This window comes from Ixodes scapularis, unplaced genomic scaffold (genome assembly GCF_016920785.2).
Source record: "Ixodes scapularis isolate PalLabHiFi unplaced genomic scaffold, ASM1692078v2 PGA_scaffold1__304_contigs__length_218370807, whole genome shotgun sequence".
Classification (NCBI taxonomy): Eukaryota; Metazoa; Arthropoda; class Arachnida; order Ixodida; family Ixodidae; genus Ixodes; species Ixodes scapularis.
The window spans coordinates 20563944-20636032 of record NW_024609846.1 but is presented as its reverse complement, the minus strand read 5'-3'; the positions used below and the strand labels follow the sequence as shown (position 1 = coordinate 20636032).

At 45.7% G+C, this 72089-nt stretch overlaps 1 protein-coding gene and 1 pseudogene across 1 annotated transcript; both read left to right on the top strand.

Moving 5' to 3' along the window:
• The first annotated feature begins 15161 nt into the window (after positions 1-15161).
• Positions 15162-46334, top strand: LOC115328048. The gene is made up of 8 exons (XM_040205688.1): positions 15162-15212; positions 20073-20281; positions 33048-33122; positions 33201-33269; positions 37148-37411; positions 40146-40393; positions 43666-43825; positions 45847-46334. Exons 1-8 carry the CDS (start codon positions 15199-15201, stop codon positions 46332-46334), a joined length of 1527 nt encoding a protein of 508 aa, XP_040061622.1. The 5' UTR covers positions 15162-15198.
• Positions 46335-46934: 600 nt separating this feature from the next.
• On the top strand, positions 46935-71551 carry LOC115328049 (annotated as a pseudogene).
• The last annotated feature ends 538 nt before the right edge of the window (positions 71552-72089 follow it).

Here is a 72089-nt window from a genome sequence, read left to right as displayed (position 1 = left end):
CCATCTGCGCCCCATCATCCGCATTGAAAATCGCCGTGCATAACCATACGTGCGAGCGCGAGCATGTTGCTCCGCAGTTGAACAACGCTTCATCGACAGATCGTTTTATCGATACGCGATGATTTATCGCCAGATTGCCTGATTAACAGATCGTTTCATCGACAGCCCAGATTAGCTTTATTTTTCTTTTTTTTTTTCTGTAATGAGCCGCCTCAGACTGTTGCCACAAAGCGGCGAGTACATGTGGCATACTCGCGTGACTAAATGTCCCTACAACGTTAGTTTCGCGAAACGAGTGTCGATGGAACATTAATGTCAGCGAACGCGTATCCATGAAACGTCAGTCCACGAAACGCCTTTTTCGGCGAAACGATAGGGACCCGTTGCTCTGAACGACGCTGGTTTTGTACACGCCTGCAAGGTAGCGATCCTTCTACGCAAGAACCTCTCGAAGCTGCGATTTCCTGCCCATTCGCATTCTCAGAGAACCGGGCACCGCCACCGCGCACAGATGACATAAATCGAAAAGCAGGGAAACTCTGACATAAACTCGAGAAAAAGGAATGCACGTCCTCAACTGGCAGGCCCATGCCTCGTAAAACGCAGCATCGAACGAAGGCATGTAAACGGTCGACTTACCTTTATCGGGCGGGTGCGCTTGGTTTGTGACTGCAGCTACGTGCCAAGCATCGCCGTCATCGCTTCATTTAACGTGCGAACCCGATCCGGCTTAAAATGGTGCGAATGAACAAAGACGTCGTCACACGCTAGCCGAAGCTGTCCAAGATCGCCAAAATGGAGTGTAGGAGGTGAGGAGGTCAAGTCTCCTAGCAACACGAAGGCCAGATAACGCGCGAAACGCGATCGCTATCGCAATAGGTTGTCAGTCGGATGACGTTTTACCAGCGGCAGCTAATCGGGAAGCTCTATTTCCGCGCGCATTTTGTTTTCTTGGGCTCCCCTGGTCGCTCTTCCCTCTCCCTTTGTCGACGTCTTTTCGTTGACGGTGAGGGCTCGTCAAATGGCGAATATGTGCTGCCACCTAGACACGCGCAAGGCCTCTCCCACCCGTTCCACACCCAAAACGTCAGCTACATCCTGTTCACCCATTGAGGCGCTGTGACCTAGATATGGCTTCCCCAAACTCGCCTTCGTCCCCATCGTGCGTAATCCTCCGCCCCGAAGTCGACACAACGAAACCAAATACTTTAAGGGACACTCCCCGCGAATACAATGGCTTCGGAGACGACAGGTTTTGCGCGCTTAGAATGGGTGGATATGTCATGGCGTTGCGGTTTCCCCCTTTAGGATAGGATGGCGACTAGCGCCGTGTCTCGGTGCGGGATATTTTACTACCGGCCGAACTTCTTTCACTGCGTGCACGCTCTTCGGTGGCGGCGGCGTAAGTCGACTGCTGAATTTAAAAAAACCAGCGGAGAAGTCATTGGTGACTCATTTAAAGGGCGCGTATACGTAGGATGAGCGCTATGTCTACGTTGTGTTATATAAACCGCAGGCATGTAGATTCATCAGCGAGTACCGAAATTTGTACGGGCGGTATTGAAATATGTTCTAATAAGTGTGGTTAGTCGTAATCGCACTTCAAAGCGGTACGGAGCAACAAATATTAAGGAACTATGTAGACACGAGACGCACGTTTAGCAGGCACAGCATGTATTGTCATATACTTCACAGCAAAGTATTTGCTACAATGATTATTGCTAAGGCGCCCGAGGAGGCACTTTGAGTAAACGACCCTATTTTTGCGACCTCGCTATGTCGGGAATTTTCCAAAGTGCTGGTTTCGGTAATGTCTGGCTAGAGCAAAATTTGATATCAAAAGCGGGGTTCTGTGTATTAGATATGAGATGATTTAATGGAGCGATTCATTTCTCACTATTTTCAAAATGCGAATGAATGGTACTTTGCAGCAGCCCAAGGCAAAAAAAAAAATCAGAAAGTTGAGAATATTTTGTTTGTATTAGTTCGTGGATAGACAACATTATTCCTAATAGACCATGCTGGCCTTGAACAAAGTTGGTTTGGATTATTTTAGTATTTTTACAATGATAATTGAAGGTGCGAACTCAGATTCCACTCATAAATGTCATTCGACAATTTTTTTTTTGTTAAAGCAATATTTATTGCACATTGAACAAATATGTACAGCTTCAACAAACACAGATTTCTGTTTACACAGACAATAACGCTCTGAACAAATATATACAGCCAGCATTCAACAGACACGGATCATATATATGTTTTACACATTTTGAGTAAGGTCAGCATGAGAAACGCGACGCCGAAGTTGTTTACTTACGTGATTTGATCTGGAGGGAACCGAAAGAATGAGAGGTTTTTGTCCTGCAAGGTCTGGTTCTTGCAGTGGAGAACGGAGCACAGTGTCCCTCCCGCCATTTTCACGGATTGTTCACAGCGGCGAACGCGTCATACTTGGTGCACTATAAAAGGACACTGTAGAGTGTCATTCGTAGAGGAGGACGTTGGAATCAACATGCGGTGACGTGTCGCGCAACGGTGGTCGCTGATAGGCTGATACTCGTCGCGCCCGGCCTAGCCAACACGCCTAGCCCGGCGCCCGCGTGTTCGCCCGCCCGCGTTTGGCATCGTCGGTGACGCATATCGGTCACGTGTTCTGGCGGGAGAAGAAAATGGGAAAGGAGGGGAGAGAAAATAGGGAGAGGGACACACTCAAATTATCCCGCGCCACCAGGGGAGGAATCGGCTCGGCCATCGCTCCGTCTAATGCAAATGAGCGGAGTGCCCTGTATTCCCCCTAGTAAAGCATTTGACGAAACCATCTTCCCTCTCTGCTCGGCCAGAAGGAAGAGAGAGAGAGAGAGGGTACTGGAACCGACGTTTCTACATTGGCAAGAAAACCGATGTAAAAGTAACGGCCACTCTTTACAGTGTATGCTGGAAAAGGATATGGCCCGCAGCTCACTAGCGAGGCGCAAATCATGGGAATAAATTTGCCGCGCCGTTGTTTGTGCTCTCGAGAATCTGGAAGAGAGCTGCCGGTCTCCGAAAACGAACGTTTGGTGCCACAATAGACACGGTGAAGTCCGCAGTTTCCAGTTGTAGAGCACTTGCGCCTTCTCGACCGCTTAAAGCGCTGGAGATGCGCGATTGTATCTCGTCTCTTTTGTCAACTACGAGAAGACTAGACTAGACGTTGATGTGACATTTGGCCGAGGGGTTGAACCAGCAGCGCGTTAGTCCTAAATTCTGTTCTAACTCGATCCGTGTTGACGGATCCTCCCATCGTCACGTCTAAATGCAAGACATGCGCTCATTCGAGAAATAAAGTGTTACGTACCATGTGTCCCGGGGGTAATCCATACGATATTTAATTCAGTTCTACATCAAAAAAAAAAAAGAAGATCGAATCGACGAGAGCGTTGGTTACCCAGAACGTTGGTCACCGCAGCCACCGCCCAGAGATTGACGAGGGGCAAAAGAGACTACTAACCTGACATTCGAGGTCATTATTAAGGCTATTCACACGAGAAAGGTCCATAGAAAAGAAGGTCGTGTGGGCATCCCCTTCCGCCCTTCCATTCAGCAGGGCGATAGGGCGTACGGTCTGCAGGCATGGAGCGCCTAGGCCTTTCCCGTGAACGAGCTCGGCTCCTTGTCCGCTCCATCGGTACGGCCGTAGTGGTTCCTGTGACTGCTTACGGGAATCCTCGCCGCGTAGTTGGAATTCTTTCTTTCCTTTCACTACTTGGAGTCGGAACGCGCCCGAAGTCGAAGAGTTTTTAGAGAAATCTCCGTCGCTTGTCGCGGCGAAATTCGAGCGACCGAGCGACGCGGACGGACATGCCGACTGCAAAAAAGTGCGGAAGACTGCTCGAAAGCTGTTTCCGAATTCCTTCGTAACTTACGCAAAACTCGCAATCATTTCGCCTCGTGAATACTGATTTCTTACCATAATGCAACTAAATGCAAAGGTGCAAGCGAGCTGGACAAGAATGACGAAAGTAAACCTGTGTTTGGAGATTTATGTTTGTCCTTTGTCCCTCTTGTTCCCCTTCTCCAGGGATTACTTTCGTGATTTCTTACGTTTTTTTCGTACGCATGTTTTTCGTCGTAAGATAGCTTTATGAATCTGGTCTTTGTTTCGATTACATAATATTGTGGTGCAATAAATATACAACAAAAAATATGTTGGCAACTTTCTTCTAATTCTGTGGGAAGTAAAAGGAGCCTTCAAAAAATCCATCTGGATTCAATCTATACGGCTCGGGCTTGCTAGCCGGTTGTTGTGCGTGGGGTTGAAACGGTGCAACGCGAATCCTCCTTTCCGATTGGGAGAGTAGGATTCGCGTGATGGGAGTAGGAATACGCTGCCTGAGGCTCGTCGGGGTGTCTCCGGTCGAAGGGGGGTGTAAGGGCGCGCGATACACCCACGTACGCCCTTTTTTTTTAAAGTGTAGCAACCGGTACTGGCATCCCTTCGTCACTACCGCGCGTCGCAGCGTCGCTTGGATATGACCAATGCAGATAAAGCGGCGCGTTGCGGCTATCGCGCCACAGTGGCTGAGACGCGCAACGCACGTGCGCCACTCCCTCACCTCCACTCTACGAGGGAGGGGAGGGGGTGGCTTCCCGTCGCAGCCACCTGGGACCAAAAGTCAGAAGTCAAATTTGGGGGTTTCAAGTGCCAAACCAATGACGGGCATCAGGCACGGCCCAGCGGAGGACTGAGGAATAATTTGGACCACCTGGGGTCTTTCGACGTGCAACCGAAAGCTCGGTTACACGGCGTCTTCTCCGCAATAAGCCTCCGTCAGATTGCGGGCACCTCGGCCGGGATTCGAACTCGCCACATGGGGATCCGTAGGCCGACGCTCTCGCCTACATACAGCATACAGGCATACAGCCAGACCCTGATTGCACATCTGCTGTATCTCTGTATGCTACACTGATGACCATGTGAGGTTTGCAGCTTCCTTGGATTTGCGAACATGTCTCGCAAACATAGTGAGAACATCGCAGTGATTGCAAGACCGCTTACTGAACTTCTGAAGAAAACCATGAGCAAAAAACAACAACAAAGAAACGCCTACTCAAGCACTTCAGCTTCTCCTCGACAAAACTCAGCAGGAATTCTTTGAGTCACTGAAGTTGAAGATCACTTCGCCGCCAGTTCTGCCCTTCTTCAAGTAAGAATGTTAGACGTAAGTTGAGACGGATGCGTCGCGTGAAGATCTTTGAGCCTGCCTCTCTTAAGACCAGAATGGCAAAAGATGTGTCATCGAATATGCCTGCAGATTCCTCAGACACAGAAAAGAGGTACCCCATAAAGGAGCTTGAATGTACTGCTGTACATTGGGCTGTGACCGAAAGGTTCTGTCCGTACCTGCGTGGTTACAAGCTTGCGCTCATCACTGAAAATGTCACAATGGCGTATGCAGTGAACAAAGCCAAGCTTTTGCATGCTACACAATGACCTAGCAGGCTGGCAGCATTCGACATAACTGCCCTTCACAGGCCAGGCAAGGAAGACGTCATCGCTGACCATTTGTCCCGCTACCCTCTCCCTGCCAAGCATATGTCTCGCCGCGCTAACATCACAAGATTCAGAGCTTGTTCGCACTCAGCAGACCGACGATACTGCCGCCAAGTCTTTGACAAGCTACAGAAACAGCCCGACAGGCATCATCTAAAGCAAGTTCATAACTCCTTCAGGTTATCAAACTCGGTGCTAACTCACGTGACAACAATTGGAGGCCACAGGGGACAACAACTCGTCCTTTCCTTTGCTTTGTGCTCCACAGTACTCCATCTTTGTAATGAGAGTGGCCATCTGAACAGTGAGAAAACGCTCGAACGAGTACCCTCGAGGTACTGGTGGCCAACACTACGCAAAGACGTCGGAGCCTACGTTTGGGGCTGTGAGGTATGTCAATGAACAAACCGTCGAAACACACTCGCAAATGGAAAATTAGGAGCCCTTCCGATTCCCGCAACGCCATGGGAATGCATCTCAGGCGATCATATGTTAATTGTCTCACTGCCCCAAACAGAGGCTGGGAACACTCACTTCTTCATACAGATTAATCACGCCACTCGTTACCATCCAGCAAGAGCCATATGTTCGCTGTTGGCAGCATATATCATCGAAACCATCGAACAAGATGTCATTCAACGTTTTGGACCGCCATGCGTGTACATTTCCGACAATGGACCCGCATATGCCAGCCACACAACAGAGCAGTTCTTCAAGAAGTATGGCATCGAGCGCCATCTCACACCTCCATACACCCCACAAGCAAACGGACTTGTCGAAAGGGCCATTGCGATCTTGGTGAACATGCTGAAGAAGCTCGCTTTCAGGAACCCGCAGAGATGGGATCAGCACTTGCCCAATGCATTGTTGGCAGTCAACACCGAAGAGCAAAGCTCCACAGGAAACTCGATTTTTTCTTTTGCATGGGTATCAGCCTCACCTCCCAAGGGAACTTCACATCGGAACTATAACATCCGACGGATCAACTCGACATTTTGCACGTAGCACCTGTGTCGCAGTGACCACAAGTTCCATCCCGGAGGCGTGGTACTCTCCAACTGGCCGCAAGCCAGTGATCACAAACTAAGACCACCCTTTACAGGTCAATTCGAAGTCATCCACCCCGTTGGTACAGTGTGCTACCGCATCCGAAAAGTCGCCCAAACAGAAGATAAGATCGTCCACGTCCAGACCTTGAAGCACTTCGAAGATCGACCACAGCTGAACCTGGACCCGGACATATTCACGGAGCAGGAGGAACACCGCCCCTCCCATTCGAAGTGAGGCACCCAAGACGTGCTACGAGACGTCCACGTCACCTTGGGTACTATGACACTGACTTTTTAACAAAAGAAAAAGAATTGCTTGCAACGTCTGATGGGCCATATATGCCAGTGTTTTTCTGCTAATTAGCCTTTTCTTTTTTTTGTAAGGGCCATATGTGAGCAAATGTCGCCATCTATTGTTGTATAGAACAAATATTTATACTACTGCCACCTGTTGTACATTTTGATAAAGATTGTTATACCCAACACTGCAAATATATGAAGTTCTATATCCTTGGCATATCGGCCTCCGTCTTGCGACTCTGAATGATGGGACTGCACCAGCCAAATCGCGGCAACATCCCCGGGATGCTGCCACGTTCTAGCAATATTTAGACACAGATTCTTGCCCATAAAACCTTAATTGATTGATGTTTCTTTCATTTTTGTTTAGTGCAGTCTCTCTTAGCATATATATTTCATGCTCTCTCAGCGATGGGATGGGAATAAAATAATCAAAGCGATGCAGGCGAGGTTGCACTGTCGCAATCTTGTTTAGGAATGACACCGGTTCTCGTTTCAGTGTATTGCAGCTAGAAAGCGGCATCCTAAATCCCAATCTTTCCTGTGTTGTGGGACAAACATTATTCTCCGAAAAGAATGCGTTTCGCTTAGCCACGCGCTCAAACGGAATGACGAAACATGAGGTGCAGTGAATGATAGAGGGGTATCGCAAATCCCATCGGAGCTTTCGTACAACCAAATTTAATGCGAGCTTTCTCCACTGGGAGGCGATGGTCTGAATGTGAGCGTAACTCTTTTGGAAAAGGCAATTGCTTGTCGATCGAAGTAAACACACAATTGTTTTTCAAGATGGCCACCGTGGGCCCGAAATGTTGTCATGACGGGTGACCAAGGACGTTTAAGTATAGGCAGAACCTGGCATCCGCCTTCTCTATGCAAAATGTAACGAAAATCACGTGGCCAGAAAATGTGCAAAATTATTCGATCAATAGGAAGTCTTTGTCAATGCGGGCACTGTCATTTTTTATTGGGCAAACAAAAGGGTTGCCGTGGCATTTCTATGTTAACGCAATGGTTCGTCTGCTAAAAAATGGCGACACGTCCAGTGTCTCTTCAAAGCATAGAACGTATCTTTTATTTTTGCCACTTACCACTTTTGTGTACCAGCCTGTTTTCAAAGCCGAGACAGGGCCTTAGTTTAGCGGTCATACAGCTTCTACTTTTGACGATTTCGACGCGTTTTGAAACACAAGGACGCGCCAGGTGCACTCTTGTGTGTTGTCACTACGTCTTTAGCCTGTCGAGCTTCCAGCTGTCGCCTCGGCACGTCGTTTGGAAATGGAGGGTTCCTAAATTGGCTGAAGTGAGCTTTGTCCGCTCTCGACCAAAAACTAGCACTGAGACGGCCGACCGATGCAGCATGACTGCAGACCATGTGGAGGAAAACGTGGACGCCCAGTGCTTACCGGGCTTATGCATCGTGATGCGATCCCTGTTCGTGTGTGTTTTAACATCCTTGCTGGTGATGGAGATGACAACAGCTAGGTGGAACGGGTACATCCACTGGTGTCATTAGGCTGCGGGCCGGTTTGGTTTCATTGAGGTGCCGGCATTGCTTCAACTTTTGTCCCGTCTATTGCACCGTTTTATATTCATGTCGTGCCGGCGTGCCTTAATTAACTGTCATGGCATTGCGAGACAACAGGTGTTTAAACCCTTCTTCAGAGATGCCTTTTAGATTGTGCCCAACCTTGTCAGCCTCTAATTAGATATTATTGTTGGAAAGTTTGCAAAGTGCGAACAATTTTTATCTGTGCTCGATAGACGAGGCACCCCTCGGTGAGTTGTCATCTTTGAACTGACAGGCCGAAGTCTAAGAAATTTCTCCTTGAAGCAGTCCCAGAGGTGAAGGCATCTTCACTGTTATTGTACCACATCATTCGGTGCCCTTCATATAAAAGTTGACAGTGGCCAGCTGAAGGGCGTTAGCCCACCATGGTAACAAGCCCCACGTTACGCGATCGCTTGTTGAATCAATAAACATTTCTGTCCATCTATCCACAATCGTAAGTGCTTACACAGTCATAGTTGCGAAGCCATTGGATAACATTCTGATTTGTGGTGCCACAGAACAAAGGTGCGTTTCGTTGGCAGCAAGTGATAATTGGTAGTGGCATTCTTGCAGAACACTGCGAGAACACTTGCAGCTGATGGCCCGATCGGAGTCCATGTCGATTTTGGAGGCCTGTAGCAGGGATCATCGGCCATCCACCAAATATGCAACATAAAAAGGGCACGTAGGACTGTTCATATATTTTGTATTCGCCACTTTCACCTCTTTTACATAGTCTTCCTCCTTTTCTGTCCATGCATTTATCGCTGCATAAACTAAATGTAACAATATCGTAGAGGGGTTATTTCTTTAATCCTACTTAGATCTTATGAAATAAAATAAAAAAAGATTTATCTGTGGGATAACGAAACTTAGCAAATATAACTGTCATCACAATTTTTTTTAATTTTTTTTCAAGGATTTTTTACGTTGGGGCGACGCAAGGTCCTTTTTTGGCTCGTGTGCCTGTGTTTTTAGTGTAAGTAGCTGCGCCGTTACCTAAACGATATAAATAGCTTACTCGCTTAAGCCTCCATCTTAAAAAAATAGTTTTTTTATTATTACTTACCACTAATAAAATTACATCTGCACATTTGTCACCCCCAGCAAGATTTCTTGTTTGTTAGTACATGTATGTTTTGGGATTGCTTCTAGCATTAATGGAAGAAATCTTTATAATAGCCAGCAGTCGACTGCGCACATATAAGTTTAGAAATATTCAGGCAAGCTGCATGTGCGCAATTGATCAGTATTACTGATTATACTCGTTTTCAGCTCAAGAGCCATAATGAGAAAATGTTCGGCTCCTCGTGGAGCATTCCTAATTTCCCCCTTTATAAAAGTACTTTGGATACTTGTATATGCTTTTAAGATTTTTGGCTGTTATTTTGTCTGGACATGTTCTTTAAATGCAAAAAGCCTCCCGTTTTGCTATGACAACCTAACCTTGTACGAACTTCTTTCTGGTGTACATGAATTACGTGCAAAACAAGTTTTTTTTTCTTAAACTAACAAGCATCCACGCCTCCAGCCTAGAAAACGGCACCAAGCATTCTAATTTCGAAGGTGCCGAGTGAGGCTCTTGGGGCTGATTAATCCTTCCGCATCAAAAATCTTGATCATGTGGCGGATAAGGTCTGAAACTCTCGAGTGAGGGCCTGAAAGCAAGTGCTTGAGCACGCGCCTTTGACTGGTGGAAGAAACCATGGATCAGTTCAGTTCGCACCCAATATGGTGACCAATGTGAAGCAATAGGTTGAAGGGGACGCTTCCCTTTATCTAATTCAGCAAGCGTAATCAACACCCTCACAGTGGTAACACAGACTTCAGACTTACTTTCATATTGCTTTGCTGTGAGCCGACAAGGGCTAACATGAAAGGATTATTTTATTATCTCTTCTGCCTTTTGTGATGTTGCAACCTTGTCAGTCAATCTTTGACTTCATGCAAGCATCTGATTTATTGCTACAGCAACAAGGCAATAAAATCAGAATAGCAAGACTCGTGTAACATATTGAAATGAAATCGAGAGAATATGAAATGAAATTGATAGATTATGCCATGCACAGAAATAGTGCAATGTGGTAAGCAACTAACAAATCATTTTAAAAAAGCACCCCCTCCCCTCCCCTCCTCTTCCCCTTCCTTCCTTCCTTTCCTTCCCCCCCCCCCCCCCCCCCCCCGCCAATTGAAGTGGCCTATATTCCTTCCTGGCTGCTAACCCAATCTGGAAGAATAACATAGGGTCAGATACGATTTCAAAAAATGAAGAACCACAACGAGCATAAACAAACTGAGAAGAATGTGCAAATCACAACAATACTAGTCTTTTACTAAATCCCCCAGAGCTTGCTTGGTATGAAGGTAAACGGGCAAGCGCCGACTGCTCGGTAAAGCCAGCGTCATGCAGCAGTGGCCACGGCTGCTTACTCTCATAATCTAGCGCCTCGCGAACTAAGCGTGGCGATGCATGTGACTACAAGAGAAACCACTGTGTGCCACTGCTGTACAACGCTGTCAGTATCAGGTGGCCGACGCTTGCCCGTTCACCTTTATATGGATCACGACTGCATCTTGTGGTGAAGTCCATGCTGCAAGACGACTGAAGGAAGGAAGGAGATGTCCTAACAGCATAGTAAACACTCATGGCCACCCAACTGTCAATGTATCTTTCCAATTTCGTATATGTCGAGAACGCACGCTGCACGATGATCAGAGTTTGGCACACCAGCACTATTCGTGCTGCAATGTCCAGGCTCCAGGTTAAAACACAATGTCTAGACACCAGGTTAAAACACAGTGAAGGAATCTTCACTGTGTGTTAGGCACTCAAATGCTAGCACTCACATGCCGGTGCTCGGAACAAAGGAGGTTATGCACAAATAACTCTCCCGTGGGCAGATTTGAATACTGACTGAAGTACTCACAATATAACGAATGTCTATTGTGATTATACTGTGTACTAAAGGTGCTCGGAGTCCATCAAAAGAGCCCAGGTGGTTGATAATAATCCTAAAAATTTGCTTGAGCGTGTCAGTTATGCCTTGCATTGGTTTGGCATGTTCAGAATACAATTGAAGTGAGGTAAAAATAACAAAACAGACTCTTTACAAGCTCAAAACTAAAAAAAAACAGGGATCACTCATAAACTCAATTACTTCCCCAAAAGGCTCAACAGCCTCTTCAAAGGTACAAATGTTGGTATTGGAAACAAAACAATCACACACACACACAAAAAGGAAGAAAGCATGGGTTCAAAAACATTCAATAAAAAGAAAAAAAAAACTTCACAGTATGGTTCAAATGTTGGTATTAAAGGGATACTTCAACGAAATTTGAAACATTCCCGTCGTGTTCCAAAAAAGGTTAATTATGATCCACAATATCCGTAAATGACAATCGCACGTATCTATTTTGAGCCTGGTGGCTCTATGTTTCGTTATAAACGGCCGCTCTGGTAAGCGCTCGAAGAACAGCCAGCGGACAGCATGTCACATCCAACGCAATCGTGACGTAGGTCGTCTCAGGACGAGCAAAGCTACGGCGAGGCTGACGTCGAGAGGATGGCCTAGTCGTTCCAGCCACCGAAGTGGCTGCTTTTGTACGAATTTTCAGTGACAGGATAATCTTCTGTAATCCTGTAGGGGGACAATAGCGACTTCTGCGACACACAAAAGGCATTCTCGGGAAGAGGGGAGTTCCTCCTGCCCCACTTCTCTCGTCGTGGCCGGAGGCGAGACAACATCCGTCACTAGCTGTCAAGGTTCCTAGACGGGCATTACAAGCAAGGCGTTAGCGACATCCACCAGATGCTCTTTGCTAATCGTTTAATTCGTTTTAAAATTCCTTTTTGTGACTTTTTTAACAAGATATTGGTGTGTTCGATGTGATACTGCTCCTTTTAACACATACAGACCATAAAATAAGCACCGAAATTTCGTTGTAGTATCCCTTTAAGAATAACACAGTCATGCACGATGAGCAAAAGAGAAGCTGCCGATGGTAACTCACAAACTCATTAAAAACAAAGCTCAACAGTATATGTACAAAGGTTCAAATACTAGTGCTGGATATAACATACACATGGAGAACAGAACAGCTGGAGCACTCAAAGCGAGACACAACCTGAATCCATCTGTGGGCATTACTGGAGATGCAGAAGTGGGATGATGACATGCCCAGTTTTGTAAGCGACCTTTAGGCACTGAACATACTTTTTTGCATGTAGCAGCGGCCACTTCTTGTTACTTGTCGTGAACCCATCAACTCTCCAAATGCCAAGTAAAGAAGACATGACGGGCACGGAGAAAAAATCCTTCTTATTCAACATGATGGCTCCTTCGAAGTGACTCGGGAACACCTCATGGACGACAACTGCAGCGTTTTCAAGCATGAAACAGTCGCCTTTTCTCACTTTACGCTGAACCTTTCCAACCTCCACATGGCCGATGCTCCTTGCCTCTGACATTGTTCTGCTAATCTGGGCCAGAGGTTTGCTTGTGGAACGAAGCTTTTTTTTTTAGCCTGCCTAAGCAGCTCTCAAAACTGAAAGCGCTGAAGTCATCAAGAAGGCCATGTTTGAGACACTGTTCGGCGAGATGACTAAGAGTATGTACATTATAGACAATTTGGTTCTGTCCATAGATTATTCCAAACTGCTTAACGAAATACTTCAGCAGATCCTTTGCATAGTCATTGAACTCAATGTGCCGTTTTGGGGAAGCCAGTATACGTATCGCAGTGTGCAGCACAAGAAAATGCTCATACAATATGTCAGGAAGTAATTCGCGAAGCACAACTGGGCCGACATACAGGAGGAAGGTACGAAACTGTGTAGCCTTCCACCTGTCGAGCTCGTCTGTTCCCCTAGGTCGCCTTTGGAATTGGAGAGGAAGGTTCATGGCACAGGCTCGTAGGCTGTCATCAAGGCGGCTGCGCTGCTGACGTCCAAGTCTCGTTGTATGTCCTGTGCTGACCCAGTTTCGCAGCAGACGGCGCATTACCCCGAGGCACACAAGGTGCATGTAATCCGTAGGGAAGAGTGCCACAAGATCCACGTCCAGGCAGGTGAAGGGAGAGGTCCCCTTGTGGTGATGCTCGTCCTCCTGTGCGCGGAATGATGAGTCCGTACGAAGTGGTGAAGTCAGGTGTGGATATGTCACCTTCCCATCCATGTAGACACCTCTCACCGTGCAGAGCTCACAGGCATGGTAACCCGTGTGGCCAATAGTCCGCTTAACGAAACTTCTGGCTGGGGCATCGCAGATCATAGCCGAAAGGGTGACCGGAACATTGGTAACTTTAAAGATAAGGCCATCTTTTGTGAGCGCTTGTACCTCCTCCAGAAAGAGGCGCAGATAAGATTCCAGGCACGGGGGCTTTCCTTTTCCGCAGAACAAGCTCACGACGAAGGGAGTCGAGTCGCCACAATTCCTCACCTTGCATAAGATGGGCCAGAAGCACACTTGCGAGCTCTTGAAAAGGGGCAGCCCATCAATATTGCCTTTGCAAGATGACTTCACGTGGAGCGGGAAGTTTCCTCAGCGCATCGCGAATTCCTTCTTCTAGACCGAAATGGACAAAGCCAACATCGTTGATTCGGGTAGTTCGCTGCGTACCCATGAGGGTTCGCGGATCCCTTGGGACGTCTATGCCTTCATCCCTGCAGAATGCGGCTAGGTCTTTCACGCTGGCGTTTGTCAAATTGTGTTTCTGGGCTATACAAGACAACTTCTCGCTAGGCGAAAGAATTTCCGAAGACCCGGTGACGGCATCAGCGCTGTGACGACTGTCTGGCGTCGAGTCGGGTGCTGAATTTCTCTCGAGGTTGTCTTCCTGCTGCTGAACCGTGTCGTCGACGTCGGCTGAGCAGGACGACGTCACACTCTGGCTCGTCTCACCTTCCAACGATGTGTGCTCACCGCAACTGCTGAGAGATCCTCTTGTAAGCTCCGAGCGTCGATATCTACAATTTCTTGCACCGCTCGGTCGTACTCTTTGCGGACTTTCCTCCATTTTTTCCATTTACTCATTCTGTGCTTGTCCCGTGTTCGAAACCTTTGACTTCACTGACACAAAATAAATAAATATGTGAAAGCGCTAGCGTAACAAAAAAGTTAGAACAGCGCGCAAACTACACAACTACGCACACTAGCGTGCAAAAGTGGGCAGCCATTAGTGGTGTCGACTGCGATGCAATTTCCTCTTCGCTTTTTTTTTCTTTCCTTTTGCAACGTTTAAGATTTCATTGAAATCACAAAATTCGGCTATCAAACAGATCGCCCAGATCGTCCTGTAGCAGAACTCGGTGGATTTAATTTGACAAATGGCAGGATTGTGTGGCTAGGTAGCCATGTGACGCGAGCCACCATCCAGATCTAGAATTAACAGTCTTACGAGCATATACGGCTCTGCATGGCATGTTACGCGTATATAGGCTCCTTGCACTGACGTCACATCCCATACTTTTGAACACCAAGTAAAAGGAGGAAAGGAAAGCTGCCTTTGTAAGAATTTTGAGTGACAGGTTAATCTTCTATAATCTTCTGGGAGGAGAATAGCGACGCCTGTGCAAATCTGGGAGGCACAAAGGAGGATCCTGATAAGAGGGGAGTTCCTTCTTCCCCTTTTCTCTGGAGGTTATCGGAAATGACGTCATGTGCAAGCCACGTATAGGGGCTTTATGGTTATCTCAGTTATCTGGTGCGTCACGCCGGACCTGACCCGGACGGACTCGAAGCCAGCGGCCAGCACGTTGCGCGATGCCTCCAGTCACGTAAGTTAATTAAAACGTTATCTGTTTAAAAATTGTGCCATTTTCGCAGAAAACTTGCTCGTGTTCGCGCACGCCGTCCGGAGTTCTGACGGGATTGGCAGACAGACAGTTTTAGTAGAGCGTACGCTAGGATTGCGGGGCTTACTGGCGCTTGCTCAATCCACGCTGAAAGTTACGGCACAAGCTCCCGCTAGTAACGCTAAGCCCTTACGTATGTACAATCCGGGATTGCACCTCCGCTAACGCTGCTATGCTTGGGCCACGACCGTGGCTTGCGCACGGGTCGCTGCGACTAACATGACTGCAGTCTTCGCCGCGAACCATGCCGCAAACTACTCCATGGCGGTTTACGAAAGCCCTCTATTGTAATTCGGGCTTTTGTGTAAAGCGAGAGAGAGAGGTGAGCAAAAGCGGAATCATAGCCATTAATCGCAAAGCGAGACAGATGTGGTCCAGCGGGGTGCATCGCGATCGGCCGCAACGCACAGATATACCGGGTTTTGACTAGGGGTGTCGCGAAAGTTTGTCGAACCGGATTTTAGGTCAAACTTCGGGGTTCGACTCGTTCGAACCGGTTCGACGAACCTTCGAACTTTTAACGAGATTCGACCGGTTCGACTCTGGACAATATGGCCAGAATATCGAAAAACAGAGTGTTAAGAGGAGGCAAGCGACAAGACAATGCGATCTCAAGGCAGAGCAGCCAGGCGAGGGACAGTCTCTCCCACAATTCCTGGCGTGCGGGCCGGGGCGCTTGGGAAAATTGCGAATCGTCTATACATCTCTTAAAGGAATACTGCAACGAAATTCGAAATATTCCCGTCGGGTTCAAAAATAGGTTGAATATGATCCACAATATCCGTAAATGGCAATCGCACGTTTATATTTTGAGCCTGGTGGTTGTATTTTTCGTTATAAACGGCCCACTCTGGCAAGCGCTCGGAGAAGGCCCAGCGGAGACCACGTGACATCCAACGCAATCGTGACGTAGGTCGTCTCAGGACGAGCAAAACTACGGCGAGGCTGACGTCGAGAGGATGGCCTAGTCGTTCCAACCATCGAAGCGGCTGCTTTTGTACGAATTTTGAGTGACGGGTTAATCTTCTGTAATCTTGTAGGGGGACAATAGCGACTTCTGCGACACACAAAAGGCATTCTCGGGAAGAGGGGAGTTCCCCCTGCCCCTCTTCTCTCGTCGTGGCCGGAGGCGAGACAACCTCCGTCACTAGCTGTTAAGGTTCCAAGACGGGCATCACAAACGAGGCGTTAGTGACATCCACCAGGTGCTCTTTGCTAATCGTTTAATTTGTTTTAAAATTCATTTTCGTGACTTTTTTAACAAGATATTGGTATGTTCGATGTGATGCTGCTCCTTTGAACACATGTAGACCAAAAAATGAGCGCCGAAATTTCGTGGTAGTATCCCTTTAACCATCATCATCCTATCCGAAGCTAACTGGCCAGCCTGTCGCGCATGCGCATAGCACTCGAGCCTGAGTCGAACCTTTGTCGAACTTTTCATGAGAAGTTAAAAAAAATCGAACCTGGGTCGAACTCGAACCTTGACCGGTTCGCGACACCCCTAGTTTTGACATGATTTAGAGCAGTTTCCACGGGTCTGCATTTTGCTGATCTCGCTCGCAATTTACTGCTCTTGCAACTCCTGTCCCTACAGATGGGAAAATATTCAGTTTTGAGCTGAACAGGTATCTAGCGAAGTGTGTTCCAAAATAAAGTTTCGACTCTAAAATTGGCTGCAAAAATCAGTGACTCGGCATATCAAGTAGAAAGTTACCTCGAATATGTCTTACTTGTCAAATTTACGCATTAAAATTTTAAGTCCCAATTCCGAGTACAAGAGAATAAATAGAAAAACAAAAATGACCCATGCTTTCAAAAGGGCCAGTTTTAAGTTTTTTTTTTCTGTGTTTGATGTAAAGATTTGAAATTTATATGTGTAAATATGGCGAGTAAAATAGGTATTTGAGGTAAGTTCTGTAGCCTTGCAGCTCCGTAAAACCTACACCCGAGGGGCTAGGCTTGGTGAGCGCCAAAAAATAGGGCAGATTACGCGATAGGAGCTGAAGCTACCTCTAAGTCACGAGGTCGCTGCTGCCGCACCCATCGCCCGTCACTCAGAATGAGGATTTTCTCGGCTTATCCTTTCAGAAGAAGCCGGCGCAAAAGGAGACCTTTCCCCTCGCCTCGCCGTGCTACAATACAAGAAAAAAAGAGGGCGAGGAGGACTTTCCGCCAGGCGGAAGAATATTTCTGCAGGTCCCTCTTTAATCACTTCTTGGGTATGCCTCCTTGCGCACAATACGAGGAAAATGTAAAAAAACGTCTGGCGGCGTAATAATGTCGTTTTCATAAAGTTGCCCTCCATCAGCTCTTCGGGAACACATACGCTATGAAGACAATGTGCAAGTCTGCAGCACGGATTCATTTGCTCTACAGTCAAAAGATCTCGGCCAGGAGAGCAAGCTGTGGCCGCGAGTGAAAATTATATCCAAAACAACCTGATTCTAAAGGCAAGTTATGTCACGTGCAAGCGATTAAATGCTTACAAACCTTTAAATGGCCTTAACCATCTACTAATGTTACCTGGAACTACTTTAAGAAGTCCAGGAGCCGTCAATCAAAGGAGCGAGCACTGAGAGAGTTACCATTGTCTCACTCGTAGGTAAGACTTTTGATGTTTGCATGGAGGCTGAATCGCAGGTAGGAATTTCAACGGGTAAAAGACTGAGCGACGGCAATCGCTCATGGTCGCCTGGAACAGACGCATAAGTGCAAAAAGACGCAGTTGCTTTTTGATAGGCTAGAACGTGAATAGCGCACACAGATCAACAGGAAAGACCTGCATGCTGATCTCTAGAAGTACAGAGTGTGCTAACTACTTCTCTTTTCGGCCAATGAGTGAAGTTTCTACAAATCTAGAACCCAGCGATGAGAGCGACGACACCGGCCGATCGTCGTAGCTTGGCCTCTCCCTCGTCAAACCGCGTACTTGCAGTTCGGGCTTTATGACTTGCTTGCCTATAGGATCAGGTAGTCCTGTACAGCTGCAACGGAAAAAGAGTAGCACAAGTGGCTAACGACGGGAGCGGCGAAATCACGACGCGAGGCGCTATTGTTCCCGAGCTTGCCGATAGCGAGATTGCCAGTCACGTTCCATGTCGGCCAACGCGGGGGTGGCCGACAGAAAGCAGCCTATCCTAAAGCCCGTATTTCGAATATCTTATCCCTCAATTTTCTGCTGGCCACCCCCGCGTTGAGATATTGAACGCGCCTGGTACTCTCGTTATCGGAGCGCTCCGGAACAATAGCGCCGCGTTTCGCCATTTGTCCGCTCCGGTTATCGATCACTTGTGCTACTCTTTTTCCGTTGCAGCTGTACATTGGTCATTTTCACTTGCAGCCACAGCTTGCTGTCACCTAGCAAAAACAACACGCTACGTTGCCGGACACGTTTCCTCATTCTCCTCGTATCGTGTGCGTACCCGGAAATCTAATGAAGATGACATTGGTACACTGCCAAACATGTAGAAGAATTGTCAGGTAGTCAGGGCAGTGTGGCCATAGGAGCATGACTGTTTGGTAACATAGACACAAAGTTGGTGCTGTTTCCAGAATGTACTGCCGCGAGCCGCGAGCGGATACAACCTATATTCCTCCAAAAAGCCTAAACAAATGGAACTTGCAGCTTCATCGTAACACTGGATTGCTCTCAGCACTTTGCCGTCGCATGAACTCGTAAAATTTGTTGGCAGTGAAAGAGCTTATTGATATGAAAGAACATCATATCAAGAAGCGCAACCGGGAAAGTGAGGCCAGGCGACAGTCCTACAAGCCCACAACTAAAGCACATAACCCTGCATAAAGCACCAAAGCCGTAGTATGTTATGACTAGGGTTCCGTGTTTTCGGTATTCTCAAAATTCGTGGGTAATTTATCGGTGTTTCTTTTCCCTTCGAATCGGTGTTTTTAGCTATTTCAATGCTGGAGGCAAATCGGTGTTGATTGGGCTTGCATTGTAAAGTGACCATATAATTCCCAAAGAAAATCTTGTAATTTTTAGTTCATAAATTATAATATTTTCTCCAATAATGCTGGTATAGATAAGAGAAAAGAGCACGGAGCAAAGAATGTGGTTTCGACAAAAAAGAAACAACCCTAAGGACAGTTAAGTGTGGCTATTTTTCGGGTCAAGAAGAAAGAAAAAAGAGTAGGGTGGAAGACTTTTTCGCGTGAGACAGATGTTTTTGTTGTTTTTTTCCTTTAAGGACAGATAAAATTGGGTCTTTTTCGGTTTTCTCCAATTCAGAGAAAACCGCCGTGGCGGTTCATTTTCGGTGTTTATCGGCATATACTGAAGACACGGAACCCTAGTTTTGATCCACAACACTCACATGACTCAACAAATACATAAAAAATGCATACACCCACCAATTTCGCCACCGTCCAATCCACCCGTCAACACATGGGCGCAATTTTTCGCTCTCCATCTCAGTGCTGCACAGCAAGAATCTAGTTTTTTGTATCAGAGTGGTACGACGTCATTTAACCGCCCTTTCGATGATGCCAGTGGCGGTTGCTACGGTAATGTTGCCCGTCAGCACGATTTTGCTAGCATTTTGCTCACATGTGTCCCCACTTTTATTTAGCTCTACTACAGGTTTGAAGCTAAACATTTGTCTTTCATAACTGGGAAACGTGAAATTTAAATGTCATAGCTTGGCTTGTGTTTCTATAACTCGCAATGTGCCCCCTCTCCCCCTCCCCTCCCAAAAAAGTGCTTTTTATACTTGTGTACTTTCATGTGGTCAAACTAGTAATTTGATGCTTATTTCGCTGCAGGGTTCTTAAAAAGAACTACTACGTAGTCAGGTTCTACACTGAAAAAGACGTTGTAAGTGTGGTCCCGCTGAAATGGATGCGAGGCACCGACTATTGCCTGTGGCCGCCAAATTACCTGGCTGGTTCCAAACTCCTGGACGCTGCGGAGAAGGACATGGAGCCCAGCAACAACTGGAAAATTTTTCCAGTCATAATAATGGGTGGATCTAGTAAGTACATATTGTAAAAATTGATTCCAGTGTAGTCAAAAATGTAGCAGAGATATCTCTGTATTGTTCAAACGGTTCTGTCACTGATCTCTGATGATTTTTGGGTTGTGCTTCCCTGTTCCATGAATTCGAACACCAGGAGTCCATGATCGACTATCAAACCTTGTTCTAACATGAATTGTCTGAAGTGTTTGCAGAGCCGGGGGATATACACCTTTTCGAGAAACACTTGACCTCAGGGTCTACAGACCGTTTTCGAGCCCAGTCACTGGGTTTGAGGCTAGACACTCACCAGCATCTCTGCTAACCCCAACCTAGTGGACTCGGATTTCCATAGGCGCAGCCTGTGTAGGCACAGTTTCAAACACTGCTGGCTGATAAATTTTTGTCTTTTCTCGGTGTACTTTGTCTTTCATTGTGTATGGATTTTCCCGATGACATAGAGAAAGCATTGTACCACATTTGAAAAAAACAAAAAAAGCAAAAAAAGAACTGTAAACTATTTTTGTTGGGTACGCACGTGACAGAATGAATGCAACTAAAGTGTTAGCTGTCCCTTTGTTTTTACTTTAAGTTTTGACGGCGCCGCCCGATTAGCCGTGTTTCAAATGACAGAGTGCTTAGTTGTCCAAAATAATTTACAATGGAACATAGCTGAAAGACGTGCATTTTCACGCTCACAACGGGTTTAGCGATGACGGTATTCAAAAAATATATTCTACACTCTTAGAAAAAGGGTATGGATAGTCCTCCCTTAGGGGAGGAACGGTCTTGTAACCTATGCTCCTTTAGAAAGGGAGAAACGTTCGTCCCTGAAGCAAGGGAGCAAAGTTCCTCCGTCGCTTGCATCTCAATATGGCGGCCCCGAATCGGGCAAATCGAGCCCAATAAGGCTTGACGAGGACGCTACGTCTCTTGTACGGGACGAGAGCAGCAGCAAATAAAAGCGTAACACGAGCTTTCCGCAAACTGTGTTTATTTCCGAAGCCACATTCCCCCCACAGGCACAGAAACTTGCGTTTCGAAAGCAGTTACTCAGTCTTCCCGTCGAAAGCACTGCGATGTTAAACGGAGACAGCCGATGCCCAGTTACTTCGCGCACTTTGCGTCTTACCTTTGGTGTTCCTCGAGTCACAATTCCTTCGTCAACCGCATATCACAGAGAAGGGCAAACTCAATCTGTGAAACCAAAAGCCGCTCTCGAAAAAACAAACCCGAAGCCGCTGGTTATCGCGTGGCGTGAAAAGTTAAATCGCTAGCCACCAGATGGCGGGGTCTAGCAGAGTAATTGCAAGTAGCTAGGCTAGGTGGCGCTACGTACCGCCTAATCCATGCTCTACAAAAAAATAATTTGCTCTTCCTAGGCCACCACTGCGCTTGGGGATCCTCTAATATACACAGTATACACACATTACGCTTATTAGGCTTATTACAAGCATCAGGTGAACATACATGGAGCACATACACGGCACACACTAATGTCAACACAACGGAACACAACACTAACCCGAACACAAGACCCGTGCTCTGCGTTTCCGTCTTTTATACTGGTCGTTTTGAACGTACGGAACTTTTCGGTGACTCCCTAAGCAATAAAAAATATTCCCAGCATGTTGATTTTTTCCCAGCAATCTCATACCTCTGAGAGTATTTTGAATGGCTCAGGGGATTAATCTCTTATTAAAAAGTAAATGCTCGATCATGCCGTAATTATTTGAAAGCCAATAAATCAAGCCGCTCCAATGCGGTTCGAAGCCATGAGTTTGTTTCCCCACACGGCACGCCGTAGAATGTATTTCTATTGGTTTTTCTATTTGTGATTTTCGCGCAAAGCTGCAATTGCCGTCTTGAAATAATCTCTGTAGAGCGGATATTTACTCAGCTGGAAGTGATACTTCACGGGCTAAGAAATCGCTTTTCGATCAACTTGAATGCAGTCAAAGCCGCGACTTGCGGCAGGTGTTAAGTGTACGGAGCTACGCCGTGGCGAGCCTGAAAACTTCTAGCGCTCATCCCAGCGCGCCACTTGGAGGGCAGTTTCTCCAGGAACCGTAATATATTTGAACAGCAAAATAAAGGGTAGCTTTTTTTTTCGATTTTACCTACTTTTGTTTTTTAATGCCGAAATTCCATACTATAAATATACGTACTTTCCGTCACGATTTCGTGCTGTTCAGCCCTTGCCCCAGAGCGCAATCGCTCTAGGGGTCGAGACAATTCCCACTCACATTGGCCACTGTACGATAGCAATAGGAGCTTCTACAGTTCAGACCAGCGTTCCAACATGACCATCCGCATGTTGATCGATTGCTTGCACGTAATCCCTCAAGTGGTATTAAACTTTTTAATGTAAAGCGGAATGTCAACCTGCGACACCCCGCCCCCTCTGATCACGGCCCGACCAACGGCATCATGCAATGCCCGACAGTTTACGATCTCATCTTGTTACACCACTGATACGCGAACACACGGTCACATCGGCGATAATTCCAGTCTTCTTTTCACAACCCACAACACTGCCATCACAATGTTGCAGCTATGTTGCTGACACGCACAAATACAGAACCACGTTGAACGCCGGTTGCACTCGGCATCGGAAAACAGAACCGAACACAGGACGGAAGGCACCCAGGCAGCCGGCAACAAAACCTGCCTGTCTTGGACACAGTTCCTGCGGTTTCCATAACGTCGAAAACGTCGACACAGTTCCGCGTGGTTTTGCTACTGTAGTTCCGCCGGTTCCGCGCTGCGCGAGTCCCGCAATCCGGAGACGGCCATCCCCCAGTGTACGTGGCGCTGCTGGCACTGCACCGGAACTTCGCTGTTTCTAGCGGCTTTGTTTGCTCGTTTGATAAAATTAGTGGTAAAAACGTCAATGCCACCAAAATGTTCTGCACGTTTGGACTAGAAGACGGAATTACAGGCGGCCTTCGCTGCCACTGAATTTTAATCAACTCAACATTAATTTATTAAACAACGTGCGCGACGTGCTCGAAAAACGAAACCGAAAGAAGATGAGTTGGGAGGGCGAAAGCTTTCTCCCGTCTGCCTGGAGAAGGAGGAAAACGTCTCGTTCCTCCCTCCTTCTCGTGTCCGCTTGGGGGCGCGTCAGTAGAAGGGAGGAAGACGCGCCGTTGCTACTTTTTTCCTCCATTTTTTCTTAGAGTGTATGCACCACACGATGCAGCGTTATCTGAAAAGACTTAATTTGAGAAAGATCTCAAATAGCACAATCAGAGTCGACGGTCGCATCTTGACGATCGGATGGAATACAAGATGACTTCATTTTGGGGCACGTTTTGGGGACAGCTTCTTTTTTTCACACCAGCACCGAGGAAAAGGAACGGGCATGACTGGCTCCAACTGGAAGAACTATTTTTGACTATGACTGAGATGGACTCTATGCGGATTATCTCTGGGAGAGGGGAGAACAGTTGTCATTGTTTGCAAAATCACGTCGAAGGCCGTTTGACGTTCTTCCCCTCCTTCGTTTCCCGTGAATGTCGAGCAGAAACGCTTGAATGGCAGGCGTTTACTCCTATTTATCACAGCAAAAGATACCACAGAAACGGTACGCAGCTTGCATTAGGAAAGTTAAGTGGAAACTTTCATGAGGGGCCAGAAAATGTTGAATGCAGAACTGCAAAACATAGGTAGAGAATCGCGTTGAGGGGGTTTCCACAGTCCGAGAGAGTGGCAGAAAATTTCTAGCTGATAGGGGGGCGCAAGAGTCGCACCAGCCGCATCAGCAACATGGCGGCGGCTTAGGAGCGTTTTTGGAAAGGTGTAGAGTATATGCAATAAAGCACATTTCGTGCTTGATCGCTATTTTCTATCAAAGAAGTTTCTTGGAACTTTTCTGGAAGAATAATTGGGCTTGCTGAGGTGCCTTGCATTTTATTTGTGCACAATACTTAGGTCGCCATAACACAAGGGTTACAACGCCTGACTCCTGAGCTCGCTATAGGAGTTTACTATAGTCACATAACAACAGACTGTGTGTGTGCGGTGTTTCGGTCGAGGTTCTCAATGTCATGCTCATGTTCTGAAGCAAACTTCCTGTCGTCGTTTTGTTAGGTTATTTCACCGAATTAGTTTACTTCCGACTCGGTTGTGGCACACGTTTCTCGAGGACAACAACTACTGGGTGTTAGATTAAAAAGGGAGGGGGGGAAGCTGGTATCAGTAGCGGAGTGGGCTAAGTGGACACCAGCTCGGAGCATAAGTGTGAAAGCCTGCGGTGCACAACTATTAGGTAATGGGTCGTATCCCCACCCCTGCTTGTTTAAATTTGGACAACCATCATACCAGCGTGTAGCCCAGGCACGTAACCAGGATTTTGTTTAGGGGGGGGGCACGCATGACAAAATGCTGTATGAGGGGGAGGGGGAAGAGGAGGTCCCAGCAAAATGGAAGATTTCGGGGGGGCCCAGGCTCCATGGGCACCTACCCTGGCTACGTGCCTGATGTAGCCGCCCAAGCAGCACGTTGTGAATGGGCCATCGCTGGCAAGTATACTATGGCCAACCAGATTTTCGATGGCCCAAGCTTGGCCAAAGTGCTCGGAAATAGCAGTGTTTTCGTCCTCGTCTGGTGACATGCCATTCACTTTATGCCAGTCGCTGGCCATTCACTTTAGGCCAGTGACTGGCCAATCACTTTAGGCCAGTGACTGGCCATTCACCTTTGTCCAGTGGCTGGCCATTCACTTTAGGCCAGAGACTGGCCATTCACCTTTGGCCATGACTGGCTATTCATATTTGGCCAGTGACTGGCCATTCACTTTAGGCCAGTGACTTGCCATTCACCTAAGGCCAGTCATTTTCGGCCAGCCACTGGCCATTCACGTTTGGCCAGCCACTAGCCATTGACTTCCGGCCAGTCACTGGCCGAAAGTGGCTGTAGTTATACACTTAATACATGATTTATCACAGACCGCCAGAAAAATTGGGTGTTGCTCAGAAGACTGTCAAGAGTTTCGGGAGGTCAAGTTTGAGAACTCAACCCCAGAAACTTTTACATAGTAATGACACGCGAAGCTGATGCAAGGCTGCTCAATATTTATTGGACTTTTTGAGTACTAAGTCTTACGACGCTGGTTGCGACCACCATTCCAGTCGTCGTGGGTTCAGGGATGGTATGTTGTCCCACCATTAAGATCCCCCGGTAGTGCAGCAGTAAAAAAAATAAATAAAAAGAAGTAACTTTAGGTGAAGGGACAGTGCAACAAAAGAGAGTTTTAGTAGATCGTTCCGATACCTCCGATAACGGTACTATGAATGCGCAAGGGAGGCGGTAGCGGAGTACCGGGTATCGTTATCGGAGTCATGGGAGCGATCTACTAAAACTCTTTACTGTTCGGTTGCAATACTTTTCACTTTACACAAGCTTACTGGCACTAATGGGAAAGAGAAGCCTTGAGTACACAGTAAAAGTTCTTACACACTTAAGGGTGTAAATCAGTTTGTCCCTGGGCTAACACCCTTATGGCGTTCAGGCAAGCACCCTTCATGAAGGGTGCTTTTTTTAACACCCTTGGTAAAGGGTGCTTGGCATGAGATGAGCACCTGCTGGGGTGGCCCAGTGGATGCTGGGCCACCCCAGCCAATCTGGCGCCGGGAGGGTGTCATGCGACGTTTTGGTTATGTGGAGTACAAGGTCACATGACGCTCTCTCGACGCTGGATTGGCTGGTAGCGTCCGCCGCGCTCGGACGAAGGGTGAAATGAAGTATAGACCCCAGTGAACATTTCATTGGAATGTGTCCAATACACATATCAGAACTTGTAAATTGTACAAAAATCATATATGGTATTGCATATTCTCATATTATTATTACGTGATTTACAGCTTATCATGTTTACTGAAGACATTTACACTTTTTTCACTTAGAGGGATTGCCACATCACCACATACGAGGCATGTGATAAAGAAATATTGAGTCACACTAAACACAACTCACTTCATGAAGTAATACAAAAGAGCTCCTTGCAAGCCACATCATAACCCCGTGGGCAATTGGGAAGTGCTACGGCACCCCCCTTTCTCGAACTCTAAGTGAGCAAGCAATGGCCCCAAGCATCGCACTGCATGGCTGAACCATTGTGAACATCATGGTCTGCCACAAACGAAGCATGTAAAGCTTTCCTGTTTGGAGATCAAGTGACATGTTTTGTTTGTCTCAGAGGATTGCAGGCAACCCACGCTTCGCTTATCACTTGTCTCCTACGCGCATCTGGCTCAACACCCAAATCGCGCATTGTACCAAACGGTCCAAGAAGACGGAAAGGAAGGACCCCCCTCATTCTCGGACCCTCGTTCGTGCAACCGGAAACAGTCATTCTCCCCCTAGAAGATTAGCCCGTCGCTCAAAACTTGAACAAAATTTGCTTTCCCCACCCCGTTCAGCCCTAAGCTGACAGTGTTGTGGAAGCTACGTGCTCCTTGGGCCAGCCCACGTGGGCCAGCCACACGCTCGTCACGCCACGGTTTACTTCGAACGGCTCGGTTGTAACGCTTACGCTATTGTGCCAGCGCCACCAAGGGCAAAGCTGATAACCACGCCTGCCTTGCTACTCTACGCACGCGGGGAATCTTTCTGGTTTTGTTTGCGCCGGATATCCCATGACGCACCGCGCTCTCCGTTCGCTTCTCTTCGAGCGCTTGCTCGAGTGCACCGTTTGGAACGAAAAATATAACCAATCGTTCAAAATACAACCGTGCGATTATCATTTACGGTTATTATCCCTCATACTTGATTCACTTCCGAACGAAATTTGAATATTTCAATTTTTGTTTCCGTACCCCTTTAAAGAACACAACTGTGATGATGATTTAATGAATGATGATGATGAAATAATTTTGACTAAAGAGAGTGACCACAAGGGTATACTGAAAGAATCATTAGCAATGATGAAACCTAGAAATCTATTAGTGCCTTCCCTGTGTTTTGCTATTGAGTGGAAGAAGTTTCTTGGCCTATATTTTTGTTAGAAACAGGTGTGATGCGTCCGTCTTTTTAAATCTTGATGTTGTGCATAATTTTTATTTCCTAGGTTGAAAGCTCAAGGCATTCCATGTTGTTTGTTTAATCACATTTATCCAAATGTTAGTAGGTTGCTTTTTTCTGTTTACTGTCCTTGGGTATGTCAGAGGTTGTGAACAGTAAAACGCTGTGAGGCACAGGAAGGAATTCCCTTTGTAAAGTGGTGGCAAGCAGAAGAGAAATTGTAAAGACTGACTTCATGTCTTCCCCTACGTTTTCTTTTTTGGGTCGCCTATTCATTTTTTGCCCATTATTACTCATCTGTGTTTGATACTTCTCTGCGTTTGTGTCATCCTTCAGAAACCCGTCTTTAATAAATTATTTGTTTGCCTGTTTGGCTAGCTTGCACCGTCGTTTTTGTTTATTAATAAATGACTGTAGGATTCAACTGTAGGATGACTGTAGGATTCAAGCACCGTGTTAATGCATACTAATAAATAGCAGCACACTTTTATTGACTAGTGCTGATGATGAGACTAGTTAGTAGCCAATTATTGAAAAGAAATCATGAAGAATATGGGAACAGAGGATATGAACACAACAGAGCGCTGTGTTGATCTCCTCCTTCTTGTCCGTGCCATTCACATTCCATGTTTTTAATAACACATTTATTAATAATTTTCTGCTTGGTATCATCTGTATAGGGGTTCGCTGGAACGAGCCATGTGCTACTGCATTCACTTTAGGGCAGCTCCCCCTTCCTCATGGTGCCATCGTTCAGAAAGTGCAAGGCGGGTGTCACTCTCACTCTTGTGGTTCAGTTCCCCAGGTTCCCATAGGTTTCAAGCTGCTAGCCAAACTGAGTCAGGCCTTCCAGCCCTGCAGGAAATGTCAATTCCACTCTTTTAGACGTAGACACCCACATTTTGCGTGTACGTGAAAGAAGCTCCAACAGAGAGGAAACGAAATGATTGGCCTTTTTTTAATGCATCCTTTTCTTTTGCTGAGGACATACATAAACGTTACACGCTATTGTACATTCAGTGGTGCGGCTTAATTTAGGAAGAGCACCTTTTTTCATGTAACTTTTATATAAAGAAAAATCTCAATATAATGGGTCGGGCATAAATGGTTGCTATGAACTGCCCTATACATTTACACATTACCTGATATCACCAAAAGAGTAGGGTAGGGTAGGGCTGCACTGCACCAATTACGACTTTATAACCAATTAATAGTTGGCATTTATTTGTTTATTACTATTGGCTATTATTCTTTGACAGAAAGAATAACCGGGCGAGTTGGTGCGGTGGTAGTCTTTGAACGCCATAAAATATTCAGGTTTGACATTAGTTAATTTTTTCCGCATTTTTTCATGTTTTTGCTTTGTCTAGCTGCTCTGATTTTTGTAAGGGCTTTCGCCACTACTAAAAAACGTGACATCTAAACTGTTTTTATTTTTTGCATCGCACAATCGTAAACTTGAAAAGTGTGCCGGTTCGGTAAACGCGAAGAAACCTAATTTCCGAGGGTGAAACCTCTAAAAACAACGGACAAGTAAAAGAAACAAACAACACAGGGCGTTGTTTGTCCTTTGTTTTTAGCGCTTTTACCCTCGGAAATATGACGAAGAGACCGCGCGTCTCAACGCACAGGCATTAGCATATGCAAAAAATCATGCTGCATGCTCGCTCTTGTAACGTTTTTCTCGCTCCCGCTTTATGAAACAAATCGGTGGCGAGCGGCTGTTAGGACAAGACGTCAGAACTAGCGTGACCTGTGATTAACACTTTGGGACGGCGACTGAATGCTTGAACTGCCGTCAGACGGCACTTGAACGCTCCGCACAAGCGTCGTCGGACGAGCGCCGCACGACGGCGCCCAGAACATGCCCACGGTTCCGCCGCGCGGGAATCTTTCTCACACTGCGGAGCGAGCCACAGATTTTGAAGAAGATACGCTCTTTTCAAATAACGAAATAACACAGGGTAGAAGCATAGTTAGAATCAAGCATAGCTTAGCAAGCGCACGGTACATGACAAAGTTTGAAACAGCAGCCCATTTCGCAGAAACAAAAGAAAGTTGCTAACCGGCGTTTGCACGAGTCGTGCATGGGAGGTTCTGAACTTACGGGCGTTGGCAAGAGGCAGCGTCTCTCAGCTCTCAGTCACCGATTGTTATTCTTGAACACGGTATTCGCAAGGAAGATATTTAAAATATCCACTAAAACGGCTAAAACGTAAAAAAAAGGAAATTTCCGAAGCCTCTGGAACTTCAACAATCATTCAACCGAGCCCAACGGAAGCTGATTGCGATAGCGATGGTCTTGCGCAGCCTTTAAGAGTCTCTTTTCCTTTTTATTTATTGTTAATTATTTTACAACGATACGAAGCAAAATATTATTATATTAGTAACAGTAAGAATGTCACTAAAATAATAATGTAAAATATTACAAAAAGTGAGTAAATCTCAGGTTTTATTTAAACTTCAGGTTGTTTCTTTTTTTGTGTAAACCGAAACCGAAACTAACTTAAGCAACGTTTCCTTCGTCGTAATTGTTTGCGTGTGTGTGTGTGTGTGTGTGCATGCCCGTGCGTGTGTTGGTGCGCGCGCGTGTGGATACGTCCCCGTGCGTGCGCGTGTGCGTTTCTGGTTGTGCGTGCGTGTGCCTCTGCGCGCGGGCGTGGGATTGCCCGAGTGCATGCGTGTGTACGTGCGTGCGCGCGTGTATGTGTGCGACTGCGAGCGCGCAAGCGTCTGTTTGTGCGTTTTATTGCACTGCGCCCGCAAGAAGAACAATTGGATGTCCCTGGACACTGTTAAAACACTAACTTATTGATTATTATTATTATTGTTGTTGTTGTTGTTGTTGTTGTTGTTATTATTGAAACATAGCCCTGAGACTTTAGACACAAGGCCCTAAACTTTTCTATAGCTGGCTGTAGCTGTATCTATAAATTTTTAAGGCCGACCATGCAAAGCTACAGGGGGTGATAGCCTCCCATTGAATTTCCCATAGACTACCATAGGCCATTTTTTATGGGATGTCTCGGACTGGTTTATTATGGGATTTGCCTCTTTATGTGTGTGAGTTTTTGTGCATGTCACCATATTCTCAAATGAATATTTTACTGGGGTTGACATGGTCATGGGACAGGTTCTAGCAGCATGTCATGAATATTTGTCAAACATTTTCACAATATTTTGATTTCATGTTGCCAGATATAAACTCGAGACTAACTGATTTTCTTACTGTACACTTCCATCAATAAATATTTGTAAAAAATGCTAGTGTAGAGCATTTCACCCTACTTTCCGATTTCTGAGCATGGAGTGATTTGTAAGAAAATTAAATATAAACTCATATATAAAATTTTGTTTGCAAACATAAAAATTGTATGCAAAAGAGGCACTTTATTATCAGCTATTTGCATGAATTAAAACTGACATTATAAGAAACTAGACTGCTAACAACTGTTGCTTTTCAAGCAGAAATCTTACCTGTACATTATGTACAGAGCCATGTATAAGCTTTTCAAAACCATTTCACATTATTTATTTAGCACCCTCCTCTACACCTTTCTCACATTCTTCACTAAATGTACGGTGTAACACGAAACAGCAAATTTTCGGTAAAATACGAGGTTGAATTCCTAGTTTTTTAGGGTGTTAAAAGGGTGTACCCGAGGGTGTAAGTTGCTACAACACCCCTGTTACACCCTTAAAGGTGTAAAAACTTTTACTGTGTAGTACGGCCGAGCATCACTGGCGTCAATCACCACGATAGCGTCGATAGCGTCACGGCGTTGCCCACCACCCGCCAACAACCACGTTGTTAACAACAAAACCAGCGTCCTGCACATCTAGGTCGAGATGTTCATTTTCTTTTTCTTTTACGTGTGGTTCGATTTTGAATGTTTCCGTTGTGGTTTTAACCGAAGCTGTTAGCTTTCCTTGGATCAGAAAATCAGTATCCTAGCACCTAATTAAAACATTACTGAGACTAACTTAAGTTTAATCAATATATGAGGGACGTCTTGATTAGGCTCTTCCAAAACACAAAGCCTGAAATATCCAATCTTATCCGATTCAAGCACAAGCTGATCGGGGTGCGTGGCTAGCGTGGCGGTTTACTAAGCTGAGTGCATTGATACATCTATAGGTTTTTAAGGTAGAGAAGGGGGCTTATGGTCGGTATACAGGTACACTGGCTGGGTAACGGAGGGTGCGTCTTCCAGGAAAGGGGAGCATGTGCGCCCGATGCACCCGACTACAACTTTTTTTTTTCTTCGAGTGCAGTTGGGAAGTATGTATGTGGAGCGCTAACCGAAAATCGCGGATGTGGTATTCGCGCTAAGAGTGCCGCGCAGCGACAGAGCGGTATTGCTAGCGCGAAGATGACGTCGGCGCTGCTTTCGTATTTTATTTTCGTAGAACATTGACGGGCACAATATTTTCCCACTTCTAGTAATGTTCCAAATGAACATATCGCACGACAGTGCTAGTTAAGACAATAGCCTTTCAAGTCTAACGAAAAAAAAAATTGAATAAAATGGTGATCGTTTGGTTGCGCTAACATTGTTCGCGCGATGCACGCACTAATATCCTGCCAACCACTCGCTCATGATGCTTCTCTCGCTGCCCGTCGTTATGCCAAAGTTTTGTCAACGCGATGAAAGTTTAGATTATGGGTGTCCCTGCGGCGAAACTGAAAATCAGCACTTTTGGCCGAACACTTGTCGACCATGTTTATGTCCACTGCGGCCAAGCTGAGAATCAGCACTTCTGGCCAAACACTCGCCGGCCGTGTTTATGTTTCCGGCGGCCAAGCTGAAAATCAGCACTGCTGGCCAAACACTTGCCGGCCGTGTTTATGTCTCCGGCGGCCAAGCTGAAAATCAGCACTGCTGGCCAAACACTTGCCGGCCGTGTTTATGCCTCCGGCGGTCAAGCTGAAAATCAGCACCTGTGGCCAAACACTTGCCGGGCGTGTTTATGTCCCCGGCGGCCAAGCTGAAAATAAGCACTTCTGGCCAAACACATGCCGGCCGTGTTTATGTCCCCGGCGGCCAAGCTGAAAATGAGCACTTTTGGCCAGGCGCTTGCCGGCAGTGTTTATGTCTCCGGCGGACAAGCTAAAAACAACTAGTTTCTGGCCGGACCCTTGCCGGCCTTGTTTATGCCTCCGGTGGCCAAGCACTTAAAGTGGCCAAGCTGTCCAGACACTGGCCAACCGTCGGCCGATCGAAATTCACTTTCTGGTGCTGCTTGGGCGTGTATCGTCACCGCGTGATGCACGTTCATGACCGCAGGCTAGCAGTTGTGCTGGTTAAATCGCTCATGTACAGTGTAATCCAGTGATGCCCTACACTGGCAATCCAAAGTTAAATTGTCTCAACACTAATGTCCAAGTTGCTTTTTGCTTCTTTTCCCGTATCTCAACACCCCCCCCCCCCCCTCAAAAAAGAAAGACTGATGTTTTTCTCCCTGCAAACTTCAAATATGCATCAAGATGGTTGGTTACTCATTTCTAAATAATATGCCACAAACACAGGAGACAGCACAGTGGGAGATGTAGACAGGACATACACTGCTTCCCATTTACATGGTGCTGGCAGTTGGAACCAGATGCTGAAGCTTCAGAGCCTGCCGTAACTTGTTTAAAAGTTATTAGTGATTTTTATAAATTTTCAGTGACAAAAAGACAGCCAACAAGGACCACCAATACAGGATGACAGATAGTGTAAACTAACAAAAGTGGTTCCCATTTTTTTGTCTTTAGGCACATACAAGAAGGCGGATTCGAAGCTGATGGAAGCCTTGATAACCTCCTGCTTGGAGTCGTCGGCAGTCTCAGGTAACTACCAGGTTCAATGGAAAATGACTTACTGATACTGTGATAAACATTCTCTATTATGGTTCTTACTCCTTCTAGGCGATGACCGAGAAAATATCCAACCATCAAACATTGAAGTTGAAGAGAACTTCCCCCTCCCTGCTGCACGTAAGCATTGCTTATAAAAACTGTTTTAAAGTCTGTCAAAACTGCCTGCAGAAGTTACAAATTTGCATAGAATCCAATATGAGCAGGCTTGTGCAACCTGCCTGTTTATAAATACCTAGGTGGATGTTGAAATTCTTTATTTACTGCTCCTCAAACTGAACGCTGCCAAGCGATCACCACTTGCTGCAGTAGGGCACTATTTTTGCAAGTACTGTTCCAACTGCTCTGTCACATGTGACAGAGCAGTTATTACATGATGTAACATGCACAATCTTTTAACTGCCAAAGATATACTCAGTTCAATCGTCCCTCTGACTGAAAGCCAAAGTGATCATATTTCAGAAACAATCGCAATTCTCTTTGCAGAAATCTGACTCACTTCCTCACACTATAACACCGCTGGTTGAATCGTCTGTTGTGGTATGGAGTTGCCACCTGCTTGAACTTCGTTTTTGAAACCTTCCAACTAGAAATCAGAGACATAGTTCCAATAGAAATATCAGAGGAAATCAGAGACATAGTTCCAATAGAAATATCAGATAATGAGGTTAAAGGGATACTGAATCGAATCGAAATCTGTATTTCTCAAAAGGCAGTGGGAGCGTTCAACAAGAGGCTACAAACTCCAGGACCTAAATAACTTTTATATAACAATACAGTATAGACCACTTACAACGTAACCGCTTATAGTGCAGGACCGGGTATAACGCGGCTCGCCTCCCATAGAACTCCATGTAATTACATACCGCTTAAAATGCAGGCGCGCGAAGGGAAATACTGGTTACAGTGCGGTTTTCGGAACAGCCCGGCGACCGCGCCGACTGACCGACGCAGAGAGCACGCTTCCCTGTGCGACACTAGATAACGGCGCGAGCCGCAAGCGGCACTCGCGGGGCAAGGAGGTTGCTCGAAGAAGCGGGGAGAAGCGAAGAGAAAGGCTTCAGTCGCCATAGCGACGGAGGGACGCACGCACGTGTCGTTCACGTGCGTGCGCCCCTCCGCTGCGTTGGAAACGTTGGAAACAACCGCAACAACAGACCAATCGCAGGTCGAGGAGAAGTGTTCGCGCGCGTTGCATGCCGGTCGCGGGCCGGCCGGCCGGCCGGTTGGCTGCTTCCACCCGCAAACACGGCGTCGGTTTTGATCGTCGATGTAGACGGCGTGGAAGAAGCTCATCGTTCCGCGTAAAAGCGCTATCCTTGACTGTGAATTTTTGTTTTGTGTCGCTATGATAACCCAGCACGTACTAGAAGGGAAGATCCACCTACTCGTGCGACGATGTTGTGGCAGCACTCTCAAGACGGCAGAAACGCCCGTGTCGTCATGTTTGTTTACTTCGACTACAGTGGTGCTTTCTAAGCATTTCTGTTTTCGAACATCGTCCGGATTTCTTATTTGGACCATTTCATGCCTGTGCTCAAGTTGAAGGTATTACTGGCGCGTACCGCATAAAGGAGGCGAATTTTCACGCGTTTTCATCGCCGGAGAAAAGGGATTAGGGTTAGCAATCCTGAATGCTCGCAACGTCCGTCCGCAACCCGCGACGCCGTTAAAAGGCTGCGCCAGGCAAAAGTCGCTCATTTCTTTCAAAATGTGTGACACACTTGAGAGAGAAGTGTACTAGTCTGGTGAAATAAAGACTTTCTTGAAACTAAGCTTTATTTTTCATTTAATATAAAATAAATTCTTTTACAAAGTTAAGTTGTCTGATGGCCTGCATTTTGGCCTGAAAATTTGAAGTTTTGGTTATAGCGCGGTACCGCTTATAGTGCGGATTTTCGCGACATACGTTATATCTGGTCTACACTGTATCTTAAATGGATTGCTGCATTTCTAGAAAAGAATGAAGTGATTGAGCGAAGTTGGCGGGTCATTTAACATCATGTTACCAGTCTGATGTTGCATTACCGGGCTCCCTCAAAGCTTGCTAGCCCAGCAATGTGGCATCAGACCAGCCACCAGTTTCGCTCAACTCTGTCATTCTTTTCCAAAAATCCAGCCATTTGTTCGAGATATTGTTGTAAAAGTGATGTCTTGGGATTTGTAGCTTCCAGTTTAATGCTCCCACTGCCTTTTTTGACGAAATACAAATTTCGGTTCAGTATCCCTTTCGGAAAAATAAAAAGGGCTGCCGAAATCGCTGCTGGCACTATGCTGCTTCTCAACGAAATACACTGGCATTGGACGCATCATTTCTGACACTGCAAATCAAGCATTGCAGAAATCTCTCTTGTCCCGCGAGCAAGCACATCAAGTAACCCAGCATGTACATGTGCGACATGAATGCATACATGTAACGTGACATGGTCGACATTTGGTGTTGCGCGTTAATTTAACGCAGGCGTATGTTTATTCCTCCGGTGGAGAGACCGTGCAGATCAACAACCTATCTAATGTATGCAACATAACTTGGGTTTACCGTGTTCATATGAATCTAGTAAGCTCCAAACAACGCTCGCTGATACAAATATTGCGAATTCCGATTTACCCGAAAAACTTCGCATTCGGGGACCCTACTCTCCCTGCGATCCTCGGACAACTTTTCCAACTTCTTTGTTTCTGATTTGCACTCTTGTCTGTTCCACTTTTGTACTTTCCTCTTTTTTTTTCTTAAGCTTTCTATAAACTGTATTTTGGCCCTATATACGATGAAGCACATATCCCACCTTGACAATAGTCGAACCAAGGATGAGCAAGTTAATTTCGCCCTTTTGTGACCTTCATACCAGATTGTTTTTTTGTGGGGTGTTGGTTTGTCTTTCTCTGGCGTCCTTTTGTTGAAGATTAAACCTTTGCACAGATTTTCGAGGGTGTATGTACGATCACCTTCTGTCACGTTGCACATTTGGTCTGGGTTCTTCCCATAAACAGTATAAACAGTGTGATTGCATAAAGGATGTCTTTGTTTTGGTGTACCGTGTTGGAGCACTGCTTTCACTTACTTCGACTGTGGAAAGCATGCCTGCTTGTATTAAATATTGTAATTAGCAATGTGTTTCACCTCAAGTGTTGGAAACAATAACTGGACAATAAAACTGTCCGTGCTGTTTAAAAATCTTTTACTTCTGTTCTCGCACGTATCTTTATAAAGACCAACACCCTATGGCACTAATAACATAAAGAACATTGAACTATCTGCCGTGCACTGAGAAAGATTCGTGTGCCATGAATGAAAATGCTCCGAATTTAGTACAAAATAGACTCCAAAAACAGAGAAGTCTAAACATGACTCACAGTGTTAATGTTGGGCACATCGCAACTGAGAATTAAATGTTGTCTATGTCGGGTTATGCGTGTACGCTTTCATGTTCATACATATGCTGGGTAACCTAAAGTGCTTGCTTGTAGGACAAGAGAGGTTTCCGCACTGTGCACTCACGTAGAAACGCTCGGCAAGGCTGCTATCTCCATGATTCGTAGCGTCAGAACCAATGCGCTAAATGCCAATGTATTTCGCTAGAATCAATGTAGCGCCAGCAGCGATTTTGACACCATTTTTGTTGTCTCGGTCCGTACTGAGCCTCAGTTCATACTCAGACCGCACATAGGTTGCAGAGGCCACTAGTTGGTTCTGTCTTTAACGTTCATGGTAAAGTCCCCCATCACAATCAGTGTCACTGTATGGTGTCCTACATCACTTTGGTCACTGATAAATGCACACTGTTGAGCATCTGGCATTGTACAAATGTTCAGTCTGGCCACAAGTTAGTTTTCTATGAAAGCGTGCGGATGGCGCAAGACCTGCCGAGCTGTGCACTCATTCTTCAAAATGTTTCTGAAAACGATGTAGGCTAACTGCATACCTTGGTCATTATTAAACCTTAGTGTGGTATAAAACTGTTGGTAGCACTTGCAACCAGGGCTTTTCTTTTCTCTAGCCCCAGGTTGGAAGGGACCTCAACGGGCTCGAGCCTCAAGGCCAACACGCAAGGACCTACCAACTGCAAAACGGAAGGGAGGCCGAGAGGCTCCACCTGCAACGCGGAAGGGAGGCCGAGATGCTCCAGCCCCTGCCCCAGCTCGGAAGGGAAGCCGTGAGGCCCCAGCCCCAACAGGGAAGGAAGGCCCAGAGGGGGCTTCAGCGGGAACCGGGCAACGCCATCAAACTCTGCAGAAAGGAGCTGAGGGGTGCGTTATGGATGGTAAGCCGTGGGCTGGAAAACGGATACAATACTCTGCTCTGCAAGCAGTGTGTATCAGTTACTCTACCAGTGTGTAGCTTAATGTGTTTCGATGGACGAAATAATGTTGTCATTAGCGGACACCACGCCAGAGTTTTACAATAGCGTTTTTTACCTGAATTCAAAGCACCTAAAACGCAAAGCTCAAACAAGATGTAATCACAGATTTCTTTGGGCATGCAAAATGTTTTAGCCTTAATGAAAAGGCAACAATTTTTACTTAAAGGGGCCCTCCAACAGTATTTGAGCGTCGACTTTTTTTGCGGTTTCTACACGCTAGTGGTCCCGGAAACCCAGTGGACAACGAAAGAGTTTGAAAATATTAGCGCATCATATTTTAATTTGACAACTGGGAAACACCTCCTCCGACGATGACGCCGCGAGGTGCCTAATGCGCGCGCATAACGGCGCTCTCTTTCACTATACCTCACATTCTTTAGGTTTCGTGATTGGCGAGAGCCGTCCCAGGAATTTTGAAGCGAAATAAAGTATATCACACGTTACCCGTCATTATTTCTCTAACAAGTCATTTTTATAGAGCTAATAAAGTTGGAAAGTAAAGTTCAAAAAGGGCGAAAACAACGCCTTGTCGCTTATGCGCGCCTCCCAGCGGCGTCCGCGACGTACCATCGCGAGCAGCCAAGTAATCCGTGCACACAACGCGCATCGTTTTTCACTTGTGCGCCCCCGGTCCCGGTCAACTAAAAGCAGTAAGAGGAGCCAGGGGAATCTTTATTTTCTATTAGTGCTGTGACAGACTTTTCACTGTTCGAGTGAAGTGCGGCGACGGGACCGGTGCCCAACGGGACTGCTCACCAGTTTCTCTCTCCTGCTCGCTGAGGTGGCACCGGTGGCGGAGTTGCGGGAGACGAGTGTTCCGCAGCTGTCGAAGCGGACTGAGGCAGAGACGCGGCGCTTGCGTGGAGTGTCCTCGTACGGCGCGACGCCCAGATCCGCACTAAAAATCCGATAAGCCCGGTAAATTCATCGATGATTTGCAACCCGATCCCAAAGCTACGATGATTGCAGCTAGGCCCAATGGCCGACGAGCCGACTGGGCCGACGGGCTATCAACCAAACTCGCGTCCAATTGGCCAACCGCTTTGCTCCAATCGCTAAACTGTTTCATTTTACGTCATGAAGCGCTATGTTTTGCTTATTTAAAGTTGTTTTCTGCAATATTTAATTTACTAATAACTCACAAAATATTGAGAATTTGTGTAATATTTTTTTTTCCTCGGTGTTCCTGCTTTCATGGAGCTCCGTTTCAGCGCGAACTTCAAACCGGTCAAAAATGTTTTGGTGGGCCCCTTTAACTCCTCAAGTGCCACATTCTGTTTCCCCAAAGTACCTTAAAAGTGTCGTATTTTTTATTTTGAATTTTTATTCCTCTCACATATAACACATATAATTTGAAAAGTTTATTACAAAAAAATGAAGTGAAAAAAATATTTGCCAATTAATACGAGTGCTGCCATCTATGATCAGTGCCGCCAAAATGCACGGACCAGCCTTGCTCGTCCGTGGAATTGAGGGCTACCGAAAAAACCACTGGAAAAAAACCATGGCATTTTTAGCCAAAAAAATGCCGACGAGCTCAGCTCGTCCAAGGCACGTAAGGGGTTAAATAAGTTTAAAACATTGGTTGGATAGGCAGGTACGATGGGAGCTGGCATGTTTCTTAAAACGGGCACTCTCGTACTGCTTGCACCGATAAATTTTTGGCTGTTCCACCTACCTTGCTGCATCTTCAAAACAGTTTGTGGTGCACACCTCTTGGACTAGAACTAGTAGGGGTGCCACGCCGTTCAGTGCTAACAACTCGCATTGCGGTGCTCCTTGAGCACCGCATTCCAGCGTTTGCATGTTTCGGTTCTGTACGTTGGTACTAGCAGCGTCATGCACAGGCAACAGTGGTGACGTTTGCGCAATATCTAGCAAGCGCGGCAAGGTAGATGCATACTGATAGCGCTGTCAGTAAGAATCACCAGTCCATCTTTACATCGATCAATCCTATCTGCACCCACGCGCGGGTCAAGGCCAAAACTGCTCCGCTTCGCTTCACGTCCGAGCACAGCGGATGCTACGAGACAACAGGGCCAATCAAGCAGTCACAAAAGAGCAATGTTACTGTGCATTTTTCGCACCTGATTGGATGGCGACTTACTTCATGACGAACACACTGGCGTTCCTTGATTGGCCCTGTCGTCTCATAGCGTCCGTTGCGCTCATACTTAAGGTCGAACGGAATGTGTAGGCCTAAAACGTGCGTCAGTATGAATCGCGGAGCAGACAGAACCGACGCTGCTCTCAGTTTCCTGCGCTTGCTACAGCTATTGGGTTGGTGCCCGAAATTTTTCGGCTCGCTCGCAAAGCATTCGCAGGATAGGAGGCTCCGCTACCGAGCCACGAAGTGCTTCTAGTAACGATGCAAGGTGTGTAGGAAAGTTGCTGAGATTTATTAAAGAAGGCAGAGTAAAAGCTTTCAATATAACGATCTGATTGTTTTTGTATCCAAAATATAGGCTTGGGAAAACAGCCCTCTTTGTTTGCCTTTGTGCTATTAGATTTTAGCCCTGTAGCCTGCACTGCGAGTTCAGTCTTCCTACTTTGCCAGCTGATCTTTGGAGGTCATTGGTTTATTCAGTTGCGGTTGTTTGATTATTTCTTTAATCAAACTATTGTGTGCTTACAGAATTCCAAACGGTAGCACTAAAGCTTCTACTCAAAGTCCAGGAATTAAACAAAGAAATTTTACAACAAAACAGTTTGATAATTAGGCAACAAAATGTCATCCTGGCGAGGATCGAAGTCCTGGAGGAGGGTTCTCGGCAGCCAAATGAGCCTCCCCCACCCGAGCTGCCAAGGCTACCATTAGAAACTATGAAGGAGTTTGAGGAGGTCGAGGGCTCTCTACAAAGTGCCACCCTGAGAGTTGCCTTGGTAAGTATATTTCTGGCATATTTATGTGAAAATTATGCAGCCTCATGGATACAGTAAAGTTAGCTGAAACCTTTGTCAGAAGCCCATTGTATAAATGTAGGATCCGGAAAGGTAACAGAACTGGCAGTGCTCTTGAGGCCCAATGTATGAGGCAGGAAAGAGCTCTCGTACAACAATTAATTTAGTGTGGATGTCCATCGGCTTACACCTAGAAAGCTTGAAATTTCAGTGGAATCTTGGTCGTTAAAACTCTTCATTCTAACTTGCGAACTGATGGAAGCAATGGATCCCATAAAAAATATATTGGACTTAGAGAAATCTCAAAAATAATTCAAAGGCACAAAAACGAACAATGTTTAAATCATAGAGGGTTCTTGCTAGCACATACTACCAACCAATTTTGTGAGGACTGGAAAAAAAATAGCAGCAGCCAAAAAATTTGCTGATTGCAAAATTACCTAGGAAGTTGCTCAGAGTTCCTTGTCTAATGTTGCTCTTGTGTGCGACGATATCTGCCTGCCTTTGCGCAATGGGCGGTCGGCATTCAGCTAACTTTCTTGCTGCGCGAATTTTTGTTGCATGATTCTATCATTCATTAGCTCCATGTGCAAGGCAAAGCCCACTCTCAGCACACAATCAGTACATTGGACTCCATTGCAGATTACTGCGCGTCGCACAGAGCAAAATAGTTGCAAAATTAAGATATTAAAAAATTTGAGAATTATTATGATGATAATTATGTGCAGTGAAAAAAGCCATATCGTTGCATCATCTAGACAAATGCTTTGGCAGCACTCAAGAATGCCGCCACACCAATCAAATGCTTAGCATACAAAATTGGAAAACACTGCTTTTAATTTTTGCTTGCTCGCTAACATTATCTGTGAAAAAATCAAACTTTCAGGCTTTAACCTGTCTAAAATATATTAGTTGTGAACATGGCACTCTTCTAATCACATTGGTTATGGTATCTCATCTAGCTACAAAGTAGTGAACAAATTAGAATTTTCAGCCTCCAAAATGTAACGACCAAAAAGAAGTTTTTGATGTTGGAACGAAGCCTAAAGCAACGTGAAGTGTAAAATGTCTTACTGTACTCTCTCTGGCATTATGCAGCAGATTAGCACCTCAATCAAACTTTGCATTCAAACAAAAAAATGTCATGCTCCTCAATTTCGGTTTAACTATATTCCACTGCACAGCTTGAATTTAGGTTTTTAAAATACAAGTTCCCCTCTGCAGCTCTTCACACATTTATTTTGTGGCAAGTGCTATATATGTGTTATAGTTCTGTCCAGGAAAGCTGGGCATTGTGGCATTGAGCAGTATTTCGTTTCAGCATTCACATCTGCATCACTCAAAAGTTCTTTGATCAAACAAGAAATCATGCCTAGCAATTTACAGCTGAGCTGACAATTTGAGAGACATGGAGAAAAAATAAGTTAACTATCAAAATGGCGCCAAGGTCCCAAACTAGCGACACCCGCAAAATAGAAGTGGAACCAAAAGCATAAACATTTAAAATTGCGTCCTGTCTTTTACAGATTGATGAACTTTAGTCTTACCGGGGTTGATCAACAAAAAGTTTGCCGAGCACCACACGTGTAGTCAGCGGGTGACCAGATAAATATAGGTTAAAATCATCAAAGAATAACAACCTAGATGCATTTACACACACTCCAATATCGTTAAAGAGACATTGAAATAAAGAAAAAAAACATTCAACATTCTTTTTTTCCAGCCGGAGTGGGTCTGTTAAATCTGTTAAAAATAAATTATGTTAGAAAAAGATTTTTTTTCATGCAATATTCACTCTGCAAATGCAGTTTGAGTTTTATGAGCTAAACCGAAATTTAGTTATTTTTGGGTGCCACACCGAAATGTACAGCTATTTCTAAGGTCGCTGGCTCTAAGGCGGTTGCGGTTTCAATTGTTAATAATTAAACCGTTGTTGGGTATTGTGGTAGCCTTCTGATGAACTTTTGTGCTTACAAAACAAAAAATTTAATTAAAGCTATTGTTCTATGTGGGAACGATCTTGGTGTAATGACTGTATAGATGGTAGTTTGTTTCGCAAATAACAAAATGTGGTTGGCGGTATATATATATATTACATGAAAAAAAAATTTTTTCTACCATAATTTATTTTAAGAAATGCCTGACCTGTTCCGGAACTAAGAAGAATACCGTAAAATACCGGGCAAGCACCTACTCAAACTTTGGAGATAATCACAAAAAAATCTGGGATGGGTGCTTGTCCGGTCATCAGTGTTACTCAATGTACTGTGCATATTTTCTCAGGTCTTACAAATTTGGGAATTGGCGCTTAGTGTGGAATGGGCAAATGCGCAATATTCTACGGTATGTTTTTCGTTTTGTTTTTTTCCAGCGTCGTTTTAATAAATATAAGAAACAATAGTTGTCCCAGGTTAGACCCTCGGGGAACACCAAACAAAAAAAAAAAAATCTGAAAAACTATTTAAAATTCACACACTGCTTTTGCGGTCAGTAAGATAACACTGAAACCAGACGAGTGTAGGAGAAACACCATAGCAATATAGCTTATGCAGAGGATATTTGTGGTTACGGTGTCAGGTGCCTTGGACATGTAGAAGTAAACTAAATCAATATGCCTCTGAGTGAGGACAAGCGGCACGGAATAGTCCAGGAACAAAAAAAGCATCGATTTCAATTTGCCTGAGATTGCATTCTTTTGTTCTTTAAGCTCATGAAAAGCGTAAAATATGATTATACAACAGCTACGGATTAAGCTGCTGTCCGCTGTCGGCTTCAATGTGCGTCTTTTGAAAATGCACTGCACAAGGTGTGTTCGTTCGTTGCTAGGACCTGTATCTAGGTACTAGAGAAGGTTCACTATATGCATGCATTTAAGCTGAAGCCCCAAAATAGCCACCAAAAATGTAAAACAGGCAGTTATATGCCACTATCCATGGAATTAATGCAAAGTGCGCCAGTTTTCTGTTTTGCCTACTTTAGGCCTTTTTAAGTCTAAACGCATTCTTCCTATTGTGAACTTTGCTAGTGCCTAGAATTTCAGGTCATAATTACACAACTTACAAATCTGATTATTTGCTGCTTGCTACCGTCAATAATACTTGTCACTTGAAATAGGGTTGTTCCAGAGTGTATAGACTCTCTCTCTCTTAATTTGCATAAGTTAATCGTTTCAGTCAAACCATGTATCATTCAGTGCTTGGTCTAGCTCTTTATATTTTCCAAGTCAAAACATTCATAAGTTCATCTTTTTGCAGAGAAAGGAACTCTCAACCCTCGGCGGGACCACCCTCTCGAACGTTGTGCGCCTCGTTATGGAGCGGACAGTCCGCAAGGAGATACAACTGCAGTTCAGCCTCATGGGCCGAAAGGGCAAGAGGTCCTTTAAGGGCACGAGGCTGTACGATGTGGTCCTTGGTAATTGCTTTATTTTTACTTTTCTACTTTGAGACTATTTTGTTGTTTCAGGATATGCCCTTTATCAGTAATGTGATTGCCGCGCCATTTGCGCCAAACTGAACCGAAGTGCTTATTTTGCCACATCTTGCTACATTTAGCTCAAATGTGAGGAACTGGCGCCAGCATTGCGCCATATCTTGATTTCACTCTTTTAATATAGAACATATAACTAGAGTTCCGCGTTTTTGGTTTTTATTTTTTCGAAATTTGACGTACCTTTTTCGCTGTTTATTTTAAAATTCAATTCCCGTTTTTTTTTAGTGTATATTTATGCCCACAAAAGTTTACCTTTTTGTTTTCGGTGAATATGAAGTAAACACTATCCGACGGCGGATCAGATGATCCTTGTAGCTCTGATGTTTGTGATCGCTCAAAGAATAATGCACAGATACATACATGGTCTTCACTACAACTTTCGTCAGGACACACTTCAAAATCGCGGAATTCGCGGGCATAATATTAAGCGCGCTCCTTTTTCCTTCCCTTTCTGACGACGTGATCGCCTCAGGTGACGACCGTACAGGAACCAGCGAAATGGCAAAAAAATCCATTGTATTTATGTTCTGAACCAAAGGGTAGTTTGAAAGAGGGTGTTGAGATAAGTATTAACGGCTTTTTTCGATGTCCTCTGAAGTGCATGAAGCGAAACATCTTATACTAGCCCACATCCAAACTTTTTTTAGGACCGGGAACGTGACACACTAAGCCCGATCACAGAAAATACACAGATGCCCCGCAAAGGCTAATCCAAGACCTCTTTTGTTGCATGCTGAACCTCGGAAGAGGGCAATCACAAAGAGGTCACACAATGTCGAACCTTGCAAAGCCCTCTCTCTCTCTCTCTACCTCTCTCTCTCTCCCCCCCTCCCCACCCTCCCCCGGCCACCCTAAAAAAGTGACCTTTTTTGGTTAAAACCGAATTTTAGAAAATGAATTAGACATACTTTTATCGGTTTAGACCGAAAACGGCAAACCTACAAACTGATCTTTTTCGTTTAAAACCGAATTTCCTTTTATCGGTTTTTATCAGTCTGAACCGAAAACTCTTAAACCTACATATAATGACTTGGGCTCCGCTACATGTCCAGATCCCTGTGGTAGACTTGTGCGAATTTTTAGAACTTTCGATTTTAGCCGGAAATAACATACTCTCTCTCCTATTTGATTTCTTTGTCAGTGTTAAACACAAACAGTACTCAGAATTTTCGCAATACTGTGGTGTTTCTACTCTGCTCTGGCGTGTGTGTTAGCTTTGTTGAGTGCGCTTCTCACCACGCTATTCTGTGCTGCAGTGAAGCGGCAACTGCGAAGTGAGCATTGCAATTTCGTTAATCTTGCTTTGCTGCAGTGCATCTGAGTGCTAAAGGGAAAGCATTCTCCCAGAGTGGGACGTTAAGCACGCACAAGCTTCGGGTATATTTAAAAGGCTCGAGGTACACATAAGCACTTGTTATGAGTTGTGAATGCGAAAGCATAAATGTTCTTCACGCGTTGTGAGCCTGTGCCCCTCCCAGCACTGCACACAGCTTTCGAGATAGGCAGAAGTATATAGGCAGTGCCATCGATGCCCTATCTTTCCTCACACTGAAGGCATTGTATGTGCCGCAGCTGTGGAGGCACTCGGGCCAATGGTAAAATTTCCATTCAATTATTCTTATAATCACACCTATCTTGAAGAATCCCTTTCTAATTTTATGTTGCTAAAACTTGATTATAGAAAAGAGGCATAAAAAGTTAGCTTACAATAGGGTTAAAATTAATGTGCTTTTTACACACACTGTTTCGGAAACAACATTGCTCAGTTGACTTTAGGATTTCTTGTAATCATTGCATTGGTGGTTTATTTTGCTAACATGTATCATTTCAGAAGTTATTTGTTCGTCATCTTGGGATTACCTTCTTGCCCAACACTAGATAATGGTTATGCCATCGGTAAAATGCTTCGCGATTCAAGATTTTTCTTGTGGATATTTTTACAGCGGCTGTCCGTGCCAGGCTCCGCCACCTGAGAGGGGGGGACAAAAGCAAGGAGCAAGAGCCGACCAACACGATACAAGGCATTGAAAGGGCCCTTTCAAAGTGGCTGGCATCTGCAGCCGACAGGAAAGGAGGCCGGCAGCTGCGGGCCGCCCCCAAGGGCAGACACGTCTCCGGCCCCCATCGTCATCCAGCTGGCAGTTCCCACTCTGGCAGCCGACACCCGGATGGTGGAGCCTGTACTTCTCGCCATGTTGGGAGCGCTCGCAGCCCCCTTCATGTTCCTGGCCCCCATACTCCCACCCGCCCCCTCAACGCTTCCGGCCCCCATACTCCCACTCGCCCCCTTTACGCATCTGGCCCCCGTACTCCCACCCGCCCCCTCCACGCTTCCAGGCCCTGTTCCCACCTCAGCCCCCTTTCTTGCGGAAGCCCCTCCCGAACCCCCTGTCCTAGTCCAAGGTGGTCGGACATCTCGGATTGGCCTTGAAATGCGTCTGTAAATAGTTGTAAATAAAGAGTTCCACATTTAATGTCATAGTCATTCACATTCTTACGTATTTCAACAACGGCCATTCCGATCCCAAAAAGGATGAATGATAACGGCCACGAAACAGTCCAAAAGACGGCTGTAAAACGGTTCAAAAGACGGCCGGAAAACGGTTGACGATATTGGCCAGAAAACGGTTGACGACATCGGTCACAAAACTTTCACCGTGATTGGTCCAAGTTATTGGATTGATATGGAGCCGGGGTGCAAATCATTATGGGACCGTTATTTCTTAAGACTTTGACCGATATTGGTCCGTTATTTGACCAATATCTTTGTGCTGCCTGGGTCTTTTATTGTCCGAACAAGAGTTAATGTAGCTGCTTTCGATGATGCTTAGCAAGTTTCTAATTGGAGACATATCTCTATTGTCTGTAATTTAAAGGTTCATTAACAAAATTTTTCATGGTTAGCCGACTGATTGTTACGATTATCCACCTATATTATGTCCTTTTGCCATATAACTCGCCTTCACAAACCGCGTAAGAATACTTTCACGGCTTTTTATTAAGCCTATCTGTAAAACTTAAAACAAGCACCATGTATATTACACAGTAAAGTAGATACACGAACCGAGAGACAAATGTCTGAAAGTATGTCGTACCGTTGTAGAGCATTCGATGCCTTAAAAGTAGAGGCTGCACTTTCGGCGTCATCTCAGGAATGAAACAAGTATAACTTCATGCAAAGCTTAAGTCTTCGGCAGAGCACTATGTAGTACTCTTCAAACTTTTGTGCTGAAGTTCCGTTTAGAGAATAATTTCAAACAGGAGGACGCACTAGGTCTCAGGTCGTGTTCATATAACGTTTCTTCAAAGTAGAGAGTAAGCACAGAAATAGTAAAGTCGCATATGATCAACTTACAGCAACACATCCAAGGAATCATTTACAGTTTTGCTCGGGAGCTATTCAAGCCACGAAACAGAGAGAGAAGAATGGAACAAAAAAATTGGAACCATCTGTATCTACTCTCAATATATGCAAGGCAAACACGAGGCAAGTGACCGCATGGACGCTCTAAAGAACTTTGTTTCCTCACCAGGATGTTGTCCATAACAATTAATAGTTATCAAGCTTGATTAAACTAATTAAACTACTAAGTTAATATTTCTTAATAAAACTAAAAAAAAACTTCAAAATATTATCTAAATGATCTGCCTCTTGCAGCATATACTATATATTTGTCTCAATCCCGCTTTTTTTCTCGTCAACACTACATACATCATGCACTTTCTGGATGATGAATGTACTGACAGCATAGATTATTATGAAATGCTTTTGTGCTGTTACAGCTAAAGGGAAGACTAAAAATTCCAGTTTTCTAAAACCTAAAAAAATTTCCAAAAGGCTAGAACAGAATAATTGAAACCTGTTTGGACATTTGAATGCCTCATTTAGAGAAGGATCAATTAAGCGAGTTCGGTTGCCCATAAAATAAAACATTTCATAACTCTGCTGTAACGGGCAACGTTGCCAGTTCTATGAGCGACCCGCATTAAGCAGGTTGCGCTGGAAGCTGGAAATAATGTTTCGGGGGAGGGGGGGGGGGGGGGGGTGTCCTGACACCGGAAAACCCCCTGGCTACGCGTTTGCTGACGTCATCAATCGTGTAACTTTGGAGCATTTAAAATGTTCCCACACTTCCGTTTCTTGTGCATTTTTTCCACCATGGGGTTAAGAAACGTTTAACAATGTAATTAACGATCATTCTTGATATATAGAAGAAACAATTGATATCGAAAATATTGCAAAACCTTCACACTAGAGTAATGCAGTTCCTGTGCCACCTCATAGATGGCATCAGAGTACGAGGCAGCGTGTTATCTCGTTACAAGAGGATCTACACAACGCATATGGTCCCATAAAAATGCAAGGGTGTGAACCAGCCTTATGATGAAACTTCAGTGGAGGGGGGGGGGGGGGGGCATTGCATTTGCCACCAAAGCTTTACTGCGCCCTCTATACTCTGAGGATATCATGCCGTCCAATGAAACCTAATTGCCTTCCGGTATAATAACATCTGATATTAGTATCTAATTCGTTCTGTAGAAGTCATGAAAACATTTTCGTGACTAATATACAAAGCTTCTTAGGATGGATGCTTGGGCGAGTTGGGTATTCATATTGTAGGAGAAGCGCTAAGTAGATTCACTCACCCTCAAACTCACACTCACACCAGAAAAACGGTCATTCACGTCGCGCTGACTTTCAACTCAAATTGTATTTTCGTCTTCTTTCGTTTTTCTTTTACCCGCAATAAAATTGTCATCTCACTTCGTTCTCTTCTGTACAAAAAAATTAGCAATGTCTATCGCACATTACCTTCGAGAATCAAGTTAAAACAATTCTTTTTCCGTTAGCGTTATGGATGGACTACTAACACAGGTGTCACTTCTATGATGTGAGCTGCCTCTATTGTCTCACGTGTTAACTGATGATGGTTCTTTCCGATTATGGTGCTATTTTTGAAGTCCGCGGCGCACCCACAGTCACGGCAGTGAATGCCCAAAAGTCCTGAGTTTGCTAATCGGTGTTGTTGTTGTGTTCCCTTAATCTGTCGTTAATACATCTTCCAGTTTGTCCTATGTACTGTTTGCCGCGTGATAGAGGAAAGGAATAAATCACTCATTCTGAGCAAGCTACGTATGGGGTTTTATGCTTTTTAGTGCAGACGGTATTAGTTCTTGGTGTGGCGTTTACTTTTTTACATAGGCCTGATAGTTTGATGGGGGCGGAAAAGACTACGTCGATATTTGCGCGATTCCCAATCTTCTTCAGGTTATGAGAAATGTTATGAATGTAGGGGATGACCACCGGTCTCTGGTTACTGAGTCTTTCGCGTGGCTTGCGGGATGTGATTTGACCTTTTTTAATCTGTTTAAGGAGACTTTCGGCGACTGAAGTTAATATATGTGAAGGATATTCCGCACTTACTATCCTAGATACTTGTCCTGTGAAGCTTGTTAGGCCTGAAGGCGGGCAGGACTTGAAAATAGAGTTTTTGAAGCACTGATTAACTATGCCTCTCTTTACCAATTTGGAATGCGCCGAATTATAATTGAGGAGTGGTTTTTTCCCTCTTGGCTCATACAAACAACAGACATGACGGGGTTGAAGAGACAATCTTAGGTCCAGAAATCTTAAGGATCCTAGCTCTGGAAGCTCGTGCGTAATCTCCAAAGGGTTTAAACATGTTTTAAACTTGACGAGCACATTGGGCACATGAATCGGGAGGTCTTTTTCGTTGGTGTCCAGGAGTATCAAATAGTCATCAACGTAGTGGAACACCTTCACAGCAGTCGAGGAATCTAAGCTCTTTTGAAGCAGTCTGTCGTGGTGTGCTAGGAATAAATCACTCAGAATTGGCGCTATGCAGGATCCAATGCAGACTCCTTTTTTTTGAAGGTATGTGTTACCGTTCCAAGACACGAAGGTAGACCTCAGGTAAAACCTGAGCAAATCAAGAAAGTTGCTTTGGGAACGTCCTGAGGTATTCTGGAAAGCTATGGCACCATACGAGTCAATGCTGTCTTCAATGCACTCTAAAAGGCGTACCTGAGGTAAAGCATAGTATAAGTCTTTGATGTCAATTGAGAAGGCCTGGTATTGGCTGGCGCTGTGTTCTTGTAAAAAGCTTATGACCTCATATGAGTTTTTTACCAAAAAGGGGTCATCACCTGTTAATAAATTAAGTCTTTTTTGTAAAAATATAGCCAAAGATTTTTGCCAGGTGTCTCTTTCTGACACAATAACTCGCAAGGGACACTCAACCTTGTGCGTCTTGGCGCTGAAAAATATTTCTAAGCTAAGGTGTTTGCTTTTTTCAAAAGAAGGGCAAGGCTCTTTTCTATTTAGGTCCTGAAGGAGCCTTTTAGCTTTACATTTTACTTTTGCTAATGAGATGCCGTCGTGACGTTGGAACACAGATTCAATTCCTAAAAGGGCTTTTACCCCGAACTCCTCTTTGGGCATGACAACAAAACCGCCTTTTTTGTCTGCTGGTGTTAAGGTTAAGGAATTCTCCTTCAAGTAATCTTCAACCTTTTTGATTGGCAGATGTCTTACAGAAGGTTTATATCGTGATAAAATGTCTACGCCCTCTGAAGTGCATCTATCACACTCAGATAAGGAAGCCCTTCTTGACACTTGCCTTACTAGAGACAGTAGCTCAGGTGCCGATTTTCTGGGTTCTACGGCAAACTTGGGCCCCATACTGAGAACGTGCGGCACATGTTGCGGTAACTGTACGTCTCCGATGATGTGTACAAGATTGCAGGGACTCGTGGTTTTCTTTGGTGTGATCGCGCGAAGATGGTTTAGGGTGAGACGCCACAGAATCTCCGTCGTTCTTTCAGTTGTGTAAGAAATCTTTCGCCATCCCTTTTTTCCCGCCAAAGGACTTGCATCGTCACAGAGTTTAAAGTGAAGGCAATCACGGTAATGTCTTGTTTGCCTATGCCACTCGGATTGTAAGATCTTGCATACTCTCCTCTCGTGACCTACAGAGGGGGTAAAGCCCCCAAACAGCTCCCTGACTTCGGGGGGTAATATTTTCACCCGGAGACAGTAACCGTAGGTCCTCGCTTGACAAGTGGAGATGGCAATCATGGTGGTGAGGAAGGACGGGCTCAAAGATGTTCTTGCGAATGAGCCCGAAGTAATAGAAATGAAGCTTCTTAGAATGGATGCTTGGGTGAGTTGGGTATTCACATTGTAGGAAAAGCGCTAAGTAGATTCACTCACCCTCAAACTCACACTCACACTCACACTAGAAAAACGGTCATTCACGTGGCGCTGACTTTCAACTCAAATTGTATTTTCGTCTTCTTTCGTTTTTCTTTTACCCGCAATAAAATTGTCATCTCAGTTCGTTCTCTTCTGTACAAAACAATTAGCAATGTCTATCGCACATTACCTTCGAGAATCAAGATAAAACAATTCTTTTTCCGTTAGCGTTATGGATGGACTACTAACACAGGTGTCACTTCTTTTTATGATGTGAGCTGCCTCTATTATCTCACGTGTTAACTGATGATGGTTCTTTCCGATTATGGTGCTATTTTTGAAGTCCGCGGCGCACCCACAGTCACGGCAGTGAATGCCCAAAAGTCCTGAGTTTGCTAATCGGGTGTTGTTGTTGTGTTCCCTTAATCTGTCGTTAATACATCTTCCAGTTTGTCCTATGCCCCCATCAAACTATCAGGCCTATGTAAAAAAGTAAACGCCACACCAAGAACTAATACCGTCTGCACTAAAAACCTCATACGTACCTTGCTCAGAAGGAGTGATTTATTCCTTTCCCCTATCATGCGGCAAACAGTACATAGGACAAACTGGAAGATGTATTAACGACAGATTAAGGGAACACAACAACAACACCCGATTAGCAAACTCAGGACTTTTGGGCATTCACTGCCGTGACTGTGGGTGCGCCGCGGACTTCAAGAATAGCACCATAATCGGAAAGAACCATCATCAGTTAACACATGAGATAATAGAGGCAGCTCACATCATAAAAAGAAGTGACACCTGTGTTAGTAGTCCATCCATAACGCTAACGGAAAAAGAATTGTTTTATCTTGATTCTCGAAGGTAATGTGCGACAGACATTGCTAATTGTTTTGTACAGAAGAGAACGAAGTGAGATGACAATTTTATTGCGGGTAAAAGAAAAACGAAAGAAGACGAAAATACAATTTGAGTTGAAAGTCAGCGCGACGTGAATGACCGTTTTTCTGGTCTGAGTGTGAGTGTGAGTTTGAGGGTGAGTGAATCTACTTAGCGCTTCTCCTACAATATGAATACCCAACTCGCCCAAGCATCCATTCTAAGAAACTTCATTTCTAGTACTTCGGGCTCATTCGCAAGACCATCTTTGAGCCCGTCCTACCTCACCACCATGATTGCCATCTCCACTTGTCAAGCGAGGACCTACGGTTACTGTCTCCGGGTGAAAATATTACCCCCCGAAGTCAGGGAGCTGTTTGGGGGCTTTACCCCCTCTGTAGGTCACGGGAGGAGAGTATGCAAAATCTAACAATCCGAGTGGCATAGGCAAACAAGACATTACCGTGATTGCCTTCACTTTAAACTCTGTGACAATGCAAGTCCTTCGGCGGGAAAAAAGAGATGGCGAGAGATTTCTTACACTACTGAAAGAACGACGGAGTTTCTGTGGCGTCTCACCCTAAACCATCTTCGCGCGATCACACCAACGAAAACCTCGAGTCCCTGCAATCTTGTACACATCATCGGAGACGTACAGTTACCGCAACATGTGCAGCACGTTCTCAGTATGGGGCCCAAGTTCGCCGTAGAACCCAGAAAATCGGCACCTGAGCTACTGTCTCTAGTAAGGCAAGCGTCAAGAAGGACTTCCTTATCTGAGTGTGATAGATGCACTTCAGAGGGCGTAGACATTTTATCACGATATAAACCTTCTGTAAGACATCTGCCAATCAAAAAGGTTGAAGATTACTTGAAGGAGAATCCCTTAACCTTAACACCAGCAGAAAAAGAAGGCGGTTTTGTTGTCATGCCCAAAGAGGAGTTCGGGGTAAAAGCCCTTTTAGCAATCGAATCTGTGTTCCAACGTCACGACGGCATCTCATTAGCAAAAGTAAAAAGGGAAGCTAAAAGGCTCCTTCAGGACCTAAATATAAAAGAGCCTTGCCCTTCTTTTGAAAAAAGCAAACACCTTAGCTTAGAAATATTTTTCAGCGCCAAGACGCACAAGGTTGAGTGTCCCTTGCGAGTTATTGTGTCAGAAAGAGACACCTGGCAAAAATCTTTGGCTATATTTTTACAAAAAAGACTTAATTTATTAACAGGTGATGACCCCTTTTTGGTAAAAACCTCATATGAGGTCATAAGCTTTTACAAGAACACAGTGCCAACCAATACCAGGCCTTCTCAATTGACATCAAAGACTTATACTATGCTTTACCTCAGGTACGCCTTTTAGAGTGCATTGAAGACAGCATTGACTCGTATGGTGCCATAGCTTTCCAGAATACCTCAGGACTTTCCCAAAGCAACTTTCTTAATTTGCTCACGTTTTGCCTCAGGTCTACCTTCGTGTCTTGGAACGGTAACACATACCTTCAAGAAAAGGGAGTCTGCATTGCATCCTGCATAGCGCCAATTCTCAGTGATTTATTCCTAGCACACCACGACAGACTGCTTCAAAAGAGCTTAGATTCCTCGACTGTTGTGAAGGTGTTCCGCTACGTTGATGACTATTTGATACTCCTGGACACCAACGAAAAAGACCTCCCGATTCATGTGCCCAATGTGCTCGTCAAGTTAAAAACATGTTTAAACCCTTTGGAGATTACGCACGAGCTTCCAGAGCTAGGATCCTTAAGATTTCTGGACCTAAGATTGTCTCTTCAGCCCCGTCATGTCTGTTGTTCGTATGAGCCAAGAGGGAAAAAAGCACTCCTCAATTATAATTCGGCGCATTCCAAATTGGTAAAGAGAGGCATAGTTCATCAGTGCTTCAAAAACTCTATTTTCAAGTCCTGCCCGCATTCAGGCCTAACAAGCTTCACAGGACAAGTATCTAGGATAGTAAGTGCGGGATATCCTTCACATATATTAACTTCAGTCGCCAAAAGTCTCCTTAAACAGATTAAAAAAGGTCAAATCACATCCCGCAAGCCACGCGAAAGATTCAGTAACCAGAGACCGGTAGTCATCCCCTACATTCATAACATTTCTCATAACCTGAAGAAGATTGGGAATCGCGCAAATATCGACGTAGTCTTTTCCGCCCCCATCAAACTATCAGGCCTATGTAAAAAAGTAAACGCCACACCAAGAACTAATACCGCCTGCACTAAAAAGCATAAAACCCCATACGCACTTTGCTCAGAAGGAGTGATTTATTCCTTTCCCCTATCATGCGGCAAACAGTACATAGGACAATCTGGAAGATGTATTAACGACAGATTAAGGGAACACAACAACAACACCCGATTAGCAAACTCAGGACTTTTGGGCATTCACTGCCGTGACTGTGGGTGCGCCGCGGACTGTAAAAATGGCACCATAATCGGAAAGAACCATCATCAGTTAACACGTGAGATAATAGAGGCAGCTCACATCATAAAAAGAAGTGACACCTGTGTTAGTAGTCCATCCATAACGCTAACGGAAAAAGAATTGTTTTATCTTGATTCTCGAAGGTAATGTGCGATAGACATTGCTAATTGTTTTGTACAGAAGAGAACGAAGTGAGATGACAATTTTATTGCGGGTAAAAGAAAAACGAAAGAAGACGAAAATACAATTTGAGCTGAAAGTCAGCGCGACGTGAATGACCGTTTTTCTGGTGTGAGTGTGAGTGTGAGTTTGAGGGTGAGTGAATCTACTTAGCGCTTCTCCTACAATAATATATAAAATATCATGATATTTTACCAAAAAACACATGAGACTTATTTAATTATGCGAGTTGAGGACTTATTAGATTAACCTATCGAGTAATCCATCCATGCACCTGGCAGAAGTGTTCAAGCAAATATTCTGTCAAAATAAGCTTGGTAAATGGTTTGACGAGCCTTATCTAGGCTTGCCAAACTCATCACCAATAGCTTAATTACTGGCGAGAATTCTTTTCTTCCGCAACGGAAGAGTGTTTAATAATTTATTTTGTTTGCGTAGCTTGCGAAATAACAGGCAATCCAACAATTAATGTCATGAGTGTATGTACTGAAACTTGTTGCCTTCATGATAAAAATCTGCAAGGTACAACGTGTTATGACTGTTTTAATGTTTTCTGTGAAACTTTATTTCGTACTTCACACTTCTCAATTACTCAAATAGTGCTTGGTAGCCGTCAACTAGACGAAGCTAAGAAGTACAATTTTTTTTTTATCTTCTACTTCTGCCATCATCTCATGGAATCGGAATAAATGCGGGACAAGATAAGTAAAATTAGGTTTGTTTCATAAAGCGCACGCGGCTCTTTTATCTTTAGGGCTATACATGAATTTCGGGAAACGTCTGGGCCTTATTCCATTTATACATTCAAGATATTTATGTTTTATCGTCCTCCAGAATACACCAATTAACGCTACTAATATTTTGAACGTCACAGATTAGTTCATGCACAGGGTTAGCAATTCAATTTAACTTTTTTTTTAAGTATCGCACCGTGCTAACCTGAAAGATTATAATATTGTTTTTACTCAATTTCGAATTATATCAAACCGCTGTACCTTACCTTTTTTTTCTAGTCTGACATTGCCTCTTAACACTGGAAAAGGCTGTAAAATACTCAGAAACCGTTAAACCTGTTTGTCTTGCCGACATCAATGACAATCCGGATTGGGACGTTCCCATGTATGTTGCTGGGTGGGGGTTCACTGAACGTAAGATCAATTAATAAAGTTGTCGTTCAAAACACACAAGGCTAATAATATGAAAAACAGAAGGTATATTTTAAAATGTTTCTGTGTCAACATCGAGTCAAGCTGCTTGCGTGTAGTTATAATTAACGGGAAAAAATTACGAACAGTTGATGCCACCACTGGGGTTGCCATTTTACACTTAATAAAAAAAAGCAGAAACCTTTATTTTTGGGACTGTTGTTTTTTTATCTTTATTAATGAACTGCGAAATAATAAATTTTCATACGTCCGGCTATATGCTAATGACTGTGTTGTTTACTGAAATATTGACGCTTATTCAGAACACATTATTATACTAGATTACCCTAATTGTACTTTCAGATGGCGTATAAACTGTAAAAAGCGGTGGACTTTTGAAAATGCTACCATGTACTATCGCGGACAATATGAGCTGAAACAGCGCTCCGGCCTGTGCATGGTACTACATGCGCCGCCTCTCGCATCGCTCCCTAAACACGGCGCACCCTGAGGCCGAGATAAATTATCACTTGCGCTCACTGCGCCACTGCGCTCATCTGGCCGTCTGCTAGCCCAGTGTTCACGTTTTCAGCTGACATGCATTTTAGTGCATTTCAAGAAAGCGTCGAAGTGGAAAATGCGCTGTCACGCTCGTTTCTCTTCGAGGAGCGCTGCCCTGACGAAGCTGCCTTGGCCCCTAAAAGGAGCTGACCTGAATATCATCGAAAACATTTGCAGGCAAATCAAGGTAGCCATGCCACGGCGTCCCCTCCACCGCGCCACTGCCCACAAATTGTGGAGAGCAATGGGAGGTGAATGGGAGTGGCTTCGAGGCTCAGCCAGACTTCGTGGCCGCTCTCTATGATTTCTTACCAGACAGAATAAGAGCCGTGGTCGCGGGTCAGGGGAGAATGACGCGGTATTAAATTATTTTTTGCAAGTTTTACTGCGCCTCAGGGCCCCCTGAACTGGACTTTTGCCGATTGGAACAAAGCGTGATGCTACGGTTGCGACACACTGTTTGACGCCGTTAACCGCGGATATTTTTGAGGGGTGCCTCCTTCATCCCGATGTCCTCGTATAGTGCAGTTGAACTTCCACGCCGACTATTAATCTTTTGTGTCTGACAATGTCCTCTGCAAATATTGTTTCGACTAAGTTTCAATCTCCTTCTCTTGACAAATATATGACTGTTTGTCCCACCTTATTAAGACTTAGAATTCGTAAACAAAAACTGGTGCCTTGTCAGGAACGTGTTTTGCTTGAAACAAACAAGTAGGCCCAGTAATAAAGAAACAATATTTTTGAACTTTTCATACTAATCAAGGTTACAAAACCTTCTCAATAACATGTATGCTTACCGCTTTTTGAACATCTGTGACCAGTGAAACAGAAAAAAAAAAATACATTGGAGCCGGACTAAATCCGGCATACAGATTTTGGCCTATATTTTACGATGTCCCGCTTTGTGCATGCACCTATAATCAAACAAAAACAACCTGCAACGTATTTTGATCTGACTTTCAAAAACGGTAATCGCACTTGAAATTTAAGACACTTCAATATTTTTTCTTCAACAGTCAGCGCTTTTTCTATGGGATTTTACGCGATAGAGTAAAGTAAATCAATACCAAAAGGGGAACGACAAGTGTAATCTTTTGTTCCCCCCGCCACCCTACCACACATGCCCGCTGTCGCACCCACCGTCTCGCTTGCAGACAGCCGGAAGAGCGCAGTGGCGCAGCGAGCGCAAGTGAGAATTTTTCTCGGACTCGGGGTGCGCCATGTGTGCGGAGCAAGGCGACAGGCGGCGCAGGTAGTACCGTGCGCCGGCCGGAGCGCTGTTTCAGCTCATAATGTCCGCGATAGTACCTCTTTGTCCATAAACTATAAATATTGAACCTGTAGTATTAGATGACCAAGTGTAGTCCCTTGGCGTATATTACACTGAATTTTTTTCTTACGCAACGCACCTAGGATTGACACAGTGCTCAGAAAAGCTTCACGATTCTTTTTTTTTAAATATACGGCTACTACGACAGCATCAGCACCTTTCACATAGGTCAGGGTATTTTTGTCAAAACTGTCTTTGGTAAATGTTGTTGTATAACATGCACTCAAACAAAACAAAAATCGATAAGTGTGGATTTGGTACGTACTATACTCCGTCTCACCCTGTGATAAACTAGCGCCTGAAAGCCGTTGGGCGAAGCACTACCTCAGAAAAACGCGCATTCGCATTTCAAAAGTGCGCGCGGGAGAAATTTTTGCAGAGAACTAAGAGCACTAATTTTACGCAAATGGCTCTCTGTTGTGATAGGGCGGAACTTTTATGTTGGTGAAGTAAAGGTACACGCTATTCAGTCTTATAAACATTCATGCCATATTTCGTTAACATGTGAACTGCTTGGACAAGCTGGAGGGTGCGCAGGCGACACTGATATAAAGTCGATTAGCCAATCCAATGTTTCTGTACGTACCCGGAACCGTATCTCGCTTCCGCACGTTGTCCATACATCCGCTCTCGTGTCGAACACTCGATCCGACTCATCTTCATTCCTTGATGGCCACTTTTTCTGATCTCGGGTTTCTTCTCAGCACATCGCATCCAGCATGGTCTTTAGTCCCTTCAGCAGTCTTCAGTAGTAGTAAACAGACGGAGCCGCCGCTAGGGCTCGATAAGCAGACGATAAACTTGCCTCCGCTTGAGGCGTCTCGGCGCACTGATGCCTACGACGGAGGAAATATATTACGTGGCTTTTACCAGGCTCGGCGTTAGACCCGCCGGCATGTAGCACTGGGCTTTAGTCCATCCTAGGATGAGACGGAGTATAGTCATACATTATTTCGCAAATGTCCGATCAAGATTGCAAAGTTAAAAATGTGAACGTTGTACGTGATCGATGATTCAAATAATCCTTCATTCCACAAATAGTTCAAGAATGAAATCGGATACACAGCGTCAATAACATGTAATAATGTGTTTGCTTTACCTGTTAAACGCACGCAAATACTCGCTTTCCTATGTGTTGCAAGATAACATACGGTCTGCTTTTCCCTAATACTCGAGTTTATTCATGCTTCTGTTTTCGTGTGGTTGTGCCGAAGGCATTTTTCGCAAAATTCTAATATATTTCAACGACTCCTGTGATGATGCAGTGCGGCGCTGCAGTATTCGCTATTCCAGGGAACTATAGGAGCGTTTTGGTCGGGCAAAATGGCGGACAAAAGAAGGTCGTTTTCGTCGTTCGCAAAGTTCGTAGAGAACTACATTATGAACGAACTTTTTAGGAATGCTACCATGACTATAGATTTAGCAAATATGACGTGTTCGCGTCAGCTGCCGAAGTGTGAAAAAACAAAATCAAAGATTTTTGCAGCAAATCAAAGTTGAGGCAGCTGAATTCCTGTCAAAGTAATTTATGGTTTTATTATTCATATAAGCAGATAAATAAAAACACTGTATTTTATCAGAAATCGCAAGGCAGTTAGTTATTTTGGTAGAATGATTTCGGCATGCACGAGAATCGCATAGAAATGATCCCCTTTTATAGAATATCAACAAAGCAAACAACACGTAATTTTAAATGTTTCTTGCTCAATGGTAAAATTTGCATGACATTATGAAGCGCAGTTGTGATGGGAAGGCACTATAAGTTAAAAAAATTAATGAATTAGAGCGCAGCTCTTGAGGAGGAGGAGGGAAGGGTACTGAGGGTTAAGTGACCTCATGGGAGGGTCGCGTGACCTCGGCGGTCACGTGACCTGGGGGTGTGACGGGACCTCGGCGGGGGCCGCGTGAACCCTTATTCCACTTGTCCCCCCAGAGAAATTTTTTCGCTAGATTTAGCGGGGAGATTTTTCCGCTAGATTTAGCGGGGAATTTTTTCCGCTAGAGTTAGCGGGGATTTTTTTTCCGACAGATGTAGCGAGGAAATTTTTTCACTAGACTTAGCGGGGAAATTTTTTTCGCTAGATTTAGCGGGGAAATGTTTCCGTTAGATTTAGCGGGGAAATTTTTTCCGCTAGATTTAGCGGGAACATTTTTCCGCTAAATTTAGCGAGAAATTTTCCTGCTAAATTTGGCGGGGAAATTTTTTCGCTAGATTTAGCAGGGAAAATTTTCCGCTAGATTTAGGGGGAAATTTTTCCGCTAAATTTGGCGTGGAAATTTTTCCGCTATATTGCCGCGCGCAGGGGTCACGGACTTCTAGAACTTTCTCGTTTATTCTTGCTCCGGACATAACTTTTATCGTTTATCCCGCTTATGTTGTTCTAGCAAGTGCGTGTTCATTCTCGCCCCGAGCGCGCTACGCTCGAACCTTCTCCGCCGAATCTTTGAGATAGTGACTTACTCTAGATAAGACGCCGCTCGCGACCTTGTCGAGTCAGTCTCGCCCCAGCGCTCGATCCTGCGGTTTCGCCGACTTCGACGCCCGCGGCGCTCTGTTATTATCTTTTGTACTCTTTTATTTTTGGCACAAGTTCGCCACATTAAGCGTTAATTTCTTTCTGTTTATCTATTGTTTTTAGTCACCACCCGTGACATATTGGTGGAGGTGCTGGATATTCCATTCTATACCCGTCAATCGTACCCCTCCAAAGACATCCCGGCCAAGCGACGTGCTCAGCCCCGGAAGGCTACCTTCGCCGAAGACGCCGAGGCCCGAAGAAGCCTCCGTACCAGAGGTCAGTCCCCTGAATTTGGTCTGCTGCCGGACAAGCCCAGGCCAAAGAAGACGACGATGGCCAACCAGTCGCAGACCCCGGCCGCTCCTGCCTTCATCTACCTGCCCGTCGCACCCCGGACCCCGACGCCTTTCCACGAGTCGCCCACGAAGACGTCGAGGACTGGCTACAACAATAAGAGCGAGTTGCCCAGCACAACCAATGGACGGACGAACAGCGCATGCAGAATCTTTACTTCGCGCTCGAAGGAACGGCCCGGCACTGGTTCAAAAATCGCGAAACTTTCCTGACCTCGTGGACCGCCTGCAAGGATGCGCTGAGACGGACATTCACCAACCAGTACCGACGGGAGAGGGCCGAGAACCTTCTTCGAATGAGGACCCAGGGCGCAAACGAGACGATCACCAGTTTTGAGGATGTTCTGCGCCTGGTCGCTCGCGCCAACCCTCAAGCCACCGACGAAAAGAAGCTGCAGATCCTGATGTGAGGCGTAAAGGATGACATTTTCGGTGGTCTTGTCCGCAACCCTCCAGCCACCGTCGAAGATTTCGTCAAGGAAGCTACGAGCATGGAACGTGCCCTCCTCGCAAGAGCCAGCCATTACCATCGGCACTCGAGCATCGCTGCTTCTTCTGCATTGGGCCACGACATCAGCCCTGGCCTTTCCGGCATACGCGACATCGTCCGTGAAGTCGTCCGGGAAGAGCTCCGCAAGATGCTCCCCGCTGCAGATAGCCCGTCCTCTCTAAGACTCGCCGAGGTTGTCCGAGAGGAGCTTCACCGAGCCGTCCAGCCTGAAATTTCCACCAACACGACGACGCCAGAGGAACCAACGCTGAGCTACGCCACCATGGCCCGACGACCGCCGCAAGCGAACCGCCAGACAACGGCACCACCCCGACGAGACCCTCCGATGCCACAGTATCCTCGACGTCAGGAAGGGCAGGCCCAGTACATCCGTCCGGAGCAACCCTCGACGAGGAAGACCGACGTGTGGCGGACGGCCGACAGGCGACCGCTGTGCTACCACTGCGGTGAGGCCGACCACGTCTATCGAAGGTGCCCCTATCGTCAAATGGGCCTACGAGGGTTTCCACCAAACGACCCTCGCCCAACGTACGGTGAACGCCCTCGTGAAATTGAAGAATACCTCCGACGACCCCTGTCCCCGGTGCCGACTCGACCCCGAGGTTCCCGTTCGCCTTCGCCACGACGTGCGCTCTCGCCCTTCCGCCGCTCTCGTCGGGACAGCCTATCCCCCTATCTCGTCGGGAAAACTAAGTGCGGCAACGCCTGGAGGTGGCGTTGCCGAAGACGACCAGAGTAAAGAGCCTCCAAAAACGCCGGAGCGCTCCCACTCCCCCGACGCCACGCATCGCAACGAAGCCACTGCAACGGTGTCCAACAACCTAAATGTTGTTATCGACGGCTACGACGCATCGGCGCTTCTGGACACCGGAGCAGACTACTCAGTCATGAGTGGGAGGCTCTCTCGCCGCGTGCAAAAAGTTACGACGCCCTCGGGAGGACCACAAATTCGAACCGCCGGAAGACACCTTATCACGCCTGTCGGAAGTTGCACTGCTCGCGTCGAAATTCACGGCGAAACGTGTTCTGTGAAATTCGTCGTTCTACAAGACTGTTCCAGAGATGTCATTCTCGGCATGGACTTTCTGTGCGAATACGGCGCTGTCATCGACCTTGGTGAGAACAGATTGACACTGCGGAAGCCTGTTCCGCCTTCAGAGAAAGCCCAAAGAGCGTCACCCGCCGTCCGAGTCGCCACCGACCACGTGAACCTGCCTCCGCGATCAAGTGTTGTCGTACCCGTCGTGGCCGATACAGCTTCCTGCGGCGAAGTTCTTCTCGAGGGAAGCCTCCAATTGCTCCTGGGAAGAGGAATAGGCGTCGCAAGGGGTGTAGCTGAACTTCAGGATGGGCGGACTGTGGCCCTCGTGACGAACTTCCGAAACGAAACGCAACACCTCACGAAAGGTGCAGCCGTGGGCCACGTCGAGGAACTCCAAACCCCGCCGAAATCACCGCGATTACTGACGAATCCTCGCGACCTCAGCCAGACGGTGCGTTGCCAGCGCAGCTCGACATTGACTCTAAGCTTCCGGGCCCGAAACGACGGCAGCTGCTTAACCTCGTCGCCGAATACCGCGACTGCTTTGCGACGTCGTCAAAGGTACGCCAAACCGCCGTTGCGAAGCACCGCGTCGTTACCGAGGACGACGCACGCCCTGTGCATCGATCGCCATACCGAGTCTCCGTTAAAGAAAGGGAGGTAATCCAGGAGCAAGTTCAAGAGATGCTGAGAGACGACATAATCCAACCTTCAAATAGTCCGTGGGCCTCGCCAGTCGTGCCGGTTAAGAAGAAGGACGGAACGCTAAGGTTCTGCGTGGACTACCGGCAGCTGAACGCGGTGACGAAGAAAGATGTCTGCCCACTCCCCCGCATCGACGACACGCTTGACCGGGTGCGCCACTCTCGATATTCCTCATCGATGGACCTGAAGAGCGGTTACTGGCAGATCGAAGTCGACGAACGGGACCGAGAAAAGACAGCTTTCGTCACGCCGGATGGACTGTACGAGTTCAAAGTGATGCCCTTCGGACTGTGCACGGCGCCAGCAACTTTCCAGCGTGTCATGGACACAGTGCTGGCAGGGCTGAAGTGGCAGAGCTGTCTCGTCTACCTCGACAACGTCGTCGTGTTTTCCAGCGACTTCGACGCGCACTTGCGACGACTCCAAACAGTTCTCCAAGCCATACGGAGCGCCGAACTCACCCTGAAGCCGTCAAAGTGTCGGTTCGCCTATGACGAACTGAAGTTCCTAGGCGACGTGGTTAGTAACGAAGGCGTCCACCTAGACCCCGAGAAGACTCGCGCCGTCGCGGCATTTCCAGCGCCGAAAGACAAGAAGGCCGTGCGAAGATTTGTCGGACTTTGTGCCTACCATCGACGCTTCGTTCGGGATTTCGCAAGGATTTCCGCACCGCTCAGAAACCTCCCGAAGGACGCTCAGAAGTTCGAATGGGCCGAGGAGCAGCAGCAGGCATTCGACGAGCTGAAGCGTAGACTCCAGACTCCTCCTGTCCTAGGACACTTTGATCAGGATGCGGAAGCCGAGATTCGCACGGACGCTAGTAATGCAGGACTTGGAGCGGTACTGGTTCAAGTGCAAGAAGGCACCGAGCGAGTCATCGCCTACGCAAGTCGGACGCTGTCCAAATCGGAGAGAAATTACTCCGCGACTGAAAAGGAGTGTCTTGCGGTCGTCTGGGCAACCACGAAGTTCCGCCCGTACTTGTACGGGAGCCCGTTCCGCGTAGTCACAGACCACCACTCGCTCTGCTGGCTTGCGAACCTCAAGGACCCTTCAGGACGCCTCGCTCGATGGAGTCTCCGACTACAGGAGTTCAACATGACTGTAGTCTACAAGTCAGGCCGCAAGCACAGAGACGTTGATTGCTTGTCCAGGGCCCCTGTCGAAACACCTTCCGGCAGCAGCGACGACAATGACGACGAGTGCTTCCTAGGAGCAGTGACCAACGACGACCTGGCACGACGTCAACGAAACGATCCTGAGCTGCGCGCATTAATTCAGCGCCTGGAAGGGCGCGGGAGTACCGTGCCCCGTGTTTTCTCACGAACCCTGCCGACCTTCGCCATTCGACAAGGTGTACTCTTCAAAGAGAACTTTGGGGACAGAAACTCGCCGTGGCTGCTGGTAATCCCGGGTGACCTTCGAGAGGAGATCTTCCAAGCCTGCCACGACGACCGGACGTCCGGACACCTTGGTTACAGCCGGAAACTGGCCCGTATTCGTGAAAAGTATTACTGGCCCAAGCTCCCCAAGACCGTCCACCTATACGCACGATCATGCCACGAGTACCAGCGACGCAAGAAACCTCCGACGAGGCCGGCCGGACTCCTGCAGCCCATTTCTCCTCCAACTGCACCCTTTAAGCAGATCGGAATGGATCTACTCGGTCCTTTTCCGCCTTCGACGTCGGGGAACCGCTGGATCATCGTCGCCACAGATTATCTCACGCGGTACGCCGAAACGAAAGCTCTTCCTTCGGGGACTGCTGTGGAAGTTGCTAAGTTTTTCATTGAGTCCATCCTCCTCCTTCACGGCGCGCCAGAAGTTCTGATTACAGATCGCGGATCATCGTTCATGGCACAGCTGACCCAAGAAATCCTCCGAGTCAGTCACACCAGCCACCGTCGTACAACTTCGTACCACCCGCAGACAAACGGGCTGACGGAGCGACTCAACAAGACAATCGCCGATATGATATCTATGTACGTCGACGTAGATCACAAGACGTGGGACGAGGTGCTGCCCTACGTCACGTTCGCCTACAATACGGCGGTTCAAGAGACCACTGGATTCACATCCTTCCAGCTGGTACAGTACATGGTCGGAAAGTAACGACCATGCTAGACGCGATGCTGCCCCATGAGCCAACTGACACTGAGAGCGACGACGCCCAGGTGGTTGCTCAACGGGCCGAAGAAGTCCGCCAGCTCGCCCGACTCCTCATTCAAGACCAGCAGCGCGTCGACGCGGGCCGCTACAACCTTCGTCGCAGGGACGTCCACTTCCAGCCCGGAGATAGGGTGTGGGTATGGACGCCCATCCGCCGCCGCGGCCTCAGTGAGAAACTGCTGAAACGGTACTATGGACCATACAAGGTACTTCGTCGCCTCGGCGAGCTGAACTACGAGGTGATGCCCGACGGAACACGAACATCGTCACGCCGCCCACCACGACCTGAGGTCGTCCACGTCGTGCGCCTGAAGCCGTACTACGCTCGATAGGACTGTGGATCTTTTGTGTTTCAAATGACTCTTTAGTTTGCCGTTCTTTTTATGTGCTTTGTTTTGTTTTGTGTTGCATCGGAGCGATGCACTTTTAATGGGGGGAGTAATGCCGCGCGCAGGGGTCACGGACTTCTAGAACTTTCTCGTTTATTCTTGCTCCGGACATAACTTTTATCGTTTATTCCCGCTTATGTTGTTCTAGAAAGTTCGTGTTCATTCTCGCCCCGAGCGCGCTACGCTCGAACCTTCTCCGCCGAATCTTCGAGATAGTGACTTACTCTAGATAAGACGCCGCTCGCGACCTTGTCGAGTCAGTCTCGCCCCAGCGCTCGATCCTGCGGTTTCGCCGACTTCGACGCCCGCGACGTTCTGTTATTATCCTTTGTACCCTTTTATTTTTGGCACAAGTTCGCCATATTAAACGTTCATTTCTTCCTGTTTATCTATTGTTTTTAGTCACCACCCGTGACAATATTTGGCGGGGAAATTTTTTCGCTAGATTTAGCGTGGAAAGTTTTTCGCTACATTTAGCGGGAAAATTTTTCCGCTAAATTTAGCGTGGAAATTTTTCCGCTAGATGTAGCGGGAAAAAATTTTCCGCAAAAATTTTTCCGCTAGATTTAGCGGGGAAATTTACCCATGATAGACCGCGTGATTACGCCGACGGCCAAAGCGACGGCGACGCCGATCGTCGCGTCGCCGCGGTTAAAGCGGTTTAGAGCGCAGCTCTTCGGCGACGCCGAAGAGCTGCGCTCTAAAACAAAAGTGAACTCTCGGTTGCTGGTCTCACTAACTTTTATTCGTGTCACTCCATACTGGCCAACGCCCCGATGCAAGAACCAAATTTGCAAAACTGTTCTAATAAATGTCTGCATTGGTTCAAAAAACGCATTTATACATTGTCGTTATAATGCATACTCTAAAGTCCTCACGGTGTGTATCAAGCCTCAAGATAGCAATTGTGATGTATGGTGCCAAACAGCAATATAATCGTCTTCGCTGCGGATACGCCCACGGCACACTGTTTTGCCAATGCCTTAATGAATTCGATGAATATTATAGTTTATAATTATACATAGATATTACCTGGGGCTACACTCGCAACAGTTTGCTGTAATCATTTAACGATGTTGATGCACTCCTAAATATTAGCGCCTGCAGAATACAGCTACATTAATCAATCTCCCTTCGTTTTCTTCTACTTTTTGAAGTGGTCATGTTGAATAACCAGTCTTGGTCTGAAGATAGGGACTGGTTTGATGCCGAAGAAGACTTGACAAAAGTACCCTCCAGCTCCGAAATGAATACACAAGAAGCAACTGAAGGTGGGGTATACCCATGCACTCAGATGTGTTGAAAAGGGCACTAAGAGATCAAAATAAGATTTCCTTTTCAATCCAAAATGATTGAAAACGATGACTGGACATTATCCTCAAACGTCGAAACTTGGAAATTCAGTATTTGTGTAGTACAAAAAAAAAAAGAATTCCCAGAGTCGATTTTGAAGTACCCACGCGATCCGCGCTAGTGCAGTGACGTCAAATATTGAGTCCTCCTGCCACTCAAATTTCTTTCATGCCTCCGAATCATCCCGACCCGAAGTGTCGTGTTCCCCCGTGTCCTACGATCAAACGCTCCTCTCCGTGCCCGCCGCCTGTTGCTGTGAGCAGACGACGCTTCACTCTCGAATTTGAAGTTAATTCAGGGCTCTTCAGCGACCTCGAATTCTTAGAAACAGTGTGAGGTCGAAAAGGACGCGTAGTGGACTTTAGTCAGTGACCTGAGGGGCCACGTCGCGCCATTTCTGCTTGAAAGGCTGCCCCGGCGGAGTTAGAACCGAAACTACGGTAAAACATACCAAACCCAGTTTTTTTTTCTTTTTTTTTTCTTTTTTACAGTTTGACAATGTTCTTTTCAATGTCCAAAAGGTCATCGGGCACTAAAAATGAGAACTTCACCCGATTCGTCTCTCACCGATCATTCTCAGTGCTATATCTGCCGTGCGCCGCCAGCGCCGCCAGCGCCGCCATGTTTTCCGAGGGAGGATAAAAAACCAGGAGTCGACGTCACTGCGGGCTCCGATTTTCGGTATTGCAAAAACAAGAGCCGTATTGCGTTCGCAATTGCTTTCGAAAACATGTTTTACGAATGTCGTTATTAAATATTATAAAAATGTCCCTTACAAAGCTTCTAAATGTAATATCTTTTGGCGTAAAAAATAAGAAGCTACGAGGAGCTGAAAAAGAAAGAGAAAGGCGAAAAAAAAGCGCGCGCTTGTGGGAAAATGTCTTTTGCGTTGTGATATTTTTTCAGTCTATGACTACAACCTTTCTCGTTTCAAACAACAAAAAAAAAAATAAGACATTTGGGGTGTCAATGTCTCTTTAAGAACATTGCTGCGTTATTAGCTTGCTTATAAAAGCGCCTTACAAGTTACAGCTTAGGTTCCCGTATCCATTTGGATCAATGCTGCTGGGACATAGACACACTAAATATCTATTACAATTATAATTTTATTTTCACTAGCTATTCCTCTCTCTCAATAGTGCCATTTTTAGTATCTATACAAGTCTGATTCCGCGATATTCTTGGTGCTAACAAATAACTGTAGATATAAGGACACACTGCCTGAAGCAATATAATACTAACAATATAGCTCACTAGTACAACTTTAATTTGAAAACTCAAAAGCACAGCTGTAATGCTTAAGCTCGCCTTCAACACGTTCCGAAATGTGTTCCAACATTGCAACTCTCATCGTCTCATCATTTAATTTCCAGGGATTTAAATCCTGGCACCCTATCTTCAGCGACGTCCAAGAAGTATGCTCTTGAACATACCTAAAAAAAAAAATTCCTCTTGATGTTAACGTAATCAATGCAAAGGTGCAAGCAAGCTGGACAAAAATAACGATAATAATCCCTGAAAAAAAAACACACAATTCTCCAAACACAGCTAGGTTACTGGTGCACGACTGCAAACATTCCCTTTGCCCTTGTATCGAACCAGGCACGTCTCCATTTCCAGTGCAGTGCTCTACCAACCATGACCAGGTGAATATTTAGGCGCGTACAAGTCCCTTAGCTGTGTTTAGAGATTTGTGCATGCCCTTTGTCCTACTTGCTTTCCTCCTCTGGAGAATTAATATCGTTAAGATTCTCTCATACCACGAACGTTAAACTATTTTAGCTGGAGTTGAAAATACAGATATACTAAACTCAATTTCGCATTAAAAATGTCTTTGCACTTTTTAATTTTTTTTCATGAAACTTTACTCAAATAGTAAAGATCAATCTAGCAAGATTGAGCTTATTTAGAGAATTTTTCACGGTTTCCAAGTTCAATTCGAATTACGAAGAATATATTATGGTCAGCTTAATCGTTCGGCTTCCATCTGATTTTATAATATAGACACAAGCGAGAATGACGAAGACTACTATGATCCTGATGCGGTGCCAGTGCCCTGGCCAAAAATAAAATTTTGATATGCTCCAAGAGCCCGAGTTTAGTTAATCCCAAATCAGAAATGCGAGGGATGTATAACGAGTCGTCACTTCATTCAAACATCCTTTGCGCTATGCACGACTTTGGATCTACATGCATGGTGGGGACAAGCGTTTTTTTAGTAACCTATGCACAATTAAGTTCCAATAAGGCAAGTATGAAAACTTAAAAAAAAAAACGACATTCTTTCAGGAGCTCTTTAAAAACGTTCCGATTCAAAATCTCCGCAGTCAATCTCAATATTACGTAAGTGTTCGCAGGCGCTGAACCGCCCTAAAAAAACATCTGGCAGCGCAAGGAGTGCAGGCACTCCCGGTAATATTACTACTGGAAATACTCCGAATGCAACATTTTCTAGCGACAGCAATTAAAGGGGCCCCGCAAAGACTTTTTTATTGGTTTTTAATTTGCACCGAACCTGTGCGCACTGAACGTAGTAACTTAGTGAAACTTTTCTTTTCTCAAAATTAGCTTTATTTTAAAAGTTATAGGGAAATTAAAATTACAAAAACAAGCAAAAAATAACCTGCATTATGACGTCCTTGGTTGCTTAAGTGGTTGTGAAACAGTGGAGGGATAGTGAGCTCATTGAGCGCTCACGCCTGCCACACTCCTTGTTGACGGCGCAGGAGGGCTTCACTAAAGCATGGTCTAAATAGGCTGCATGCAGCTGGCTGCCAGAGCGGCTCTCATTGAATTTGCTGCGCGATTAAACACTAACCCGGCATGACACTTCATTGGCCAGAAACGACAGCAAACACGGGGTAAATATTGGTTCAGAATGGGAGCCACTTCGCGCTACCATACCGCGAATTGACCAAACCGCAAGACACAGCTTCTTGCCGAAGGCCTTCGGAACGCTCGGAGCCGGTCGGATCCTCCTGTCCATACGACCGCAGCGCCGCCGCGTACATCCGGGACCCTTCCCTGTCGGCGCCTGATCCCACTACTCCTTTCTAGTATGCGCCGCCCTTTCCACCGCTTGGTGGCGGGTATGTCGACGGGTCATTTCTTGTTTCTGTACTTTATAAACTGCATTCGTTTCTTTTCTGATCTAAAATACTGAACAAAAACTACTTTTATAAGTAATTGAAACGGTTCGCGTCACTTATACCTTCTATTTCGACTTAAACGAACCTTTTAGCAGTTCCGACCAGTAGTAAGCCCAGGACCAAGCACGTCACATTTTGCGCGCCTTCGGGACTACGGGTCGCCCTCGTTGGTGGAGGAGGTTTCCGCGTCGTTTAGTTAAAATATGACGCACTGATATTTAGTTACCCTCTCCGTGCCCGCGGGCTTGCCCGAACCCCAAGAGACGTGGAAACCGCAAAAAAGGTACATGCTCAAATATGATTGTAGGGCCCCTTTAAGAACGCACTCAATTGTGGTCGCGGAGATAATGAGACTAAGAGGGAGTGTAAGGTTCCGGAACCCTACACTCCCTGGCGCCGTCTGGCCTTTAGTGACTAAAAAAAAAATATATAAAATCGGAGTTTTTTTGGCCCTCCTGCAAAAAGCTCGGTGTTTTCTTTATGTAGTCTTTGATACGTACCTCAGCTGTTTAAAAAGTTATATCGCACCCTTATCAAGCCTGTCGTAAAATTTCGGGCCGTCTGTTCGACTATAGGATTCAGTACGTTAAAATGAAGCTTTGGGGTGTATCATATGGGACAAAGGGTGTAACGATACACCATTTTATACCCTTTTTTCTTGAGAGTACCAACAAACTCAGAATGTTCAGCATTCTGCCTATACTTCGTTCACCTCTAAGTTGAGAGTGCAGTGGGAGCTACGCGCTCGCCGGGTCAATTAACCGCCTCCTCTCAGGAACAGACTCCGCTCTCGGCGCGCTAGTATGGGCGGAAGCGCGATTGTGTGAAAAAATATAGGCATGGAACTGGTCCAACAAGCAACGTTGATTCCTCCGCACTGTCAGTTTATAAGTGAACTCGGTATAGAAACAAGCTCCAAGAAATAGGAGCCCAGGTGTATTCACACTTTCTCTGTGACCTCCAGTAGAGCTCTTCGATGTACTGCTCTCTGAGGTGATCACGGAAGTTTGATTGGCAATTTTAGAACTCATTGTTATAACTTCTAAAGCTTCCAGAGTAGCGGACGTAAAGTGTTAGCCAAACAGGACAGACAACAATAAGCATAAAGTCGGGAGTTGGTGTTTATATAGTTTCGCCTATACTGCTTTCAGCAACATTCGGAATTGTAAACTAAACCCGTTCCACACTCAAATATTTGTTAATGTCTAGTGGCTCCTGGTTTGAGCTACAAGACAAATTGAGTGCGTGGCCGTGCAGACACGTTGCTTTCGAATTACCTTTCGATGAGAGTACGCTTATTAGTAAATACGAGCCACAGGTTTCTTTGACGCAAAAATGGAAGGCGTCAAACTAGCGCGATGGCTGCCCCACAATGCGCTTTATCCTAATTAGACGTGAACCAATGTAAATTAGCTTTCGCGTGGGTTCCCGCTATTTAATCTCTTTAATTTGTCTTATTCGACTTTGGATTCTTAAACAGGGCGACAGTGAAGGCCCGCTGGTGTACTAAGCAAAGGATGACCGCTGGAACTTGATGGGACTAATAACCGCTACCGAGTTGCCATGTAACGTCACCCATCTTCCGATGTACTTCGTTAGAATTAAGCCCTTCGTGGACAACTTCATCCTTCCGTGCGTTCAAGATCCTGATAATTGCACATGAAAGCCAGCAAATGACACAGAATCCTGCACATATAATTAGTGTGTTTTAGGATAATATAAAAACCGGTCATATCTGTGTGTTATTAAAACAAATACTGAGATCATCTGTGTAACCTTCGGGGGAAAATCACTTGTGTTGCATAGGTGTTTAGCGTTTTACAGAAAAAATATGTATCTGCTTTTTTTCATCTAGTTACCGAGTGTGTCCGCGTTAAAACCAAATTTTAAGCAGACGCTCAATATACCAAATTCATTAGAATAGCAACAGCAGCAAAATGCTTCTTCTGCATGAGGTTCAAAGCGGCAAAGCTAGCTAATGCCGGACGTGCCGCAACGCTGACAGTGATGATGGTCAACCACGACGACGACGGAGTGGTGTGGAGTGCTGATTTCTCTGGTCTCTACTGAGGCGGCTGCTGTCGTACTGTTCCCGACCTCCTGCGACATGGTAGCCCTCTGGCTCCTGCTAAACTCCTGGCCGTCCCGAAACCTGCCATTGGAGAAATCATGCCACCATTACATGGTGGCATGATTTCTCCTAAACCGCATGTAGTCAAAATGAAGCAATACCTATTTTT

Excerpts from the sequence above, each read along its gene's own strand:
- LOC115328048 (XM_040205688.1), top strand. Across the intron at positions 33,270-37,147 it reads CTTCCCCCTCCCTGCTGCAC|CCCCAGGTTGGAAGGGACCT; the intron begins GTAAGCATTGCT and ends TCTTTTCTCTAG. Across the intron at positions 37,412-40,145 it reads TGAGGGGTGCGTTATGGATG|AATTCCAAACGGTAGCACTA; the intron begins GTAAGCCGTGGG and ends GTGTGCTTACAG.